This window comes from Phragmites australis, chromosome 14 (assembly GCF_958298935.1).
Source record: "Phragmites australis chromosome 14, lpPhrAust1.1, whole genome shotgun sequence".
Classification (NCBI taxonomy): Eukaryota; Viridiplantae; Streptophyta; class Magnoliopsida; order Poales; family Poaceae; genus Phragmites; species Phragmites australis.
In genome coordinates, this window is record NC_084934.1 from 6,714,924 (window position 1) to 6,777,667 (window position 62,744).

The window sequence follows — 62,744 nt, forward strand, 5'->3', positions numbered from 1 at the left end:
GCATGCTTGACTCAATGGAATCCCACTTTAAGGTTTACTAGTTTTGAATGATAATTCCTTATCGCCGTTATTTCATCATGAGATATAATGGGTAGTTTGTGCTAGTGCAGTCATGGTTTGGAAGATGTTAACATTGATTAATGATTATAGAACAAGAATCAGGGAGGGTAATTTTTGTAGCAACATGGTATAGGGATCCCAACAGAATGGTTGTTGATGTTGGTGCGGGAATGCACATGTGCCGATAGTGCACAGTTGGTTGTGGTTGTTCCTGTGTGGGGTCCTAAGAACCAGTTCTTGAACATGTAACCAAGTTAGTTTCGCACAACCACGAGGTCTAAATGGGTACGGCCTGGCCAATTAATTAGCCACCCCTCTGGTTATGTGGGCACCGTTGGACAGTTATGTGGCACAAGATGGGGCCTCTATAGCGATGGAATTGTCTGTTAGCGATGAAACCTCAGTGGGTGCCTGCAGGTTAGTGGGAGCTTTGTAAAGGCCTTGTAGTGAGACCCCGACTCCACACCCCGAAAGTCTGAAGCAACACGGGAATCACGACTTTTGTAACACCCGAGGATAGCCCCTGCGTGTGATGGATCGGTGAAAAAAAATATTTTTTGTCTTCTTTTAGTCCAAAAAATGTGAAAAACATTCATCAGGGATAAATCATAAGTGACGGGTCAAGATTATGACCCGTCACTTATGACCTCATTAGTGTCGGATCCTAATCCGTCACTTATGACTAATCATCAGTGACACGTTCGAGGTCACCCATCACCTATAACGATTATCACCTGTCACTTATGTCTTTATTTCACCTAGTGAATACAATTTAAGTAGGGATTTGCTATAGTTCACACAAGCAGGCTGACCTGTGGAGTAAAAAAACACAGAACTTTGAGTTGTAAGAAATTCAAAGTAGTATTAGGTCAACACAAGCCTGAAGGATCGTTGATAGCAGCATGCTCTTTTTTTTATCCATTTCCACAGCCGTCATTGATAGCAGCATGGTTAACATTGATAGTTCAAGTATGAGAAAAACATGATCTCACCTGGTGCCAAGATGCTTGGTAGTATCAAAGTTGTGCTCAACCTCGCTCCTTTCTGCATTAAAACACACTACTAGAGAAATAATTTATATAGATGGTTTGAAAACCCCGTGTGTAACACTTTTTTGAACCGTTTGTACTAAAGAGTTTGTACAAATTAGGTTTATACAATCTATTTTTGAACTGTCTGTATAAATATTTAGTACATATGGTTCCAAATTGTAACCGTCTATACTAAGTTTTTTGGAGCTAAAAAATATTTTTCCTACCTACACCAGCCTCCTATATTATTATGTAGGTGCGGTCGCAAATCACGCGATTTTTAACGCGAAATACCACACATGTGTTTTCTAAGAGTCGAATCTGCAACCTCTAAGTTGGCGCGAAGCTACCTTACCATCTCACCTGCCATCGATTACTGATCATTGCATGAAAATAATCTGTATAACATATACGCTCTAAGCAAGTGGGACACTATTAATACAGATGGTTCCAATTAGAACCATCTGTACTGTTCTATTTGTACAAATGGTTCCAAACTAGAACCATCTGTACTATTACTGCCTATAGTACAGACGATTCTAAATTGTAACCATTTGTACTATTAATATAGACGGTTGTAGTTTAGAACCATCTGTACAAAAGAAACAGTACATAGTTTGAAACCGTCTGTTCTATTAATACAGACGGTTGCAGTTTCAAACCATCTATACTATAGCGTCTCACTTTTGTTGAAACTGCTCGTTGCTATTTTCTCAAACAGATCTAGTTTATAGCAGTATGTACAAAGGGTACCACAGATGGCTTCGTAGATCCGTCTGTATAGGGGCATCCCACTAAATATATTCTGTAGTAGTGACAACATCTGTCAAAACCTGAAATAGCAACACACTATAGGATCTACTGAAACCGGAACACTTGGAGCATGATCCTTGCTACTTTACTAAGAGGTTAATTAGCATCAGTTATAAACTGAATTTCATTTGCAATTTTTTAGGTACCGACAAAGCAGCTTAGAAAGTGATCGAACAAGACACCATTTACCACTATCTCACCTGATACCAAGATGCTGAGTAGTATTAAGATTGCTCAACCTCGCTCCTGCCTGCATTATTATATTTAAAAAAACATTTGTCAACCTAAAACAAAGACACACCGAAGCTATAATATTTATAATGTTCAATAGGAATTATTGACAGCTCCATTTAGAGGGCATGCATAGAGAAAGTAGGGATGTGCCTACAAGTATTCATGTGTATAGCATTAATGCAACAAGTCCAGGTGTGACCCAGGATCAGATCAAGAATCATCGACAAATCCTGTTGTGTGTCAGGTGCCGAATATAGGTCAGCCCTGCTTCGTCCCTCACGTCGTGTCTTGTTGTGTATCATTTCGGGGCTGAATAAAATACAATAGCACAACTTTGTTTCATTAGGGCACAAGCAAATAAATAAAGAAATAAACTTGATGAGTGAATGTGTGTCAATTTATGTCATTTTTCTGCATAGAGTGCAGTACTTACTGGTGATAGTAGGGCTGAATAGAATGCAGTAGCACAATTTAATTTTATTAGGGCATGAGCGAATAAATAAAGAAAGGAACTGGATGAGTGAGTGTGTGTAAATTTGTTTTAACGTAATTTTGTTGACATTTTATTATTCATTTAATGTACTTGTGCAGGTAACTTTTTAGTGAAGTAACATCAAGAGGATACAGAATCTAATTTGTCGAACAATAACATCTAGATTGAGTGTCACGAAATTGATTCAAGGCACATACATATAAGCATACAAGCAATTAAATCAAAGTAATGCACAAGAGTAAGAAAATACGGAGATAAATGATTTGTTACTGAAGTTCGGATATCCACCGATATCATACGTCTCCGTTAAGGAAGCTTGATCACACTTGAGTCGAGTCTCTTTCAACCATTTTCCTTCACACATGCACTCCTCGTCTCCACTATAGCCAGCTCTTCCTCCACTCCAGAGATGGTGAGTTCCACTACCACTTCCGAGCCTCCTCACAATCTTCACTTGAGGAGATCACCAGCAATCCATCACCGAGCCGTCTATGAGACGGTGGTCTCCAAGAGTAACAAACTCCTAAACTCGCGCACGATCAACATCGAGTGCTCAAACACATGCAAATAATATGACGTGCGAACAACCCAAGTTCCACACATCTCACGCTATCCTCACTAAGCCACAAAAGATTGATTCTCACAAATTCTTGATAGAGTGGGGTGGAGAGCACTCAATCGTGGAACATTAATTTCTAACACCTCTCACAAGAAATATAAAGGCAGCCAAGCAACCAACCTCACACAAGAAGGACAAAGGGTATTTATACTCCATTCTAAAAAACTAGCCGTTGGACCCAAACTGCACAGATCGGAACATCCAATCCTTAGAATCCCAACGGTCAGATCTAGAAAAAAACAACACATCGGAAATTCCGATATATGGATCGGAACATCCGATCCAAAACTAACTCCAACCTGAGAACATCGAGTTTTTGAAAATCGGATGTTCCGATCCATAGTCAGGATTGGAACATCCGACCAGCACAGCTGACACTCAGAAAAACAACGATAACTTTTGATCCCGATGTCTAATTTTGGTGATCTCAGACTCTACAGAAAGCTTACTCAGAGGGCTACACATCGCAATTGATTTCATGATCTCTAACCACATTGGATCAAAACTAGGAACACTCCGAAAGCCGATTCGGACACTTCCACTCATTGTATGAAATTTAGTCTCCTAAGATTAAACTATGTATCACATGGAACATGTCAAACACCACTAAGTTTTGACCACAACCATTTTTCTCCACTAAGGCTGATAATAATAAAGGGTTAAATTCAAAACACCTTTTGGATACCCCAAACTCCTATAATGGACTCTCAACACAAATCCATCCCACACTAACCACATGGTTTGAGCACTTGACACAACAATCGAGCAACACTTTCGGCAGTCACTCTTGATAGTGTGGTTATCGATCATATAACCCAGTCTCCCACCAAATTCCTTGAGACCCGCAAAACTAGAAAACATATTATATTTATACCTTTGACTTGAGCAATCCCATCAGACTTGACGAACACATCATTCAATCATCGACGCTTCTCGTAGCTCTTCAAGGCTTGTCATCACTTCTCTTTATCTTGATGACTATGATCATCCTCGCTTCCCACTTTGATCTTACTTGATCTCAGGAAGTTCAACGAAGCACACTTGATAGCTTCCTATGCACCAAGCATAGAAGTTTTCACTTATCACATCATCTCCATTTGGTTCACCACCAAGGCATGAACCGCAAGCATCAAGCACAAAATCTATCCACTAAACTTGTCTTGATCTTGCTATTCTAATTTGGAATATTGAATATCTCAATTCAACTCATACATTCTTATAGAACCAAACCCTAACTTACTCTCAAGCACAAAGTACATAGGTTAATCCATAAAATCTAATTAACAACTTTATAACTTAAGTCACTTGATCTTCACAAGTAACTTGGCCTTCACTTTTATTGTCAATCTTCATATGGAACATAACTCTAATCACTATCAAGCACATAGCACATGGGTTAGTCCAGAAAACTCAATTGGAAATCTCATAGCTTTAGTTACTTAATCTCCATAAGTAACTTAGCTTTCACGCTTATCACCAATATTCTTTGAGCTTCTCCTTCATCTTATGAGCATCACCTAAAGCTCAATGACTTCGATGAATCTCTCTTGATCTTCATGGCATTCCTTAATGAATCCATGCTCTATCAATCATGCATCCCCGATGCAACATACTACAAACAATTCTCAACATGATTGTCAGTCCATAGATATTATCATCAATTACTAAAACCACACTTAGAGACTAAATAAACCTTCACAGTGGCGGGCGACGGTGCTTGTCGGACCTCCTGGTCAGCAACAGCCAAATCCAATGGCATGCCATTGGGCGGCACTCACCATCCAGTGTCATCTGCCCATCTGGCGACGCCCGTCCTCCCCCTATCTGGCGGCGCTTGCCTTCCAGGCAGCGACTAGCCATGCCACACGGATGACTCAACGGCGACGCTCGCCTTCAAGGCAGCGCCCACCGGCATCTGGCGATGCCCTCCGGTCTCCGCCATCTGATGACGCACCCTTCTCTGTCCTCTGGCGTCGCACCCCTCCAGCGGCGCTCCATCGGGGCCCTATGCCAGATCCAGGCGACTTTTATCGGCCGACCCACTGGTGACGTGCCCCCCCCCTGCAACTCACCGACCCCATCCGATGGAGACCGTATGGCCCTCACGACCGGCATGCCACAGCGGCCAATGGCCGACAGCTGTATCAAAGCACGACAACGCGACGGCCAGCAGCTTACCCGGGTGCAATGATTGGCCTGCCTCAGCGGCCAACGATCGGCAACTGCATCAAGACGTGGTGATGCCGCGGTGCTCCACCTAATGATAGTGGCGACTGGGGGCATTGAAAAACCCTAACCTCACCCCCCTTAACCCTTATATGGCGCCCCCCCCCCCCCACCAAGCCGAATGGGCCTAAAGGCCGAATGGGCCTCAGCCCAAGTTGCCTTGGTCCATTCGCTCGGCATCATGAGACAAATGGCAATTTTATAGAAAACATCCCTCATTTATGTTAAATTGCGTCAAAAAATATAGTGTATTGTCTTTTTACATTTAAACCTTCTATTTTTATATGTATTACCCTATATTGTATTTACAACTGTAAATATGCATTCCAGACCCTTATGTAATAAGGAATTGCATAGTAATGTGTTCTATTGCCTAACACCCCTCTTGTTTATATTAAATCACGCTTTTCTTAAATATAACTCAAGTTGGCATTTAATATATTGCAGCTTTGTTTTACACATTATTCCATGCAATATTTATTGCACGTTTTTAATTGCAATAATATTTTATGCCATTGTTTATTTGAGCTTCTGCCTAAATAATTGGCAGAAATCCTTTAAAATGCTATTAAATTTATTATTACCTTACATAGACCATGTTTGGCACAGCTAAAATTTATGGACTTTTGCTGAAAGTTGCTTATGGCTTATGCCAAAAGATGTTGGTTTTTATGAGAAATTTTTAGGTTCTCAGCACAACAGCTTTTCAAAAAAGTCACTCTTAGCCAACTTATCAGCTTTTAGTTCATTTCATCAGAAGTCATCTTTTTAGCTTTTCAAAAGCCAGTAATAAGCCAGCCTGTTTGTTTCAGCTTATAGTTTCTGAGAAGCAGAAGCCAGTAATAAGATGTGTCAAACAGGGTTATAATGTTGCCATAGCATAAGGTATTGGAGACTTTGATATTAGCTGCAACTGTAGTGTCGTTCATCTTAATTGGATGGAGTGCATGTCAATAGCAGCGAGTTATCTCGCCCAATACTGTAAGGTCTACACTATTTTAGTGACTACCTTTATTTTGTCTATTCCACATTTTCATACAGAGTCTATATGTTGGCGATGACTATTGTCACATATCCCATCAGGAATAGAGTCTAATATTATAGAAGCTATTCGTTACCTGTACTACATCAAGGTCTACATCACTTATTATTTCTGATATTTATGATTAGCATTTTGAATCTATTGCAATATTTACTATTAATTTACCATATGTTAGCCGAGATCGATCACAGCACCATCTTCTACACCACCTAACGACTCCATTTTGGTGGTCTCCGATTAAAACTCGCCGCCTGCGATCTCCTTTGAGGCGGTTGTTGGTGACGGGTTGGGAAGCAGTAAAAACACATAATGTTTTTTTACGTATTTCAGTTGACAAAGTGTATTTTCAGCTTAGTGTTTTTTCTTAGGCATAAATTTGCAAACAAACAGCGCCACCATGAGCAGGCAAGGATCAGCCTTCACATTATGCGTGAGCAGGCACCCATGGTGGTCAGGGACTCAGGGTAGCAACCAGCAAATAGCCCTGAGCCGCTGAACGCACGAGCCTGCGCATGGGCTGACGGGCTGGAGCCTTGGGCCACCCGACCCAGCATAGTAACGTGGAGTTGCACGTTCTAAGCTGAAAACGGATTGGATAGTATCCGGAAAATTTAGATTTTTTTTATTCGGATAGCCTCAGATCTGATAATTTCTTGGATATTGTCGGATCATATTCGAATTCAAATAATTTTTTTGGATTTGATACGAATTTGAATTACGTTTTGCATCGGAATCGGATAGGATCCAAATTGTTGTTGGATTGGAAAATTCAGATATCCAAACTTTAGCCCAGTCTAAAGTATTTTCCAGGCCTATAAGCCGCTTCAGCTCATGGTGGTGCCCCAGGAAGAGAGAGAGAAGGAGATGAGCTTCGGCCTAGGAAACAATTGGATTTTGACCCAAAGTATTTTTCAGGATTTTCTTTACCTTTTTTTGTCTTTTTTTTTCTATTGCTCAGTAAATCTAGAATTGTAAATAACACCCAAATAAATAGTAAAACACTTCAAATAAATCTAGAAAAATTTCCAACAAACAAAAGAAAGCATGATGGTTTAAGCAAAATTATTTCTAGCTCATGTTAATGACTCTAATTTAACTCTAAGTCTTATTTGATTATTTCTAATCTATTTTCTTTTGTTGAGGCAATATCTTTAGTATTCATTAACTCATGCACTATTAATTAACTTGGATATTGATGTGGATATTGTAACATCATGAGTTTTAGCATGTTAATTAATTGTAAATTTCGCTGCAAATTAAAACTTTTGTGTGATTAATTAAGCTAACTAAAATCAAGAAATTATGTGTATGAATATATATATACTTGTATGTATATATTCATATATGTTAGTTTGGCTAAGTATTCTAAAATGCACTACGATAATTTCTAAACTTCTCCGCACATTAAATTGATTCATGTGAATTGGTTTATTGTTTTTATGGTTCTTTGTGCGGAGATTTGAAACTGAATGTCTCTCAATTTCAAATCTATCCTTAGATTCTATTCGGCTCAAATGCATTTCGAATCATTCAAAACATAATCAATTCAAATACAAATTGAATTATCCCAATCCGATCCAATTCAATTCATTCATTGAATCATCATACAATTCAAATTCAAATTCGAATCTCATAACTCAAATGCTTTTATTCAAATTGAATCTTTACACATCCGGTTTACAATTCAAATACATCAATTCGATTATCACACAAATATCTCTCTCAAGATCTTTCACTCTTTCTCTCACATCTCTTCACTGATCTCTCTCTCACTCATCCCTGATCTTTTGCTCGGGCAACAAAAGTCCTCTCTCAGCTCTCTCTGACCATCAGAGCTCTCCCTCTCTCTCTCTGTGTCTGTTCATCTGCACCGATCAAATTGCCCTATGCCTCTCCATGATCTTTCCACGAGCAGGCAACTTGCCCTTCTCCTCCTCCATAGCTTCACCTGCAAGCCATCTGGCCACACACAACACCAGCCCCTCACAAACACCGCAGCAACAATAGTAACAACACTCCCCTTTTCTCCACTCTCCTCTCCCAACACCGGGCAACCACAACCATACACATACAGGCATGCACACATGCATACAACACACAGAGCACACACACGGCACAAGCAACAGCAACACCAGCCTCGTCTTCCGCTCCTCTCCGCTACGGCCCTTCCCCATGGAGTCGTTGCACGCGTCGTCGCTGCGCATTGCCGTGCGTGCCGTCGCTAACCTCCAAGCATCGCCACGCTGTCGCTGACCCGCACCGCGTCGCCACACCGTCACGTGCGCGCCGCCGCCGTGCCGCCCCGGTGAGCCTCCCTCTTCTTCCTCCGCCCTTCTCTACTCCTTTGCACGCGCCACAGCGTTGCTGTCCCGCGCTCGCCATGTCGCTCGGTCGTGCTCTAGTGCGCCGCGCCGCACCATGCTACCCCCACTATCCCGGCCTGAGCCAGCCTTCCCCTGCTCGCGCCGCGCATTGCCATGCGTGCTGTCAATGTCCTGCCGCTAACCTCCAAGCGTCGCCACGCTGCCGCTAACCCGCACCGCGTCGCCACACTGTCACGTGCGCGCCGCCGCCATGCCGCCCCGGTGAGCCTCCCTCTTTTTCCTTCGCCCTTCTCTACTCCTTTTGCATGTGCCACCGCGCCGCTATCCCGCGCTCGCCATGTCACTCAGTCGCGCTCTAGCGTATCCCGGCCTGAGCAGCCTTCCCCTGCTCACGCCGCGCCTCCATCCTCCCGCCGCCATGGCCCGAATCCGAGTCATGGTCGCCGAGCTCTGAGCCCCAGCCCGCCGTCCTCCTCTGCTAGGCCGAGTCACCGCTGTCCCACGCGCACCGCTTTTCCGGCCACGCCATCGCATCCACACGCTCCGTCGCGTCGCGCCGCCCGCGCATGCACTGTTCCCCGCAAGCCTTCGCTGGCCAGCTCATGATGCCGCCTATGCGCCCTTTCGCCCCGACGCCGTGCATGCTACTGCTAGCCAGCGTGTAGCCGCTGCACGCATTGTCACCGTCTGGCCATCTCCCCATCGCGCCGAGCCTCCGCCGTTACGCCATGTGCGCATCCTCTTGCACCGTGTCCGCACGCCGCTCGCACCGTGTCGTCGCTCGCTGTCCTACACACGCACGAAAAACCTGCCGCCAGCGAGCTAGCCGCCCTCCAGCCTTCTCTCTCTCCCCACCGCCGCCTTCTCCTTCTACTCTGGTTCGCCACCCATTCCCTCTGGCCACCTCTCTTCCTACTCTGGCGCCACCCCTCTTTCCTGACGTCGCCTCTTCTCCGGCCCCTCTCCCTCTCTTTGTCAGCGTCCTCTCTCCCCTGCCGTCGAGCTCTCTCCATCTCCGGCTCCGTCCCTCTCTCCGGCCTCCTGCTCCCCGGCCAACCACCTCTCTTCTTCTCGCTCACCGGCACCTCTCTCCTTCGCTTCTCTCTGAGCCGCACGGGAAAAGCACCCAGCCAACCTTATCCCTTAGCTCTCCTCACTGTCATGTGGGCCCATGGCCAGGTCGGCCCTTGAGCCATCCGGTCCACGGTGGGCTGCTCCCTGTGCCCACCCTCGGTCAACCGAACTACAGACCAAGTCCACCAAATCTGGTGCACCGTGAACCCCACCTCACAACTTCCTCAGTTCATAAAATCCCATAGACCAAGTCTGTAGAATAGTAGCCTTTTTCTTTTTCCAGGATTTCTTTTTCGGCAAATATTCCGAGCGTCATATCTCCTCCGTTTCAACTCCGATTTCGGTGATTCTTTGCCAAAATTTATCTAAATTCAAGATCTACCTGTCTATCGCAGTGTGATATCCTTTAGGGCTCACTTGGTTTTTTATTTGGTGTTAATTGTTTCTTCTCTAGTAGTCTGTTATTGATCGTAGTCATGTTTGCATAATCGAAAGACTTCGCGGAGAACACGGAAGATCCAGACTTCGACAAAGGGTTCAAGGAAGACTTCGGAGAAAGCAAGTCCTATTTCTTTGATCATATTAAACCTATGTTTTTAAATAATCTACATGATCAACTAAAACTGGACTTATTATCTCATGTGATATGTATTGCGTTTTCTTTCAAACTACTTGTAGTAGTTAATCCTGTCAACACTGCCATGCCTTACATGTCATCATCCAGAATACATATCACCTTAGGAATACTTATTCTTAAATATATTAACGATGGACGACATCTTGATATCTAGCATGCTTAGGATGGAATACACCTCCTCGGAGATGTAGCTTTTAAAATACGTCTCTTCAGAGATATCATTTTTCTGTTATCAATGATAACTCATATACCATGAATCCTTGAAGGTTGTGAATTCTATGATGGTTGTAAAATCCTTGATGTCGTGTGGAATATGGTGGAAGATGTGTAAAAATAGGTGAAAACTGTTTTGGCGGGAGCAAGCGGGATAGTCCTCAAAGTTGGAGGCTATCTCATACGTCGGGGGCTTGAGGTGATACACATTGCCAACGCTAAAGATGCCTGTCCCGGCCGCTTAAGCACCGAGTCTTAGGCCGTCATGCTAAGCCATCATAGTGCAACCATACATCCTGAATGGGCAGGACTTGACTCTTGTTTCACCGAACTGGGTTGGGCATAATACTAGGAGGCCTGAGAGGCAACGTCGAGCTAAGTGTCTTCAAGTTCTGCGCGAACGAGTTTCCGCCCCAGTCGATCATCAGGGGTTTGCCCTCTATACAAGACCTAAAGAACTTGATGTATCATGTAGAAAAGCCCGGCATAAAAAGTGATTGAAGTGTCTCAGTATGATTCGTTCCTTCGCCTACAACGGATGGAGGCTGAGCATATCACGTGAGTACAGTGTGCAACCCCTGCAAAGTGTAAACCTATTCGAATAGCCATGTCCACGATCATGGACATGTGAAGCATTGACCTCATTTGATTAGTCTAAGGGATGCGTGTGTCTTGATGAGTGAGTGTGTGGACTAGATGTCCATGTGATAAGGTTGCTGGCTCGATCTGCTAGAAGCTGTGTGGTACTAGAGGTATACCAGATGTGATAATAGGGACTGCAGAGTGAGGTGTAGCCCCTCCCAAGACAGAAAACCCTAGATATACTTGCTGCTTGGTTTTAAACAATTTAAACTGTTTTAAAAGTTAACATTAGAGAATACAATATAATACTTGCATAAAACTGCTTTACGCTTAAAACTAAACCGTAAAGCTTTGTCGTTGTTTCATCTCTTATGCATCTATCAAACACTTTGAAATTGTATAGAACTTGCTGAGTACCTTCCGTACTCATCGCTGTCATTCAGATGAAGAAACTGATGCTGACTTCGCTGGAGGTGAAGGCGATGATGAAGAGTAGAGTTAGAAGTCACGTTCACACCCTACTGCTTGTGGCTTTAGGTAGTCACTGTTTTCCGTAGTGTTTTGTTGGCCGTCTGGCCAGGTTTGTAATTTACAGTATGGATTGTAAACCTTTTGTACTCTGAACTATAATATTTATGTACGAAATTTGACTGTGATACTACTACCGTTATACTATGCGTATCCGCTATTTGATCCAGAGACTGATACAGGAGGTAAAAAAATCTCAGGTTTAGGATCTTACAGATATGGAGGTGGATGACTTTTTAGAGGAAATGGAAGCATGATAATGTGGTGGCTGACCGCTCCATTTGCCACATTATCATCCGGTTCGCTATTTCTTATATTTGAATTTATAATTGTATTACTTAATTTCTACTATATTAGATTTTATTGAACTAAAATCTGTCGGAGCAAGAGTTGGATGTTGATGAGGATTTGGAGGTGGATGATTTTTTTGGACAAAATAGAAAAATGATAATGCAGTGGTTGGCCCTTCCATTTGCCAGGGCCATCAGTGATAATGTGGAGGCTGGCCGGTCCATTTGTACTGATATCTAAGTACTGTAGAACTTGTAATCTTATATATTTGAGCAATATTCATGACTGTATTTATTTTAATTCATATTCATATATACTCTGTATTTACATTTGAAACTATCCGTATTCATATCCATATTCATATCAAATATCTATATCTTTATTCCTGGCTGAATAGGCCTGCTCTCAGCCTGCCCACGTCACGCGTTTTATTTTTAACGTTCGATCGCACATCGATGGCTCCGGTTGTGCAGCTGTTTCTGCCAACCACCCCATTAATGCGGTCCACATGCCTGCGCTCCGTTGGCTGCCTTCCTGCTGTCTGTGCTGCCCCCTGGTAAAAGGTCGTGAACCATTGGAGGCTCCGTCGTGTGTGCTCAGTGCTTCTTCGTTGCTTTTCGGGTTGCTTTCTTGGCCTCGCCGTCGGTGAGATCTGCTGTCCCCGTTGGCTCCCCATTCCCTCCCTGCTTGCTTGAACGGCTGCTGCTTAGATATGTTTCCTGCGATTTAGTGTGGATGGGGTTCTCTCCTGTCACCTCTCCTTCCGCTCTTCGGATTTGAGGATATAGATCGGCGTCGTTTGTTTCCGGATGGATATTTTGAGGTTCTGCCATGGTGATGCTTTTCTAGTGGAGACAGTCTTTTCAGTTTTTTTATTACTATCGCTTCAATGGCTCAGTGCCTGTTATGGTGTGGCTGGTCTTCGTGCTGGCTCTGATGGGGACCTCGAATGTGGATCTGTCTCTTTCTTTTCACGCGTTTCGCTTGTGCGTCAACGTTATTGGTTCTTTTCCGGGTTTTCCCCCCGCGGGCCAAACAGGCTTGATGTTGCCGATTTTTGTGTCGGCTAGGGTTTGTACAGTACACTTCAGGTCGCTTTCATGTTTGCTTCGTTCGATTTCGGTTCCTGGGTTGTCTCTGTGGGTGATTTGGTTTGTGCCTCAGTTTGCTCGTTGTTCTTGGGTTCTAGGCTTGCACTAGAGGCGCTTCTTTCGGTTTCGAATTTTTTGTTTGTATGCCGCGCCCTTTTTCATTGTGTGGTTGCTCTTTGGGTTCGTACAGATGGGGACTTTGCTGTGGCCTAGCGTTTGCAGAGTTCTGTTCTTGCCACTTTCATTTTTTCCCTCTTTCCATTTTGGCTGTTAGATTGGCCATACGGATGACTTGGTTTGGATTTCATTTGTTGGTTGTTTTGGCTCCTAGCTTGCGCTGGGAAGGCTGGCATTCGTTTTCGGTGGTGCTGCCTAACGGTTTTACTCTGGTGGGAGAGCCTGCATTTTGTGGAGGTTTTTCGGAGCCATACAAAATGTCTGCTGCATGGTAAGGTTAGTATCTAATTGATTATATTTGCTATTTTGTTTTCTTTTGTGTCGATGCTCTCAGTCCTCCGCCCCTTTGTCTCGAACGTTCTTAGTGTAATTCTTATATATTTTTTATGCCCACGCTTAAATTCTTATATATTTTTTATGCCCACGCTTAATGCATTGTGGCGTGGGGTTTGGTTCCTGCAGGGAGGCTCATTATTGTTATATTATTACCTTTGAGTTGCTGGTTACTCCATTTAGTTGTCAACACTTACATTTGTTTTTCCTTTTCAAATGCATACATTTGTTTTGCTCTTTGTTTTCCCAGTTTGCTAATTTTTTTACGCATTGTTGTTATATCTAAGGTAACTTACTTTTAGGTTGCTATGTGCTGCAGGTCTACGGCGTTCTGCTCCATGAATTTGTCTACAATCTCTCTGGAAGTTTCGTTTGCTGGTTCCTTTGTTCATTGTTGATCTAGGCATCTCAGTTGATCAGCCTATCTGCTTTTGTTGAAGGTGAGGTTTCCCATAGATATGATTACTTATTTATTGATTTAATTTTTATATTATTAGAGCTTGCATGAGTATGATTACTTATTTTATTGGAAGAGGGTTCCTACATGAATGATACAAGTTTATATCAGGAATTGGTTGTTACTTAATTGTCCATGGTTTTCAGATAAGGTTCCTGCTCGATGCTTTATGCTGTTTATATGCCTATTGGTGTTGTGGGGTAATAGCAGATTAGATCCTATAAGATATGTACCTCTTTGTTGATTTCTTACACATCAATGAAAACATGTTAGCTTGAGTGCTGTAATCTGTTATGAAAATTTGCTCCCAGTTACCCCCCCTCCCGCTGTGCCCGATGGTTAATACACTATCCCCTCGCGCTTGTTTACTGGTGTGGATGTTGTATTTTGTTATTTCCGCACATGAATTGGCGATTGCTTCATTTGTTTACTGGTGTGGATGTCGTATTTTGTTATTTTCGCATATGAATTGGTGATTGCTTCATTTGGCCGTCTACATTCTTTTGGATAATTGCTATTGTACTTTTATATTTGGTATATAAATTGGTATGCTTTGCAGGTGTATGAGTTTCATCTTTGTCGCTGCTTCCATCTGTGTGCGAGGTGTTTAGGATTCTGGTTTTCCGGCTTGTTGGTTGCTTACTGGCCTTTATATCTTAGTTATTGAGGTGACCTTCCACTATTTAAGGTAAGTCTTCATATAGATATGCTTATTTACTTGTTGATTACATTATTATATGTTGCTATATCTTGTATTCAGTTCTTCTTATCACTGTTGCTGACCCTTCGTTTTTTTCACACTTTTTTCATTTCCTTTTACTTTTGTATGGTAGGATGTTTGTAGTGGGTGCGTCCTACATTTCTTTGTTACAGGCTGTTGTCAGTCGGTGCCAATCGGTATCTGCTTATTATTTGTCTGAGGTCGCTCATGATGGATCTGTTCTAGCTGGTGTAGAGATAGAATTGCCACCTTTGCGCACAGAAGTTACTGGTCAGCATGTCTTTTTTTGGAATTGTCCTCATATAACTTATATGGCTCCTTATGAGCAAGCAGCGTTCCAGGCTGTAAGTTACCTACAAGGTCTTTATGGTTTTTTGGTCGTTGATTACACTTATCAAGCCTTGTTGTACTATAGGAGAGTAGCACACCGCGCTATTCAGCTCGCAGCTGGCGCTGTGAGTTGGGCCGGTGTTGTTGATCCGTTTGTTCACTTTCAGGATAGGTTTGCTAACGATATGAGTGAACCTTGCCAATTACCTCTTCCTGACATCCTTTCTGCCTATCCATGGTTCTAAACATCTGCTTTGTTTTTATGATTTCTCATATCAGCCTGTAAGTAATATTTGTCATGTAAGCTTTCTCTTGTTTCCTTGCATGTTTATTAATAAGATAATTGTTTTATTACCTGCCATGTTGTTTCCTTCGTTACGCTTTATTGTGGTGAGTCCTATACGTATATATACAAAATAGGTGGTTTGTGTTTTTATATGTTATATCTCGTTATTGAGATAGCTTGTTGACTGCCAGCTTATTTTAGCTCTTTTACACTATGTTGTTTATTTGCCCACCTGTTTCATCGTTCTTTCTTTCCTGTTTTTTTGGCAACCATTCAAGTTAATAGTGAATTCATCGATGCCTCGGGTTTCACGTAGTAGGCCAAGTATGTGCCCTACCTCATATTTCGCTACTTATGCTTTATATTGTCTTTTCCGCTGTATAAATTGCTATTTATGTATCTTCTCCGCCCCCTCCCCCCTTTTGTCTTTGTTTGGCTGGGATCGGCCATGAATAGGAGACGTTGCCTACCCATCTTTGCCTCCTGATGTGACAACGGACAATCGGCATAAGCGCCGAAGGTTAGATAACCATCGCCGTTTGAAACTACCAGGTAGTTCTGGTGTAGATTTATAACGTTATGGTTAGTTTCGTTACCTATTGGGATTGCTTAATGTGATGCATTGCCTTATTTTGCTCATAGGACCGAGCGAGGGTTGTGTTGTGACTAACCTATATGCGCGCTTCACACAGGAATATATAGATTATTTAAAAGGTATAGATCCATATATAGGATTGTCGTTGGCCTTTTTAAATCTCAACGCATGGCATTGTGTCTTACTATGTTTCATTGTGTGTTTTTTCGGTGCGCAGAGACTTATCGCGGGAGATCATATTTTGGATCTCCGGAATTTCAATGCGAACATTGCCATGCTTTATTTTGGTATGTAGAGTCTGTACGAGGATCGTCTACTGCTAGAGGACAGGGACCGGTTTACAACCTATGTTGTAAAGGTGGGAAAGTTCAAATCCCACCATTTATAGAACGTCCACCCTTTTTACGAGACCTCTTAAAATACGATGACGATCCTCGATGCAAGAAATTTCTGAAACAAATACGACAATATAATTGTTTGTTTGCTTTTACCTCAATGGGTGCTAGAATAGATAATGCTATAAACAGAGGCCAAGGTCCATACGTATTCCGTATTAATGGGCAAATTCACCATCGTATTGGATCTTTGCTTCCAAGTGGTGGTCAGACCCCGCGTTTCATTGAGCTTTACATCTATGATACTGAAAACGAAGTGACAAACAGGATCCATGCATTAGATCCATCTGAAGCATTAGAACATGAGTTAGATAAAGAGATCATCAAAGGCTTGTTACGGATGTTAGACGAATATAACCCTTTAGTGAAAAAATTTAGAATGGCAAGAGATCGATTAAAAGAATACCCTGAAGAAAATTTGGCGATTAGAATTATTGGCGCTCGTGATGGTGACCCTGTGCAATATAACCTTCCAACATGCGATGAACTCGCTTTATTAGTGGTTGGGGATTTCTCACTCGATACTTTTAAACGTGACATAATAGTCGATTGTCTTGGTGATGCCCTTCGCCAGATATCAATACTTCATCCTGCTCTTATGGCTTTGCAATATCCACTATTATTCCCATACGGCGAACGTGGTTTCCAAGTAGGTGTCCTTTATGTAGGTGCTGATCTGACAAGGCCGAATGCTCGGAATAAAATGACAATGCAAGATTACTATCGTTATTGCTTTCACTATAGAGCAAACCAACCAAACCCGTATCTTTGCTGTGGTAGATTATCTTCACAGGCTAAGGTTGATGCCCGGGCTTGTATTGATGAGAATAGATTACAATGGATCATCGACAATCAGGACAAACTTAGAGTGGAACAATTCCAAGGAATTGTTGATGCTGTGACAAACGGTTCTATAGATGGCGATGTTGTGGGTAAGCGTACGTATCTTCCTGCGAGCCATACTGGGGGTAGACGATACATGATCCAAAACTTTCATGATGCGGTTGCCATCACTAGAGTCTATGGTGTTACTGACATATTTTTAACTTTCACGTGCAACCCAAAATGGCCTGAAATTGGTGAAGCCCTTAGATTTGAGCGTGGTCAAAAGCACACTGATAGAGCCGATGTTGTTGTTAGGGTGTATCACATGAAGTTACAAGAGATGCTTGGAGATATCAAAAGTGATATGGCCTTTGGTCCTATTAATGCAGGTGTGCTTCCTCTTTGTTTCTTGCACTTCTGTCTTTAACTCCCACCCATTTTATTTTCGTTTCTTTTATCATTTTTACACAACTTTCTTGTGTTTCTCTTCGCTTACCTTTTGTTGCACTTGCTCTCATTCACCAGTGCTTCACACTGTTGAATTCCAAAAACGTGGCTTGCCGCATGCGCATATGCTATTATGGCTCCGCCACGCTGCACCTGTTCCTACAGCTGAGTACATAGATTCTTTCATTAGTGCTGAGATCCCAGATCCAAAGCTTGACCCCCTCGGCTATGCTCTCATTGCAGAACATATGATGCATGGCCCTTGTGGTGCACAAAACCCAAATTGTCCTTGTATGAAAAATGGCATATGCTCTAAAGGCTATCCGAAACCATTTTCCGATGAAACTAGAATCGACGACCAAGGCTTTGCTATATACAAACGTTCTGATAATGGGAGATACATTAGGAAAGGAAATGCTGATTTAGATAACCGATGGGTGGTGCCTTATAACATGACCCTCCTTAAAAAGTTCCAGGCTCATATTAATGTTGAGTATTGTAACAGGACACATGTTTTAAAATATTTGTTCAAATATGTTACGAAAGGTCCTGACTGTGCAAAAGTCTATATTGAGCGGATACAAAGGGGTCAAGATACGCCTATGAATCCTACGACTAGAACTATCGATGAAGTAAAAGAATACTTAGATTGTCGATATATCTGTGAGCAAGATGCGTGTTGGCGTTTATTTGATTATGAAATACATGTACATGTCCCGGCTGTAGAACGCCTCCCTGTTCATTTGCCTAACGAAAATTGGGTGACTTACAAAGATACTGATAATCTATCTGCAATCGTGGCCAATGAGCGTGTGAAACGAACTATGCTAACGCAATGGTTTTTAGCTAACCAAAAATACCAGCAAGGAAACAATTTAACTTATTGTGAATATCCTACGTTATTTACATGGGATGAAATCGATAGAGTGTGGAACGAAAGACGCCATGGTTTTAAGATAGGACGTCTATATTTTGTGCATCCCAGTGTTGGAGAACGGTACTTTTTAAGAATGTTACTCATGATTGTCAAAGGTGCAAAAAGTTACGAAGACATTAAGACATATGAAGGAATAGTCTACAATACGTTCAAAGAAACATGTGCAGCCCGCGGTCTTTTAGAAGATGACAGTGAGTGGCTTAACGCGTTTAATGAGGCAATTACATGGGGTTCATCACCTCAGCTCAGACAACTTTTTGTTACTATGTTGCTCTTTTGTGATGTCAAAGATGAATTCTCGCTCTTTGAAAAAATTTGGTTTTATTTAGGAGATGACATCCAGCGTCGACTGAAAGAAACTTTACGGAACCCGAATTTCAGCCTTCCTTTGCCTGAACTAAAAGACATGATTCTTGATGAAATTTCTACTTTACTTAGTAAGCATGGAGCCAATATAAAAGACTATAATTTACCTGCCAAGGCCCAAAACCCTCCGCAATTTTTCGCTAATAGACTTATAGATGATGAGATGTCTTACAACTTATTTGAATTACAAACGGAATCAGCATCTTTGTGTAGCCGTTTAAATCCAGAACAGATGGAAAGTTTTGAACAAATAGTTAATTGTGCCTCTAATGAGATTCCTGGATTTTTTTTTGTTTCGGGGTTTGGTGGTACTGGAAAAACTTTTCTTTGGAATGCAATTATATCATTTTTAAGAGCCAAAGGAAAAATTGCCCTCACTGTAGCATCCTCTGGTGTCGCAGCCTTACTTTTACCTGGTGGAAGAACTGCTCATTCCCGATTTAAAATACCCCTTGATATTGATGATGCTACTGTTTGTGACATCAAAAGAGGAACCATGCTAGCTGAGCTAATTCTTAAAACCTCATTAGTTATCTGGGATGAAGCTCTAATGACCCACAGGAAATGTTTTGAAGCTTTAGATAGAACTTTCCGTGATATCATGAGTGGACAAGATCCCAAAGCAAAACAGCTTGTGTTTGGTGGCAAAGTGATTGTCCTTGGTGGTGATTTAAGACAAATTCTTCCTGTTATAGAAGGCGGTACTAGAGCTGAAATAGTTAGTGCTTCCATTACTAAGTCTGCGCTTTGGCATCATGTGAAAGTCTTAAAATTAACAACTAATATGAGACTCTCATCACCTGATCTTGATATCGCTGTGCAATCTGAGATTGCTGAGTTTAGCAAATGGGTGCTTGATATTGGAGAAGGCAAAATACCTGCTGAAAAACATGATAATGAATCTGAGGCGACATGGATAGAGATACCTTCTAATTTTTTGCTACATACAGATAGTGATAAGGTTGCTTGTATTGTTGCTTCTATTTACCCAGATTTTAAAGCGCGATTTTCTGACCCATCATATCTGTGTAGGCGCGCTATATTAACGCCTACAAATGACATTGCTGATGAGGTGAACTCATATGTTTTGTCCCTTGTTCCAGGTGAAGAAAAACAGTACTTGAGCTCTGACACGATTTGTAAATCAACAGACACAGTTGGGGATCCAGATCTGCTGTACCCCATCGAGTTCCTTAATTCGCTTAAATTTAACAATTTTCCAGAACATGAGCTTGTGTTAAAAAAAGGCGTTCCTATCATGTTATTACGTAACCTTAGCCAACCAGAAGGATTATGCAACGGAACGCGTCTTATTGTTAAAAACCTTGCTGACCTTGTCATTGAGGCTATTATTATAACTGGCAAAAATGTTGGCCAAACTGTTTACATACCTAGGATAGCTCTGTCTTCTGTCAAAAATAAGATGCCATTTAGTATCCAGCGTCGTCAATTCCCTGTAAAAATATCCTATGCTATGACTATAAACAAAAGCCAAGGACAAACTCTTGACAACGTTGGTGTTTACTTAAAGACTCCTGTTTTCACCCATGGGCAGCTTTATGTTGCCGTGTCACGAGTTACATCCAAAAAAGGTCTTAGTATCTTGATTCAAAATGAAGATGGTAGATGTGGTTCGAAAACCAAAAACATAGTGTACACTGAAGTTTTTGCATCTTTATCATAAGTTTTCTGTATAATTTACATGTACATATGCTTAGTTTTGCTTGTAAGCATCCAATACTTTACCTGTGATTATACATGGTGCCATATCTATTACTAATTCTCCTTTGTTAAATACCTGTTTACCCTTTCATTACACCAATGGCTTTCTCATGTTGTAGATCCATTATATGCCTTACATTATTTGTATGTGCCTTCTTTCAATATTTTGTCTCCAACAGATCATGTCAATCTCCATGCTTAAAGATATAAACCCACGAGTCAGACATTGGACCATTTGCACAAGGATATCAAGGATGTGGGATTATCGTGGAGGAACAGACAATGGTCCGATTCGTCATGTTGACCTCGTGCTTCTTGATGCTGAGGTACCAGAGCTGTCCCATATCATACTTGAAACCACAATCACTCTATGTTATATTATTTGTTATCTAAATTCCCTTTGTTCCTGTTGCTCTCTTTATATCACAGGGCACTGCAATGTATGCTGAGATTGCAGCTGACAATGTTGAGTCTAAAAAATCATTGCTTACACAAGGAAAAATATATACGTTCAAAAGGTTTAGAGTTCTAAAATCTAAGTCTACTTACAGACCTGTCGAATCAGAGTTCATGATTGATATCACATGTCATACATTGATTGAGGAGAAGCATGATGCTCCATCAGATTTCCCACTCTATACCTACAGCCTCACGCAGTTCGCTGACCTACCTATGCTTGTTGGTGAAACCAAACGTTTCATCGGTTTGTCCCTCCAATTATTTTCAGCCTCTAAATATATTAGACCTAATATCTGTCATCGTATGGAACTACAGCACTATATCCTTACTTCATTCCTCTTCTTTGTTAGATGTAATTGGGATGATCACAGAAATTTCTGATCTAGCTACCTTTCAGCTTCAAAATCAGCCAAGGCCTACACTTCGAAGGACCATTACATTGAAAGATTCAAGGTGCATTACATAATCTTATCTCTATTTTCTTCCACTCAGTTTTTCTCCCTTAAAATTTCATATGCCTATAGCTCAAGTACACATGTTTCTAAAAATTAATTTCTCATCTGTTTACAGCAACTATGAAATGAAATTAAATTTATGGGGTCAAAGAGCTTCCGAGTTTGATTCTGATCAGATATGTCAGCTTAGCCAAGATCATCCAATGATCGTCATCTTTGTTGGTATGCTTATGAAATCATACAAAGGTGCAGTTCCATTAAGATTACTCTCAACTTTATTAATTGTGATAGATAGCTTTACTTTACTGCCTGTGAAACATTCTTCTCTGTATATGGTGCACTATTTTCCCACAGATATAACAACCTGCTCTCTTCTTTACCTACAAATGCTAAAAGCTGTTGTTTAATCAACATGTTGCACCACAACGATGTTTTCGTTCCGTTATTCAAAACACACAACTTCATATCTAACATGTAACTGCCAAATTCCCCCACTTGCAGATGAAACTTTACATATATATTTGTATCTCTTTTGTATATCGACCCTCTTCAATTGTACATAAACATATTCTTTCTAGAATTGTTACTTTCCTAATAATAATAGTCTTGTGTAGCTTTCCCTTTTTCCCTACAATGCATGTTATATTCCACATATTATTAGTTAGTTTCAGTAGCCTAATTTTTCAGACCCCTTTAACTTTAGTTACTATATTTCAAACACATCCATTCTTGTGAACTGCTACTGTGAGGAACATGAGGGAGGGGGGCGAGACAAAAACAAGAAATACACAGAGGAGGGCAAAAAAAAGAACAAGAAACAAGCATAGATACTTATTATTTAGCACAATAGTCCACTTGGATTTTAATCAGATATACCAATTGGCAGATGCAAAGGGCAAAAAACAAAAAAAAACCATACAGCTAATTTTACTTTCCTGTTCTCAGTTTAGCTTTGACATCTATGCAATCAAAGAGCTTCTCAGCTTTTACACAATCAAATATGTCAACTCTTTTCGCATTCCTTTCATTAGCATCTTCATTTTTATGCTCAGATTACTTTCTACATTTAATATTACTCCAGAACAAACTTTACGGCATACAGTTCACACTCACTTGTCTACTTTGCTTACTATAACAAAGTATGCCGTCGATGACAGACCTTTGAGTTATTTTTCAGGTGACCATTCGTTGAGTGGTAACACAGCATGCCACTGGTATATCAATCCTGAAGTTCCTGAGGTCGATGATTTCCTCCATAGGTACGACCACTCCATCTAATTTGATTACTATTCTCCTCATACTATATCATATATTTTTGTTACCCTTTTATCTATATATTCGCTCAGTCCAAAATTGATTTTCGCCCCTTTTCCATAGCCTTGGTGGTCATTTCCAACCTATACAGCACACCACGCCGGCTGAACAACAACAAGCCTCTTATACTACCAATGTCGAACCACAGCAAAAGACTCTGTATGAACTTCTTCAGATTAGCCCATATGACTTTCCAGCTAAGTGCATCTCATACTTATAGTTACTATTACCTTATTTATTTCTATTTACACCATGCATTGCTCATTCAATAACTAACTAATTTTCCCTAATCTACAGCGTGAAGGTTTTCGCTGTGTTGTGACTATTTCAAGAATAGATCCATTGATATCATGGTGGTTTCCTTCTTGCAACCGATGCAGCAGAACATCAGTACCAGATGGAAATGACTACAAGTGCCCTCACTGCAGCTGCACTGGTTGTACATTCAAGTAATAATTCCTTACCTCATTTAAGAAAATATCTTATACCTCCTTTGTTCAAACTTAGATACCAAAGTTTCTAATACACCTACCTCATCATTTAATTATATTTAGGTACAAAATATGTTTGATTGGAACTGACGGAACCGATGAAGCAGAATTCTTATTCTTCGGAGCTATGGGACAGCGGCTTCTCCACAAAGACGTCAAAATGCTGATGAGGTCATGTCACAGAGCTGATGAAATTCCAACTCAGATAGCATCGTTAGTGTCACAAAAATATTTGCTCACTATCAATGTGACTAACAAGTGCTTTGAGAGGTCCCAGCGATCATACCAAGTCAATGCCATCAATTGTGCATACGGCAGGCAGCCTACGATTCCAACACTTACAAATGCCATTCCTACGCTTACTGGTTCAAAACGCAAAGCTGAATCATCTCAGCCTACACCATCTACTCATCTATTACTACAACAACCACATGAGATTGACATCCCTGTCCTTCCTCAGGTATACATTCTCATATTCCCTGTCTTTTATTTACCAGTGAGTTTTCTCTCCATTTAATAGCTATTCAATTTTCTTATACTCTAGAGCACAAAGGAGACTCCACCACCAAAGCACTCGCCAGCGCTTACGTTGCCTAAAACAAAGACCTCTTCCTCGTAAGCCAAATATATTTTCTGTTTTTTTTCTTACCACAGCTACCACCCTGCACTTTTATTCCCACAGCTGATCAAATATTATACCTACACACTTAAATTCTGGACCTTGTAAAATATAGTGTTGAAGCAGAAGTTAGTGCAAAGGAACGCAATGTTCGTAAACGCCTGTTTAAGAACCAAGATCCAAATCAGCAGGTCATTTATACCATCACAATGCTGTCTACCTCTAAACTGTTTCTCATATCACAAAGTTTTCTTAGTCAAATATGTTCTATACTGCCTGTTGCCTCTATATATATACTTACATCCTTTCATCACTGTTAAAAAAAAACAGATTACAGGTAAAAATGATGATTTCACGGATGCAGACTTCCAAGATGACCTACCTGACATAACCGCTAAGTTAGTATATCACATATACCTTCAGCATTTTCTTCGTTACATCAATCTCCTACTTTGCCATATTCTATGCTTTACAATCTTTATAATGTACAGAGATCACTCTTCTGCTCTTTCCAGCAGTGGCAGTCGCGATCCATCCACCAAACCCTACTAGCTTTCTAGTGTTAGCAACCACAGCACTTTCAATTTTTATTCTCTCATGTTCTATTTTTTCGTTCGCCAACAACGTTCTATTTACTATTTTTCTATCCCACCTGCAGGTTACTACTAAGGAACTGAATTGCTTTTGCTATTACCAGAACTTCATCCTGTCCAATGGAAGCTGTTCTTCTTGTGCAACTTGCTACACAGAGCCTGAATTCCTTTTGCTGTTAGTATAGCTTAGCCGTACCCCATCGATACCACCAGCATTACCTGTACGCAAACTGGTTGTAAATATAGAATTAGTGTTAAACTCTGCGGCAGACTACTTAGCTTTTGTTCTTAATATCTTTTGTTGTTAATATGGCTTTACACTAAAGCAAAAGCACTGGCAGTGCTGAACTTAAGACCTTGACGGTGTTTTCAATATGTATATTCCCTCAATCTAGAACCACTGAAAATTCCTCTAAATTCATATATATATATATATATATATATATATATATATATATATATATATATATATATATATATATCTTGCACTTACTATTTTGAGTAATACCTATCAGTATTACTGTTTCTTCAACCTTTGTTGTCGGCGCGCGAGGGCGCGCCGATCTACACTAGTATCTTATATTCGTTCCAAATCCAATAAAAAAGTACGCAAATAAATATATTATCCGTCCGATCCATTTTGACGAAGAGCCCAACCTGTCCCAAACCCACAAAACCCTCGCGCTGCGCTACCCGAGGGAGGGGCCAAACCTAAACCGCCGCGAGTCGCCGGCACCACTCCTACCCACCGCCGTCCCACCGCGCCGCCCGCCACCTCGCCTCGCCCTTATATGTCGCTCGCCTCCTCCCTCCTCACCCCACACGGACCCCGCCGCCTCCTCCCGCTCCTTCTCCCTCTTCGCCTATTCTCCTCCGCCGCCGCGCCCGCGCTCGCAATGCCTCCCCGCCGCGATCGCGTAAGCCTCTCCCGTCCTTCTCCTTCGGTAAACCCACCCAAACCCAAACCCGCACCTCACTCGCCGTTTTTCTCTCTCTTGGACGCAGATTAAACAGCCGCCGCGGGAATCGAAACCGAAGGCCTCCGCCGATGCCTCGTCCTCCTCCACCTCCTCCGCCGCCGAGATCGCCGAGCCCTTCGAGAAGATGAGCATCGCCTCGCAGTCGCCGGCGCAGGCGGGGGCGGCGCAGCTGTGGGTGCCGAGGGGCTACGCGACCACCGCGACGGACGCCGGCGTCGCCTCCTCCTCCTCGACAGCAGCGCCGGCGGCTGAGCAGGGTGTTGCCAGCGAGAAGCTGGCGAGGATCTTCAAGGGGGCCGCCGATTTCGCGGTGGACAACAGCACGTTCACCGAGGCGCAGATCAGGGCCACGTTCTACCCCAAATTCGAGAACGAGAAGTCCGATCAGGAGGTGAGTGGTTGGGGTCCGTATGCTGCTGTTGTTCAATTGCTTACTGTGTCGATCATGTCGTGACTGACAATGCCAAGTATACTCTGGACAAAGGATATTGCACACTTAACCATTCTCATAAGAAATATTTAATTTGCATCTTTAATCGACTGTTCTTAATTTTTATACTGTAGCTGCATAGCTCTTAATGACTTTGATGCGGCCATAATTAGTTTCTCTTAATGATAGAATGCTTAATGAACTCACTGTGCAGTAATACCTTGTGGTAGTAGATTGTTGTGGCTCGTTTGGGTTTCTGTTATTGCCATTCTGTGAGTGGAATATTAACTTTGGAGTTTTATTGAGAAGCTTACCCTCAACTTTTGTGATGGCAGACGAGAACTCGAATGATTGAGATGGTATCGCATGGCTTAGCAAACTTGGAGGTATATTTGATATGTTGTTCTTGCCTTTGAATTAAATGGTGTGTTTCTGAGTGAACTAATCAGTGAGTATAATGATGTTTCCCCTCCTAATATAGCAATAACATTGTTGCTCCAGGTTACTCTCAAGCATTCAGGATCACTCTTCATGTATGCTGGTCACCTTGGTGGTGCATATGCGAAGAACAGCTTTGGAAATGTGTATGTTGTGCTAATCTGTCTGATTATTTCGTGATCATTGTATGCTATGACTGAGGTTTCAACTTTTGCTTGTAGATACACTGCTGTGGGCGTTTTTGTTCTGGGGCGTTTGTTTCGTGAAGCTTGGGGAAAGGAGGCTCCTAAAATGCAAGCAGAATTCAATGATTTTCTTGAGGTATTCCATGTTCAGCTCAACTTTTCTCAAGAACTTGATGACGTTCTTGTCTGTGGACCTTGCATTACATCCAAATGAAGTAATTCATATTTCATATAGCGGTGGCATAGAGCCTTGAACTAAGGATAAAACTATTTTTGTCTTATTTTCTATTGTGTTTTCAGTAATTCTATTCAGCGCAGCTCAATAATTTGGCATCTTTCATACGCAGCTTAGGGACTTAGAGGATCAAATCGAGGTTTGCTATGCTGTTTTGTGATGCGGATTTAGTTAGTTGTTGGAATCTTTACAAGTTCCAGTAAGATTTTGCCGTTGTAGTTCCAAAAAGTAGATAAAAAAGCAGATGAAAAACAACACAATGCTAGTTAATATTGTCTACCAATTAAATTAGTAGCACATTAAGAATCATCATTGTAGCTTTAATACTTGTTTGCTTTCTGATTCATAGTTTGCTGTAATTAAGCGCACATCAAGCATATTTCGATGTATTCTTTTTTGCTTTTCACTTTCAGGGTTTCTGGCTCTGCAATTTTCTTATGACTCCTGATTTTATCCCTGTTTCATGCTTCTAGAAAAACCGGATATGCATTTCAATGGAACTTGTGACAGCTGTGTTAGGAGACCATGGACAAAGGCCTAAGGATGATTATGGTGTGTCCTTTTTTTCTGGTTACAGCAATTAGTAATCTGCTTGTACTTTGTTCGCCGTCATTACTGGTAGTGTATTCTATCCTATGACATATGATGCAATTGCTTCTACAATGGATATTTATCAATTCAATTGGTATAATTTTTGAAAGAATAAGAAAAGGGTTAGATTCTGGTTTCAGCTGGCTTTCATTTACGCTCACAAAATTCACCATTTTATGGTGTCACAACTGTTATATAGCTTTATCGGGTAAATTCATTATATGCTACCGAATAACTATTATTCTTCCTATTTGTAATGCTACTTGTTATGATTCTGCTTGTACCCATAGGGTAATTAATTTGAGGAGCTACTTTTCCTGCACCTTTACTTTCCTATTTAAGTCGCTTGCTACATTTGTTTCAGTTCATTACTTTCACCAATATTGATATGCGTGTTTTTATTTGTTCTGTTTTGGGCATTATGCAGCCGTGATTACAGCTGTGACGGAGTTGGGTCATGGCAAGCCAAAATTCTATTCTACTGCAGAGGTGATTGCATTTTGTCGGAAATGGCGCCTACCTACGAACCATGTCTGGCTATTTTCCACAAGGTGCCCATTTGATAACTAACGCTCCAGAATATTGCATTATAAAGAATTTGACTGCATTATAAAGAATTTGACTGCTTTGTTTCATGTGAGATACATATACATTGTTCATTTAATAATAGAGGGTGAAATAGTGACAACACCTTGTAAAGGTTCTTTTAAGATGACTATGAGACCTAATAATACAATTGTCTATTGTGACATCTCCTTTCATATTTTTCAATCTTGTGGTGTTTCAGGAACTTTCATTGCTATGCTTGCCTTCTGCCAAAATTATCTTTTGCTTATTTCTTATGATAATGGATCATTGCTTTGGTCAATGGTCCAAATGCATGCTCATATTGTTTCCTCTGCACCATAAATGAGTTTATTTGTATAGACCACTGTACTTCTAAAGTTACTTTGTCATGTTCATATTGCTATAACTTGTTCAGCTGTTAGCTTTTTAGTGTATATGTCATCATACATCTATTTTTCATGCTTGCATTCATCCATCGGTTGGCCTGCATTCACACTTTTGCATTAATTGCAGGAGTATCCTTACAATGTGTATATGTGTTCACTGCTGATTCTGATCATAATATCACTATACTTTCTGATTCCATCTATGCCATCATGCATCTATTAACAGAGACTTGAAGGAATGAAATATCCCCAAAGAAGATAGAAGTGCGTGGAAGTTAGCAATCCACGTGCCATAACCATAACTTATGTTTCAGTCTCCTTGTACCATTATTACTTTTATTTTTTACAATTACTAGTACCTTTATTATCATTATTATTTTCTCATCATCTTTTTAGTTGGATCTTGTGGGTTTCATCTCTAGCCTACCCCAACTTGCTTGGGACAAAGGCTTTGTTGTTGTTGCTGTTTCTGATTCCATCTTTCACCAGGAAATCTGCCACTTCATTTTTTGCTGCTTACGATGCATTATGTGAAGAAGGAACTGCAACGCCTGTTTGCAAAGCCCTTGATGAAATAGCTGATATAGCTGTACCAGGTAGAATATCTTCAGTAGTGATTGTCATCTTACTGCTGTTGTAAATCAAACTGGTTCCTTTCACCTCTTTTGCCGCCTAATTGGCTAAGTACCATCTGTAGTGGGAACTCACACTAGGTTCATTTCGTTATAGGTTCAAAAGATCATGTAAAGGTGCAGGGTGAGATTCTTGAAGGTCTGGTTGCCCGTGTCGTGAGTCGTGAAAGTTCAGCGCAAATGGAAGAAGTTTTGAGAAACTGTCCACAGTCTCCATTAGATGGAGGTAAGCCACTAAACTAAAGTTTGTACATCTCATTGTTTGAGTGGATTGTACGAGCTATACATGAAAAGAAGTTTCGGTATATGTGAAAACAATCGTAAACATTTCCATCTCAATGTGAAGTGTTTTTTCTTTTACAAAGATGCCTTCTGGGATAGTTCTTATTTGAAGAAGACTAGTATTTTTAATATCATTTTTGTATTTTTACCATTTGGAAGTACTAGTCCTGTTACTGGCCATGGTAAATGAACCATATCATGATCAGCTGCAGAAAGATTGTAAAATTCTTCATATTAAATTGTAGTATTCTTAAATGGAGGAAAAAGAACAGAATAAAAGGAAGAAAGCAAGAGAAGTAAAATACTGCCAATAAAATACTTATTAAATTGTAGTTTATGGCATGGCATGTGATTTTCCTTCTTTCTAATTTAGCATCCCATAGACTCTTAAGTGATAACAGTTTTGAGGGGCAAAGTCATTGTCTTTTTGTTATGCTTTGGTCCATTACATACAGGCAGAAAACTCTCTGAGGACGTTTAAACCTTGAACTTTTAGGTTGGGCCCAGAATAAGCTTCCCAGAGTGTCAATATTTGGTGCCAACTGACATCTAGGTCACATATAAGTGATTTCAGGATATGGTTCATTTGGTGAATTTTCAATGGAAGGTTTATTTTGCGCTTGTGCTCAAAATAACACTATAAGAATGTATCACTAAAAAGTTCCACCTATCAAGGTCTAAAATAGACCAGGGCAGAGTCCAGGTTCCCTCTGGAAATCAGGCGTTTTTTTTAATCTCAAAATCACTGCACTGCAGATTTGCTATACATGGCAGTGAATGGCTTTTAACACAGTATCTGTGTATATGATTATCTGATAGGTTAGGAACATGATATTTTCAGGAAATTTTAAAAGAAAAAAATAAGTCAAATACATGCTGGCTAGAAAGAATAGCAAATTGGCTGCTTTTTTCAAAACTGTCCAGTTTGCAGGATTGACTCTGGGTTGGCCAGTTCCGTAAAGATGAACCCTTGGCCAGGCTCTGAGGCTCAGGGTAACACACTAAAGAATAGAAAATCTGTGTACCATGATGTGGCATGTGGGTACACTATAAGTACACTAGCTTTTGTGCCCGTGTGTTGCTATCGATAAAAAGAATTAAAACTCTTATATATACACTGAGTTGCCATCCCTATGCTGGCTAGTGGTGTACCACTGTACCTCACTACTTTGTTTGCTGAACATGTTATCTTAGTCTTGGTGTTGGACTATTGAGATTGTCCAAAGTTTATACAAAATTGGTGGCATGCACTATCTGCTATCTGCAATCGCTACAGATAAGCATAAGAAGCATCGACAGCAATGATGCTTGCCCAAGTGAAATCTGATTTCTGTGTGTGCCTTTCTTGGATAATAAGAAAACTGGTTTCTGTCTCCACTGCATTAACATTGTTAGCATTTACCTTACACAAACAAAAGATAAGTCGGGCACACAGTAGTTTTTTTTTTTTTTTGGGAGCGCAGGAGAGGTTATATGAAAAGACCAGAAATAATAAATACCAGACTTGCGGAGGCACAAAGGCAAGGGCTGACCTTGTTGCTTGGAATGGCCTTGCAGTTGCAATATCTTGGCTGGGTACAAATCCTGCTACATCCAGATTTTGGCAGAACCACCTAGTTTGCCATCTCTTCAATGTTGCAGTAAAGTCTCGTTTGGATGCAGTCTATGTTGCAAACGCACCGCCTCCATACTCTGAGCACAGGCTCGTTAGCCCTTGGCTGTTGCTGATTAAACAAAGAAAAAAAAATTGTTTGCATGCATGTATCTGTTAGAGGGGGCAGTTATCATAATCTGGACTCGCACCTGCAGCAGGAAAAAAATATGTGAGTCAAGGATAAGTTGGGTGAATGAATCACCACCCGCGATTACCGCTAGGTTCTTTTTAAGTAGTAGAGATTATAGGAATACTTTTTGATGCATTTGGGCATGTTCTAAGAAGTAACCTCTGGTGCATTCGAGTTATGAGCTTGTAAGTATTCACCTTTTTATATCATTCATTCAGAAGTTCTTTTCTTATGCAGTTGACTCAGATTTAGGACCAAGTTTACGAGAAATATGTGCCGCTAATAGGTCAGATGAAAAGCAGGTATTAATGTTGTCAAGTGGTATTTGATGCTCCATGATATGCCTTAGCTTTGTATTGGTTCAACCTTGATATAACCTCTTTATAATTTTACATGACCAGCAAATTAAAGCACTTCTTGAAAATGTTGGAGCTTCGATGTGTCCAGACCGTTCGGATTGGCTTGGAAATAGTGGTCTTGATGCCCAGTCTCGAAATGCAGATAGATCAGTTGTTACTAAATTTTTGCAAGCACATCCTACAGACTATGCAACTAAGAAACTGCAGGTTAGTAGCTTTTATTGGTTCTTGGCCAAAGATATACATTTCTCGACTGTAATAGACATGCTCTCGTTATAAATTAAAGGGAAAAGTCCACTTTACTCCCCTGAAGTATGAAGTTTTTTCCACTTAACCCCCTAGACTTTACATTGGCTTACTTAACCCCTTAAACTTTCAATACCGGATCAATTCACCCCCTAAAGCAGTTTTTTAGGTAGTTTTGCCACTATGGTTGCGATGTCATCAGGTTTTGCAATGTTAGCATTCCACGTTGTCACGAGATTTCTCCCTTGTTTTCCTTTTTGTCTCGGCATTTTATCAAGCATCTGGTGGGTACGGATGTGCCAAGGCCGGTGGCACTTCAGACGAAGCTCTGGTGACGGTGTCGAATGTTTTGCATCTCATGGCCCTTGCCCTCTTTCTCCATGCCATCGTGCAATCAATTAAGCTTCATTTCACATCCAGCAGCAGTGGCACCACCTGTCGCCCATGGCGAATGGCCACTGCCTGGCATCAGTGTGCCTCTGGGTTGCAGCAACAGCCATGGAATTGCACGTGCAGCCAAGCATCCATGTGCTTGACAAGGCAGCACCATTACCTACCCACACAGTGGCGGAACAGCCCAAGCTTGCCTACAGCAACAATGGTACGAGCTCCTGTAAGCTAGCAAGATGCATGACATTGGTGGCATGATGGAAGCTCATGCATGGTGATGGTGACACAGCCTGATTTCGTGAGCAGCAGATGGAGGGCTACCTCCAGCCTGTAGCAGCGGTAGCCTGATGCAAACTTGCACAGAGATGGTTTTTTGGCACGAGCTTGCAGTCTTCGATGGCAAGGAGGGAGGGGATGGAAGAGAAAGAAGGGAAGAAGACATATGACGTGGAAGTCCATGGTGTCAAGATTAGGTGACATGGACGGTTTAGTGGCAAAACCACCTTCAAAACCAGCCTTATGGTGTAAAGTGACCCAGTATTGCAAGTCTAAGGGGTTAAGTAAACCAACTTAAAGTTTAGGGGGTTATGTAGACAAAGCTAATACTCTAGGGGAGTAATGTGGACTTCTTCCTAAATTAAATTGCTACAACAATAAGACAATAACTATATAGATGGTGATACAGTTCTTCTTGACTTTTACAGGAGATGATTCGCTTGATGAAGCAGAGGAATTTTCCAGCAGCTTTCAAATGTTACTGGAATTACCACAAAATTGATTCTCTTTCAAATGACAACTTGTATTACAAGATGGTTATCCATGTGCACAGTGATTCTGTTTTTAGACGTTATCAGCAAGAGATGAGGTGAGCTTGTGAAGTCAGCCTTGCATGTTGCCTTGTTATCTCATTTATTAACTCTATATCTATGCTGCTGTTTTTAGGAGAAACCAAGGGTTGTGGCCTCTATATAGAGGTAAGCCGAACCTTCTTACTCAGAATTCCCTTGCCTGTGAAGATGACAAGTTCTTTGTTCATGCAATTCATACATGAACTATGGTGCCTTTGAGTGACCTGTATTCCACGGTTAGGTTTCTTTGTTGATGTAAACCTGTTCAAGGCGAACAACAAGAAGGCATCTGATCTGTCCGAAGATGGAGACGTTTTACTGAGAAATATCTATGGTGCCTTGGATTCAAATTCATCAGCAGTGGATGGTCTGGCTGATGAGGATTCAAATCTAATGATGAAACTTAAATTCCTGACATATAAGGTACTTCTTTATCAATGTTTTCAGCTTTCTTTTAGGTGTTCATTGGTCACTTCTTGAGGTACCACTTCTTTTAGGTGTTCAGCTTTCTGTTGTTGCCATCTTGTCTACTAAGCATTTATGTATGGACTTGCTTTCCCTTTGAAACGATTTTATTCTTGAACGTGGAAGAGGACTAAAACCATATAAACTTTGTCTGCTGAATGTATCCTAACAATTCTCCTTTTATGCTATTTGACAGTTACGGACATTTTTGATTCGTAATGGACTATCTACCCTTTTCAAAGATGGGCCATCTGCTTATAAAACTTATTACTTAAGGTATGTTATGTATGCAAATTTAAGTTTCAGCTGTATTTTCTGCAACAGATTGGGTAATCAATGAATAATTGAAATGAGAACAAGTTTAGTTTGCTGCCATGCAAATGTAGGCTAGCCTTTTCTGGTATTCAAGTTCATCTCTTCGTTACACGATAATTTGATGCTTGAATATTTCAATCGTAGAGTTGTAAAGTAATTGTATTGTAAATTATGTACTACTGTAGTTAGTGTTGATGCTGTTGTATTGATAGAAGTAATGCTCAAAGGTTTTAGTCATATATAATTGTAATGTAGTTTGAGCTGTAAATTGTGTACTACTGTAGTTGGTATTCGGTGCTGCCGTATTGAATAGGAACTATGCCATCTCGGATGTTAATGTCCTTATATGTGTTGATAGGCAATTGAAGAATTGGGGAACATCAGCAGGCAAACAGAAAGAGCTTAGCAAAATGTTGGATGAATGGTATATTACTACTACCTTCTCTCTTATGAAAGTGTGTATGTACCTTCGTTTAATTTGATTGTACCCATTACAGGGCTGTCTACATTAGAAGGAAGTACGGGAATAAGCCACTCTCTTCCTCGACGTATCTTAGTGAAGCAGAGCCTTTCCTTGAACAATACGCTAAACGCAGCCCTGCAAACCAGGCTTTGATTGGGGCTGCTGGTAACTTGGTTCAAACAGAAAATTTCTTGGCCATACTTGATGCAGGGAGAGATGAAGAGGGTGATCTTCAGTCAGAACGTGGGGTGGCACCTTCTAGTCCTACCTCAACACCTGCTGATGTGGTTCCTAAAACTGAGGGCCTTATTGTGTTCTTTCCAGGTAAAATAAGCTGCCAACAGATTCCAAGATATATGTTCAACAACTTTTGAGTTGCTTTCAATAATTAGAATAACTGAGACACTGGATATGTTTTTTCAATGGCCAAAATTAAAAAGGATAAAGAAATTTCTTATTTCACTGCTTTATGGGTATCAAACATTGACCTTCAGCTGGGCTACGGAGGTGCCACACTGGTGGACTACCGAATAGTTAGCTGAGACCTACTTTTTTAAGGAACCATGGGCTATTCTTAAGTTCTTAACTAATTCTAGGTCTTAAGCTTATTGGTTCTAGATTTTTTTAATTCCTCTGAACGTCCGTAAGATCTAGAGTCCACTTGGTTTTGCTTCTCAAACATTAGCCTCGAGCCACCATATAAACTTAACTAAGTAATCCACAAAAAATATGTCGGTAACCCTGATTTGTGCTTTGGTTTCGGCTTAAGTTTACTAAAACCCCATAGGCCTAACTTATGCTAGACCAAACATGCCCTAAGATTGGTGGTGGGACATTGTAATAGTCTAGCTAGGAAGATTCTTTGCATACTTCAATGGTGCATGGGGGCTACCATTTTGTTGGATTCTACCTGATGAAAATAGTTTCAATTGCCATTTTTTAACATACATTCTATCTTGGTACTCTTTATTCTGGTTTGTGGGTATTTAAAGAGTGTTTGGTCCATTTTATTTTTTTGTTGGTCCACCCTTCCCATGTCCACTAGACCACTACTAATGGTAATACAGCTGCATACTGGTCATATCTATCGCTTCCATTTCACAACTGTGTCCATGTCAAATGCAAATAAACCTGTAATAATATCTAGATACATATAATTTTTATCCATCCAAACTGTGAAAACTTCTATGAAAGCGCAATTTCAATTAAGTGTGCCTTTCCCATAGCAAAGTAGTGATTGTGATTATACTTTGCATGCCAGTCACATTGTCGGCTTGGAACCAAACTTCTGTAGTAGCTTTAGACTTTAATTTATATTAGTTTTCTTATCAATCGTCATCTTGCCATTGCTAGTGTGATTTTTATTTTTACAGATCCTAAAAAGATGCTTCCAACTAACAACTGCACCCAAAAATAGAAATAAATAAGCACTTTTGAAAAGCCACCGCAATGCCAAATGGAGCCTTAGTCCCAAACAAGTTGGGGTAGGCTAGAGATGAAACTTGACAAGAGCCACAAAAAAGGGTAAAATGGTAAAGAGATAAAAAAGGTATTAGTAATAGTAATTCTATTAATAGTATTAATAAATAGTTCTCTCAAATTCTGTCGTATATATAGAAAGCCTTTTTGAATCCTAATTCTCAATATGTTCTTTAACTCTCCACAAGCTTATTCTTCTTTCAGGTATACCTGGTTGTGCAAAGTCGGCTCTATGTAAGGAAATATTAAATGCACCTGGTGGCCTTGGTGATAATCGCCCTCTTCATAGCTTGATGGGAGATCTTATTAAAGGTATGGAACATTTGAGATGTTATATAATGTTATCTAGTTTCTTTGTTCATTGGAGTAAAACATGGCTTCAATAAGTAGTGGAGGAACACAAAATAAAATGTACATTATGTAGGTGTAGTTTAATGTATCTGTGCTTACAGAGATAGATAGAAATTAACTAATTCCACCAGCATGTAGTCAGTCACCTGCTTTTGTGCCTTTGTTAGGACCATCCTATTGTTCACGATGATTATGAAGTAACCGATGTGTGCTTCGTTCCTGACAAGATATTGTATTGAGCATCATGTTCTACGGTATCAACTGAGAAAGTCTTGATTTGACTGAGATTTTCTATCTTCAAGAACAATAGTAGTTCATTATGCTAGTGCCTAGTGACATTTCGTTTTTGGTTGCTTCTTTAATCTCCACAATTGGTATAAACTTAAGTTGCAACTATATATTGGTAAGAGAAACTCTCATCTGTGTCCTTCAATTCTGATACAAAGTTCTGTTTTTGGAACTGAACATTTTGAGTGGCCAAAGACCCTCAAACTTCATATCAATTATGATTTCACTGATGAACATGAGCTGGGTGGTGTTCTTTTGACCACCAAAAAAAAAAAAAAACAGGTTTTAAACTTGGAGGGCCGCAATAGGACTATGCTCATTTCTCACGGGAATTGCTGTCTTTATTGAAACAAGTATGATGGATACCTACTGAAGAGGCAATTTGCAAAAAATATGCTGAAGAATAACCAATGAAATGATATGATATGGCATTTCTTTGAGCACCTTATAACTGTACATCAATATCTGCTTTGTTAGGCAGGTTGCTGCATAAATTCAGTGATGAAAAAAATCGGTAGGGCAACGAGTATATTACCCTGTAATCAGCTATATAATCGGCTGTCCGCGGCGGAGGAGAGGAGGCAGTAGCGGGGGAGTGAAGGAGGCGGTAGCGACATGGGAGCGGATGAGGCGGCGGTGGCGGGGAAGCGGCGGAGGCGGCGACATCAGGGGGAAGAGGAGGCGGCTACGGGGGAGGAGCAGAGGAGGCGCCGGGGGAGCAGAGAGGAGGCGGCGGCGGCGGTGAGGGAGAGGAGGCGGTGGCGGCGGGGAAGGAGGTGGCGACAGGGGAGGAGCAAAGGAGGCGGCGGCGGGGGGAGAGGAGGCGGCGGTGATGAGGGAGAGGAGGCGGAGGCGGGCAAATGGCGGAGGTGGCGGCGACCTGGCGGTGGGGAAGTGAGGAGTGAGGAGGATTGTGGATCGGGAAGGGAGTTGGGTAAGAAGCCCTAGTGGGCTTCTGTGTAGTTGGGCTGCAGTTGGGCTGAGAGGGAGGGATAAGTTTATAGTGTATTGCTGCATTTTTGTATGTAAGCCCCTCAAATACTTTATACTAACCGATTAATGGTTGACCGATTAATTCAGTTAATCCCCGATTAACCGATTAATCCCTACTCCCCGGCTGGTCGAGCAGCTACCGATCACCGATTTTTTGATTTATGATAAATTATACACCTATATCTGTTCTTTTAAGTTATGTTCCTGGTTTTAGGTCCTGCTGTTTTAGTCAAACTTATGTATCACAATAAGCTGGTTAGGCTTCTAGATTTAGTCTAATTGGACTATTTTGTTAACTTTGATTACAGGAAGATACTGGCAAAAGGTTGCTGATGAGCGAAAAAAGAAACCAGCTAGAATAACCCTTGCTGACAAAAATGCACCAAATGAAGAAGTGTGGAGGCAGGCAAGATTGCCATCATAAGATCGATCATAGCAAACAATTTTTTTATGTTCTCTGTTTCTGCTTTAAGATTAGTTTAACTGTACATATAGAATTGATAAATCATTTTTTCCAGATTGAGGATATGTGTCACACCACAAAGGCGGCTGCTGTTCCTGTGATTCCTGACTCTGAAGGTAGCCTATGTGCTTCATTGTTTTTCGCTCCCTTGTTTCTCGTTGTTCTTTTCTTCTTTCACTTCACCAGTAACTCAGACATATGCAGTTTGAATTTTGTGATAACATATCAAACCTATGCAATAATCTGAAGCTTCCAATTTACAAATCTTATGGTCCTTGAAAACTCCTTGAGTGGTGCACAAAGACCTATTTTACCATACTGCAGCAGGACATCAGGTTTTATATATCATCCAAGGAGATTTTGAAGATTCTAAGAGAACACTTTCATCTTTGACCCTTATTTTCTTGCATCATTAAGTTGATCATGTAACTTTCTTCTGGTTCCTTGATTTTGCAGGCACCGATTCAAATCCATTTTCTCTTGAAGCACTCGCTGTTTTCATGTTTCGTGTCCTCCAACGGGTCAATCATCCGGTTTGTAGTCCATATTTACTCTTGCAAATATGTAAGTCACCTTTATATATTGTGAAATGCCTGATATTTTATAAACGTGTATTCAAAGGGAAATCTGGACAAGGCATCACCTAATGCTGGTTATGTTTTGCTAATGTTTTACCACTTGCATGATGGCAAGGTATGTACATCTCATGAAAAACTTTTTTCAGCTCCTGAAATGCACCAAATTACCAATACTCACAATTTCAGAGTCGAAGAGAATTTGAAAATGAACTGTATGAGCGTTTTGGCTCCCTGATTAAGATGCCTCTCCTGAAGCCGGATAGGTAGGAGTATATTCTTGTATTGTTTCTCTCCCCTTGTTTTTATGAAATACCCAGGTTGAGCTATGCAACTAGAGAAACTATTTAGGAAGATGAATGTTCAATACACTTATTTTCCAAGAAAAATGACCGCCTTTCATAGTGTGTGCAAGAAAACGAAATCACAATGAGGTGACTTTCCACTAAACTAGTACTCAATTTTTTGCTGATTTCAGAGCTCCATTGCCTGGTGATGTGAAAGCTATCTTAGATGAGGGGATTAGCTTGTTCAGACTGCATCAGAACAGACACGGAAGGTATGGAACTGTTAACCACTTTGACATTTCACCCCCACCCTTATCTGAGTACATTGTGGACAACAATCTCACAATAAGTTGTGTATGAAAAAGAATGCCTTTGTAACTTACGCTTCTTGAATGCATTGGCATGTTGTACAAAAGCACTTTTTTCCAGATACAGTTAATCTCATTTATAGTGTTACTTCATATGATAATGTTGACAGAATTTTAAGTTCACGTGTCTTTATATTCTGGCTGATTTTTACAAAACAATATCAAATCAGAGTGGAGCCATCAAAGGGTTCATACGCCAAAGAATGGGCACAGTGGGAGAAAAGGTTGCGCGTGATCTTGTTTGGGAATGCTGATTATCTTAAGTCCATTCAGGTAACTATATTTTATTATTGATCATTCAACATCTGTATTCTGTTCAGGAATCATGATGGTTATCGAATGTTTATAGATGGTAGCATTTTAACCTGTGGGGCAACTACAAGTTTACAACTACTATATAATTTAGTGAGGTTCATTTATTTATACTTTAATAGATTTATATGATGATACCATCAAAGGATAGGTTTATTGACAAGGCTGTTGGGCCAATCGATCCTACACCTTGCACCTGCCTCCATTGTCACGAATTAAGTGACAATAAAAGAATACTTTAAGCTTAGCCCAAAAGAAGTTACTGACAGATCAATCCTCAAAACTGGCTCTACCTTATATTCTTTGGGAAAGGGATCACCATATTAATGCTAAGATTTACTTTTATCTCTGATTTGGCAGTAGCAACAAAGAGACTTCGCAATGTTCATGTATTGTGCTTTAATTAGGTAGTTATATCGTCTGGTATACACTAATTCTAATCCTGCGTACTGAAACCACAAAAGACTGCTTGCTATAATGATACAACTTCACACAGAATGATGATGCAGTTCTTGTGTTTTATCTAAACTCTTTTGTAGGTTCCGTTTGACGTAGCCGTGAAAGAAGTACTGGAACAGTTAAAAGCTGTTGCCAAAGGCGATCTCAAATCACCTGACACTGCGAAGCGGAAGTTCGGCAATATCATTTTTGCTGCTGTTAGATTAACCCCATCATATATATTGGGCGTTCTCCGTAAGGTAAGAATTGTATGCTCAGCTTAGTCTTTAAGAAAGGTTTTTTCTGTGATGACAATGCTGTAAGTTTAACACTTGTTGTACACTGCATTATGTTACAGGTGGCAGAGAAGGACGCTGATGCCAACAGTTTTCTCAACGACATAAAACTGGAGGATAACCTAAACAAGGCTCATGTCACCCTCGCCCACAAAAGAGGCCATGGCGTGGCTGCAGTTGCAAGCTACGGCATCTACCAGAACCAGGAAGTCCCTGTGTCGTTCAACGCCTTGTTCTATACCGACAAGATGGTCGCTCTGGAGGCGCAGCTCGGAACTGTAAATGGTGAGCAGATCAATTCCAGAAACGAGTGGCCACATTCCACTCTATGGACAGCCCCAGGCATTGCGGCGAAGGAAGCCAACATACTGCCGCAGCTGGCTTCGGAAGGAAAAGCGAAACGGGTGCCAATTGACCCTCCTATCACTGTATCCGGGGTGCTGGACTTCTACTGATTTCTTGAGGTGCAGAGGTGAGCATAAATAGAATTAGGAATCGATGGGTGCTGGTGACCTCACGTGGACACAACTGACAGCGGCAATAGGTTGTAAATTTGTCAGTGAACACATAAATTAGGCTGTCATCAGCAGATTTTGATGTAGTATTATTAACTCCCGGTTTCGGTCGGCATTAAGTTTTGGACTTAACCATTTTCAGATGCCGTGCCTGAGCGCAATGAAAGTGTAAGTCTTATATAGTATATAGGCCGTGTTTGGTTTTGAGGTGCCTTTTGTGATGCGATCCATTTGGCAGCATCAGGGCATGACGTCATGCGTCGGCTCGGCTGTGACGTATTCACTCGGAGCTTGTGTGACGCGGCAGCGATTAGCTAGCTAGTTTAGGGGCAGGTGCGGGAACGAGGAATCGAGGTGGAAAACCCCAAGAGCGACGCTGGTTCGCCATGTTCATTGCTCATGCAGGGATGAGCAGAGGATTGGAATGTGTGCCCTCTGGCCCAAGAGTCCGACGAGATGAGATGCAGACACCTGCAGCAAGTCACTCACGGCTCTTCTAGTTTCTTTCAGAAAAAGAAGCTGATACATAGTACACCCAATTTAATCAAGAGAACGACTACCACCCAGACATCCGTTCCGTTCCGAGCATCAGGACTGGACACGCAGGTAGGCATGCGATCTAAGAAAGATTCCTAGGCAGTTTCTAGTCAAGATGCAGATGAGCCGATTCAAGCCATTCCGAGAAAAGAGGATGAACCGGTTCAATGTTTGAGACTGGCTGTGTTTATTATTTTTTGAGACTCGATTTGTCTTCTTTGCTCGTCGCATTGGTTTGGTTTGTACACATGACATGCCAAAATCAGTTTCCTTTGCTGCTTCAATTTCCACGGCCATCAACGTCGGTTCTATTCTGTTTCTCCACTTCACATGTGTACAAACCTTCGTCAACACTCCACGTGTACGAATACAAATCTCGACCAATCTTTGTCAGCAAGAAGAAAAGAAAAGGGACCGCCTTTCCACGCCATCTTTTTGTCTGGCACATGAGAGAGAGAGAGCGGTGCGACGGCGACTCCCGTCAACACTCAACACTGAACCGGTCTGATGTTATTATATACTAGTATTATACTTTTATTGGCTTTGTTGACAATCCAGTTCCGTTGTACTTTGTGATGATATGGCACGAACCTTCACTTAAGAGGCACATCATCTTTTATCTCCACATTCACCGGGGGGGGGGGGGGACACACGTAAACACGTTGAAACGGTGAAAAACGACGACTGGACAGTGGCATGCGTCAACATGGGTCTATTCAGTTTTCAAAAAGAAAAAAAAAACATCAGTTCTATTCTATTTCCACTTCACATGCCTCCACGTTCTTGTTGTCTTGGATGATGGATTGGTCGGTCATGATCGGAAGGGTTACAAGCAAAATTCATGGGCAGTTTCTTTGTCATAAAGCGTATTCCCCTGTGTAGTACAAAATACAAAAAGCACAAAAACCGAGAAACGGCCTTGAGACACACATGGGCAGGTCAGTAGGTCAGAGATTCATGGGCTTCACTGGCTTAGGGACTTACATGGTCTGTTGGGAACGCGTAGACTATAACAACGTAAAATAATTTTTTTTTCGTGTTTAATCTGGAAATCATACAGGTAGAGGATTATAGATCAGTATTACTTGACATTTAGTGTAGCGGAAGAAGAGTTGGAGCAGACCAGTTCAACGTCGTGCATGTCGATGTAGAGGAAGCAGTCGAACTCAACAGGGTTGTCGTAGACGATCGACCTCATAATTGGATCAACTACCGGGTTCGGCTTCCTTATCGGGAGCGTTCTGACTACCTAGTCGGGAGGGTTCCGACTAGTCATGATCGCCTCATCGGGAGTGACATCGAGCCGATCAACGCCGCAATAGCAACAACGCCTCTACGGTAACCATACGTCCTGAGTTGGAACGTCAAATGCCAGTGTGCTAGCATTGCTAAAAGGAGTTGGGTACCGCTTTGATACCAATTTGATACCAATTGAAAGGAACGGTAACGTCCTAATAAAGGGAGAGTGAATTAGGACACCTAAAACTAATCGGCTCCAAAAACTTCACAAGAAAAACCTATATCAATTTCTATCTAAATGTGCTATAGTTTTATCTAATGTGTATAATCTACCATTCAAAAGTTTGCAGCATATAGCCAATCCCAGCAAGCTACTCTAAAAAGGTAAACATACGAAGAAAGATTACATGTATGTAAATGTGGAAACGTAAAGATGGTAGAGAGTGCAAACTCGGTATAAAGGATTTTTATCGCGTGGTATTGATAGCATAAACGTCACCCCTAGTCCACGTTGGAGCAGCCACCAAGGCTGTTACTCCCGGACAGCACCCGATCACGATCCTTGAGCCACCTAAGACTCAAGTAGGTTAAGCCACTAAGTTACCAAGGCAAGGTCTCACCATAAACCTCTCTTATTGTCACTTACCGTCATCTTCACTTTGGAGCTTGAGCCACCAAGGCAAGAGTCTCCGTGTCCCTGCACAAGGGTCTTACCGCCGCTCCACACCAAGTTGGAGTGTCAACAAGCATAAGACACCAAGGCTCACGGTGCTGACGAGTCGCTAAGACTCCAAGGTATTGGTGTACTACTTGGTACAATGTAGGATCACTCCTCGATCCCATCTCTAGGAAGCAACACCTAGGAATAACTCTCTCTAGGCCTAATAGACCTAATCACTTCCTAATCTTGTGCTTAATTGCCTTTGATGATCACTTTTAACATTTTGGTGGCTTGGATGTCTTCTTAGGTGTATATGAGCTTCTCTGGACTACATCATATTCAAATGGCCGAGTGGAGGGGTATTTATAGCCTCAACCCCGTGAACTAACCATTTCTCCAACGGCTCAAACAAACTGTGAATACCGGATAATCCAGCATTAACAGAAGTACAAACACTGGATCATCCGTCGTGTATAGCAGTAGCATCTAGCCATTGGAATCGCACTCAAATTCATTTGTGAACATCGGATATTCCGACGTAACCTTGAACTCCATCACTAGACTATCCGGTGTGTAGACTTGAGCCAACTGAGCCACTTCTTAATGCGTATTTGTTCGGCATGTATAGTCCTCTGATCATCGGACCATCCAGCGTGTGCAAATCCTCTCTCTACTTAAAATCTTCTGGAAAAAGCTTCGGCGAAGCCTTCTGTGTACACTTCTTCTGAGCACCGGACCATCCGGTAAGTTCAAAACCTTTACTCAGAAGATCTGCACAAGTTTTGTAAAATGCTCCAGTGTGCACATCACTTCTTCAACACCAGACCATCCGGTGAGGTCTTTGATTTTTTTTTCTGTGTCAAAATACTCCGGTGTGAATTCTTGCTAAGCACCGGACCATCTGATGTGTTATCCTTTCTGAGCACCGGACCATCTGGTGTTAACAATTTTTCTTGAACTCGTCCAATTCAAACTTTCTTGAGTTTGGTTTCGGTAGCTTCTTCACGTATTGCATCCATTAGACTTACTGTAAGGACCTGTCCAAATTAAATTCGAATTAATCATTAGGACGATTATTTAATAAGATGAAAGCTAGCTCGCGTCCGTCCCTCGACGAACAACGTGCTAACCCACATCTCATTACAACAATCGTAATCACTAATGATTAAAGCGAATCTAATTTCGGCAGTCCCGGTATGTGTGATCTGGTAATTCTTAGGAAAGCTATTACCCACACATACCTTTACAATATGAATATCACAACATAGCAACAAACTAGGGTTCAAAGATTACAAGTTGATACATTAAACAAAAACAAGGTTTCATCTAGTGTAATATACATATATCGCAGCGAAAGACACATCTAACAAAATAAAGAACCGGTGGAGTCATCTGCCCACAAGGCAACCAACTGGGGTTAGGGTAGTATAATGACTACTTGCCACCACATCGCTTCCAGTGGGATTAAAATAGCCGGCACCTAACTTCACCTGAAAAAAATAAACAATGTGAGTACGAAGGTACTCGCAAGATTTAATCCATATATAATACATATAATAACCTGACTCCAAGGATTATGCCTTTGGGTATTTAGCAAGAATAGGCCACAAGGTTAAGTAATTTCATACACGGTAGCAACCTTAAGACCTATGTGTGAGCACCTTAAGTATTGCAAAAATGTAACTAGAAACATAATAAACATATATATGAAAACATAACCATCTCAACCGCAATCCAACATACCAAACCATCACCCCTCATTCGTGACTCTACGACCGATGCAAATGGAGAGAAACATGCACATAACCGAGAGCACGGCAATTCGAATTGATTTTACACCCTCCAGGGGAGTACTTCTGGACCCACACGAAACGAGACCACCGTCCACACAACCCATCAGTTGCGAGTGATAATTCACGTATCAACCATTCACGTACCCACCCCAAACCTTTGTTCCCATGTCGTGTAATGTGGAGGCCACCTAGATCCCGTGCGTACCACGACTTACCGGCACAATCTCAGGCACCCCTAATAGATTCTCGCTCACATCTCGACACATAGGTTAAATGAATGTGATAACTTACGATACTTGACTTATCCGTCCCATATCCGGGTATGTAGTAAGTACGGAAAAATGCTAAATCCAAAAGCACCGACGGAAGGTGCTTAACCGATGCAAGTGGTCTACGGCATCCGGGCTCCTCTCCCGAACTACCCCTAGCACCACCCACATCTCATCTTATTCTCACATCTCATACATCTCAATATCATCATTGTATTTATGAACAATAAGTAATTCCTAAGCTTGCAAACAATGGTTGGACCATTGCTCCACTTCTACCGATGACTTATGCATTGCTAAGCATATCGAATAGACTTGTAATTAGACATCAACAATGTTATCAAGGCTACAAGGATATGGATAAACAACAACTAAAGATAAAGGTAATGCAATCAACATAGGTTCTACCCATATAAGCCCGACATCGACTCACTGAACATGCAACCATGCATAAGCAGTAATTTATCAATTTAGACTTCATTCAGTTTGAACCAAAGGGTGCAATATACTTAGATGCTTACCTTGCTGCTTTTCTTCAATTCGAGATCAAACGTCAAACCCCTTCACGAAAACCCGTTACACTCCCGTTCGATGATCACTAAAGAAAAGAATGCATCACAAAAAGTATACGATGAAATGCCATAAAATATGCTTTATAATTCATGAAAATATTTTTCCTAGTTAGAAAAAGTTATAAGAGGACTAGAAAATTTGTTTCACCAATTTTGGACTTGTAAAGAATTAATGGTGAATTAATGAAGCCTTAACCTAATTAATCTATCTTAGAAAGTTAATTAATTATTTCATAGCTGGGGATATTTTTAATAGGCAAAGGAGGTTATTATGAAACCAACAAAATTCGTTTCATAATTTGTGGAGCTACAGAGAAATTATTATGAATTTTACAAGTTTCAGCAAAGAAAATAAAAAAAAGAAAAACACTTGATGAACAGTACAATCCGGATGTTCCGGGTTGAACTCGGAACTTCCGGGTGAATCTCCGGATAGGGGTCCTTGGATATTTTTGGCTAGGATCTCCCGGAACCTCCGGGTTGTGACCCGGAACCTTCGGGTGAGGTCAGAAATGCTGATTTTTGTCGGGATCTCTCGGCAACGATTCCGGTGGCTTTTGGGTGGGGATTTTGGACATAGAGCATCATCTTGACCTGCTTTACCGCATAGGACAACACGCATAAGCCAAAAATGACCGAAGCTCGGATATTTCCTCCAATTGTGGCGGAAGCCATGGTTGGGCTCTTTTGAGCTCGATGGGAATGAAATGGGAGGGGGTTGAGATGCTCACCATGCCCTGAAAAGCTTGTAGCTTGGCTGTAGGAGTTGGGGAAGGACCGGAGCTCGAGATGACATCGGGGAGGGTGGTGGTCGGCTTGAGGAGGAAGAAGAGGTGGCCAAGGTGCTTGAGCTTGATAGGGAGGACGACATTTGGCGGGCTGCGGTGGGGGAGCTCGCCGGGGACCTCCTCCATGGCCTCCCCTTGCTTCTTCTTCTTCTTCTCTTGGCTCGTTTGGGGAGGGAAAGAGCAGGTGGGAGAGGGAGAGAGTGTGAGAATGAGAGAGAGAGGGAGTGGGTGGGTGAGTTAGGGAGAGAGAGCACGGGTGGGGGAGGGGGCTGCTGCTGTGGAGAGAGGGAGGTGAGGTGGTGGGGTCGGCCAGCTAGGTTGTCCCCACATGCTAGAGAAAGAAGGTGCAAATTCAATTCTTTCTCTCCTGATTTTTTTTGTCTTGCCCGATTGACTCAAAACGAGGTGTTCTAGTACTTTAAAATAAATTTGCTAAAAAATCAGATATGATGCTTATGATGCATGATTATGCTTAAATACACGATTACGGGTCTCGGGCCGTGACACTTACTAAAGCATATACTTAACAAACATGTTAGTCCCATTGACTATGTTGTCATTAATCATCAAAATCACATACATGCCCTAAAATGGTCATGTTTGCTATAATCTCCCGCTTTTTTTGGTGATTGATGACAACACAACCAAATCAAGTGGCAAATAATAAATGATGCCAACTGTAAAAGTGCACAAATAATGAATGACAATAATTATAAAGTACACAAGGTTTTACCACTTCGCTTAGATACATGGTAAGAACAACCAATGGTACAAATTGTAAGAAAATCAATGATACCAATTAAAAATGAACCACTGATACCAACTGAAGATGGATCAATTGTATGGGAACGATCACATCTTTGTCATACCTTGTTCTTACCTTAACTTTGCCCATTTTTGTTGTGACTGTCATGGAGATAATTCTCCAGCTTTCTCCATCGCCACTATCTCCCTTGATCAACCCATGCAAGAACTCTTTGTTTTGCGTGCTTCTTGTCTTGATATCACTTGTAATTCTTCCATGCGCACTTGTTGCATCATGCTTCTCCATTTGTCAATAATCTTGCATCATGCAACTTGAATTTGCTTTGGTCATCAAAATTCTCCGCTTTTGTCAGCAATCTCAAAAAGGCTACAAATACATGTTGAACTCAAGGGAAACATTAGAGCATACGAGAGAAATCTTCATGAAGCATGATCCAATAAGTGATACCACTTGTAGGAATTCAATATAAAGGTATGATACCAACTATAGAGATGCAATTGAAATGATCTATGCGAATACCATTTGAAATGAAAACACATGGATCACAATTCATGAAAATCACATAATATAGTATACACTCCCCCTATATGTGTGCATACATATGATGACAGTGAAACATATGCATAACTAAACAATATGTAGAGATAGAAAATTTAAGCCATATCATGTATGAAGGTAGCTTAAATAATCAAATGAATTGACAATAATATCAATTGACGAATAAGCATTGCATACCTCTGAGGACTTGTGGATTTCTCCATGAGATTACAAAAGATATCACTTGCAATACATGTTAGTCTACAAATCATAACCCATAGGATATGCTCCCCCTAAATGTGTGCATACAAGTGTCGAATACTTGTGAGAGACATGCACTTGTCATTGATAACAATATAGAATTTATCATATATATTAAACTCATGTCACATAAAGGATACCAATTCTAGAAATATGTCATGTAAAGAACCTACAACTAATAAACCATGTAGATTACTCATAGGTTAGAGAGAAACATAATCAATCTACCATATGAAAAACCTACACTAGGTATTGCAAGAAAATGAAATATGCACATGCAATCCTAGATAAGGCAAAGATACTAGATGCAAAACAAAAGGCACAAATAAAAATATAGCTATCATTACCTCTTATACCTTTGGATGGGGATTTTGGGTATATGATGATCAAGATTTTCATTAATGTGATCAATCTTGTACATTTGACTTCTTTACTTGAACCTTCACTTCATCTTGTGAGTCAAGTCTTCAAATCCCCTGAGCCGACCCGTGGACTTCAAGTCTTCTTTGGAATCTAAACTGATTGGGTTCTGTTAATGTTGGTGATGACTTTCTTTGGCACCGTTCCACATCCAATCCTTTCTCTCAATCATATGTGCAACTACTTTACCATTGTCCTTCTTCTTGAACTCGTAGTGGTTGCTCTTAATCTTGATCTTGTAGTTGGGTTTGGGGTAGATGTTGGGGGTCTTGTTTGAGAAGTTCATTGTCTTCTTCTTCTCCTTGATCTCCTTCTTGACTTGCTAACATTGGAAGGACTTGTGGCTTTCTTGATGACACTTAAATCATGTAACGGCTGACCCCTCCGCAAGCGTGTTCACCATGTTGTCACAGTTATTTTGAGGAGGTTAGACATAATTTTTGTCCTTTAATCTTGCTAAGTCCTTCTTCAGCTTCTCCACTTTTCAAAGCGTGACTCACTTCCACTTTCATACACCTTACGCAAGTATCCCACTCGACACGTGTACTCCGTTTTGCGATCTTGAGCACTGACAAGTCTCTCCCGCTCCCGATTCCTCGGGCCATCTTGTCACTTACACTGGCATCCTCTTCGCTTAACTTCGTTAACACGTCATCTTTATCCATCTTCTCAACCTTTGCTTGATCTCCATGTGCACAACTAGGATCACCTTTGACTCCACCCAGCCTCCTCGATCGTTCTGCACCAAGAACCCCGCTTGGCCCCGATCATCCCGCCGTCAACCGCCAAGTTGCATCCATTACCTGCACAACACAAGACAAGCAAACATGTTTCCGAACTCCATCTCTAGTTAGAACAAAATCAAAATCCTCTATTCAAAGAACACTCCACAGAAAACACGAATGTCGGATGTTCTGGCGTACACTCCTCCTAAGCGCCGAACCATTCGGCATGTGCAATTCATCAGACCAGGGTGTCTAAAATCCTCTCCGCAAGAAATAGTCCGTTGTGCATTCATGCCTATTGCCGGACCATCTAGCATGTTCAACCTTGCTAGAATCCATTTTGCACCCTCTCTGGAAAAATTCCTCTGGCAAAGCATCCGACACTCATCCCTTTGAACACCAGAGCAAGTTTGCAACCTTTGCAAGAAATGTTTCGGCGTTCACTGTGCCCAACCATCCAGTGTGTACTTCAATCTTTTTCTTCTGGCTTGAAATATTCCGGCGTTTACTCCATCTGAACGTCAGACCATCTGGTGTGTTCAAATTCCAAAGCGCCAGACCATCTGGCGTGTATAATTTTCTCTGTAACTTTGGTTAGTCATGATCATAATTGCAGTACATATACATACTTTTGCAACCCCACAAATTAACAAACCAAATCCACAACCTTGTCAATCACTCATCACAAATAAACAAGGCACAATTCAACTTGGTTTCTCAATCTCCCCCTTGATGAGTGCATTGACAACCTTCAAAGCACAAAGATTTTGGTTTGAAGAAATTCAACAAGATAAGCTCATCCAAGTGACTAAAAACTCAAGGAGGAAAAAGGATCCCTTGGCATAAGAAGATTACATAAGCCCAAAGAGAAGCAAAGAGAAGCCAAAAATGCAAAAACTCTCCTTTGATGAATGCACAATTTTCATTATGCAAGATACTCCTTTGTAAATTAGTACATATTTTCTTCCCAAAAACTTAGTGCATATTTTTGTCCCCCTTTGGCAATGCAAACATCAAGAATAAAGCATCATGTAAGGCATGAACATGCAATCTTAAGGAGCTTTCACAAGTATACCACAAAGCATTTGCAAAAGGAGAAGGATCAAAGGGTTATGGAGAGTAGAATGTGGAGCTCACAATCGCACAAAAGCTCAAAAAGATATAGTGTTACAAGAACATGAAGCTACACATGTTAAACCCAAAGAATTGTTGGCTCATTTAGGTTCATATAGCCGAATCATATTAGAACTGACCACCACATAAGTATCCACTCGTGCCGAGGCAATACAAGCATTAAAAACTAGCTAATTGCAATCTCAAACTAGGCAAACAAGTATTCATGAAAGTAAGCTTTGCAAACGCTCACATATGAAATCAAGATTTAGTTAGATCAAGTGATTAAAATAGAATTTAATCATTTAGGCACATCTCTTTGTAATTCATTGTATCCTCAAATTGACTTTGACTACCATGGGTTTACTTCTTTGGCAAACCACACAAAGCATAAAGACAACCGTATTGGATCATATTTTGGCACAAGAAACTTGATTATTCAAGATTATTCAATTTGCACAATTTATCAAGTTTTTCACAACATCAAGTCAAGTAGTGTCTTTGCGACACAAGAAACACATGTTCCCCTAAGGTTCTATTATGAGCTAAATATTTGATAAAGACAAAAAATATAGTGCAATATTCTCCAATCCACTGTCTTGAACCAAGAAGTCTAGAGCAAGATATTCATCAAACTAGGCTTAACACAAGCATTGACTAAGCTAAAGCAATTACGAACATGGTGATCAAGAATGTAGTATTTTATAGTATACATGATTAATAAAATTGCCAAATTTCATCTTTTGAAAAGCTAGCTTACTTGAAATGATTTATGTCAAAGCATCAAGAGGAGTCTAAACTTAAGATATTGCTCCGCACAACTATTCAAGACTAGCAAAAGGAAATGCTAAAGACATACAAGTCAAAGCTCAACTACTATGATGATCTTACAAGATGAGATGCAATGCAAATGCAACAAAAGTAAGATATAGTATGTACAGCTGCAACTCCTCACACAATGCCATAGGGATGGCACACTCCAAGCTCTCTCCTTAAATAGACAAATCTTGTTGCATCAAGAGGCTTGGTGAAGATATCGGTAATCTGGTGTTGAGTATCTATGCATCTCAAATCAATATCTCACTTCTCATTGTGGTCTCGCAAGAAGTGGAATCTCACATCTATGTGTTTGGTTCTGGAGTGTTGGATTGGGTTATTGGCTAAGTTGATGACACTGGTGTTGTCACACAAAAGTGGCACACTCTTGAAGTCTAACCCAAAATGTCTCAAAGTAGCAACCATCTATAAAATTTGAGAACAGCAGCTAGCGGCATTAACATATTCAACTTCAGCAGTTGACTACGCAACACTAGACTGCTTGTGAGAAGACCAACAAACAAGAGATGTACCCAAAAAATGGTAAGTACCGGAGGTACTCTTCCTATCAATTCTACAACCAACAAAATTCGCATCCGAAAAATCACGGAGCGAGAGAGAAGAAGATGCAGAAAACCAAAGTCCATACTCAAGGGTGTGTTTGAGATACCTCAATATGCGCTGCACCGCTTGGCGGTGTGATGTCCTCAGTGATGCTTGGAAGCGGGCACACAAGCAGACGGCGAAGTGGATGTCGGGTTATGTTGCCGTCAAGCAAGCGGGCTCCTGTACTCTTGCTGATCCACTACCTCGCTATCTTCATCTGGATCAAGAGCTATCGAGGTAGACATCGGTATCGCCAGGGGCTTTGCATCTCTCATATCGAACTTTTCAACAGATCCTTAGTGTACTTCGTCTGGTAGATGAATGTACTTTGCTTCCATTACTTCATTTGAAGCCCAAGGAAGAAGTTGAGCTCGCCCATCATTGACATCTCAAATTTCCTACTCATAGTTTCTGCAAACTTGGCCACAAGAGCATGAGAGGAACAACAAAAAATGATATCATCCATGTATATCTGAACAAGTAGGAAATCATTGCCATGCCTAAAGGTAAATAAAGTTTTATCCACCGACTGCACCTCATACCCATACTCTAGCAAGAAAGACTTAAACTTATCATACCAAGCCCTAAGCGCCTGCTTAAGCCCATACAGAGCCTTCTGAAGCTTATATACTCTATGTGGGTATTTGAGATACTCAAAACCTAGGGGTTGTTTGGCATAGATCTCTTCCTCCGTGAAACCATATAGGAAAGAACTTTTGATATCCATTTGATACAACATGAAACCTAGGGATGGCGCGAATGCAAGGAGAATCCTAATGGCTTCTAGTCTAGCTACCGGTGCAAAGGTCTCTCCAAAGTCTATCACCTCTATTTGAGTGAAACCCTGAGCTACAAGTCTAGCCTTGTTTCTAACCACTGACTCATCCTCCCCCTGTTTGTTTTTGAAAACCCATTTGGTGCATATGGTATGGATATTTGGAGGTGGTTCTACAAGGATCCAAACATGGTTTCTCTCAAAGTTTTCTAGTTCTTCATGCATGGTATTGACCCAATTTAAATCAGAAAGAGCGTGTCCAACATCATGGGTCTCAAAAGAAGCAACAAATGTAGAATCTATGAAATGAACATATTGAACAGATTTGGATCTCATTACCCTCTCACCAAGGTCATCGATCATCAATTATGCAGGATGTGCTCGCTGAATGTGTCGAGGAGCCTTGCGTTGTGAGACGATCTCCCCCTCAAACGCTGTTGGTGCAGGCTCAAAAACAGCTAAAGTAGAAGTAGAGGCTACAGGACCCTCTGCTGGTGTCGAAGAAGCAAGAGCCATCTTGGTAGCAGGTGTGATGGTCTGAAGTAGTGGATCATCCTTATCATCACCGAGAGTTGGAAGGTCGCCATCTATAAAGATGCTTTCGCTCATTTCTTGATCACCTACACACTCAAGAACAGGGCTAGCACACGGGGTTGATTCATCAAAAGTCACATCACAGGATTCCGTAATGGTGTTAGTGTCAAGATTATAAACTATGTAAGAATGGCAATGAAGACAATACCCAAGAAAATCCCATCGGAAGAGCACGACTCGAATTTGTCAAGATTGCCATGCTTTAGGATGAAGCAACGGCATCCAAACACTCTCAAATGAGAAACTTTTGGTTTCCTCCCAAAGCGCAACTCATATGAGGTCACATTCAAAATCGAGCATAAGAAAATTTGATTGGTGATATAGCAAGCAGTGCTAATAGCCTCAACCCAGAACTTTCTAGGAATCCTATACTCATCAAGCATCGTCCTAGCCATCTCCACCAAAGTGCGATTCTTCCTTTTAAGCACACCATTCTTTTGAGGAACACGTGGGGCAGAAAGTTGATACTCAATGCTATGTTTAAGACAGAAAGCATCAAAGAGATAGTTCTTGAACTCGTTGCCATTTTCACTGCGAATTGCTTTCAATGCACCGGGAAGTTCCTTGGACAATCTCAAAGCTAAGCTCCGGAAGTGTGAGAACACTTCATCCTTGCTCACAAGAAAGTAGACCCAAGAGTAGCAAGAGTAGTCATCAACAATGACAAGTACATACAACTTCCCACTCGCCGAACGAACTCGGGATGGACCAACAATGTCCATATAGAGAATTTCTCCCGACTGTTCAGTCATCACCATATTAACTAGTGGGTGAGAGGCGGCAACCATCTTGCCATACCAACAAGGAGCAAAAACAAGGTTATTCTGAAACTTGAGCTTGGGCAATCCTCGGATCAAGCCTAGGGCACTCAAACAAGAAAGAAAATCAAAGCTCATGTGCCCTAACCTCCTATGCCACAGCCAAAGCTCAGAAAAATGTTATGAAATCAAACAACGAGAAGAACCTAGGACTCAAAAAAATCAGCTCCAAAAACTCTCACAACTTTGGAAATCCAACAAATCAAAGTGACTGAAGAATCAAGAACTTGAGAATATCGCGTTTGAAATGCACTTCCATGTCCTCATCCAACAACTAAGATACAGAAATCAAATTGTATCCCAGATGCTCCACCAAAGCCACATCCTTAAGAGTGAAACTCTTATTCACCTTTACCATACCTTTGGCCTTCACTCTTCCCTTTCTATCATCCCCAAATGTGATGTACTCGTGCCGCTTCGGTTATATGGCATGAACAACCAGAGTCGATGATCCACTTGTTCTCCGGGCCTTCGCCTGTCACCTACATGTGAGAAGAATATTAGGTGGATGGCTTTGTACTGGGGTTAGACAGAAACCTCATGGGAATCCAGTACTGAGTCATCTGCCCTAAAGCAGTAAAAGTAGATGCATGCAAATCAACACTAGCGTGCTGAGGGAGAGTACCATGACGAGGAAAACATGGTCCGCCAAAACGCTATGACTCAAAGCCTCTAACACGTGAACCAAAACTATATGAATCATGGTAAGATCCATACCGGACACCACTTCTAGGAAGAAACTGAAAAGTGCTGAAACCTCATGAGTAAGAGCGAAGAAAATGATCATGTACACTAAAAGAGGGGCGGTACATATCCCGAGTACTCCACTCATCCCTCCTATGGAGAAAGCAAAACCCAACTAAGTGACGCTTTCTCTAGCAGTAAGTGCAGTGGTAGCGTCTCTCAAGAATTGAACTGTCGGTCACTCGAGACTCTTTAACAGGAGCTTTCATCTTAGGCTATGGAGCTCTCTTGGGTTGTAGTGTGGGTTTCTTCTTTTTTGGCTTGGGTTGGGAAGTATTGATCTTGGCTTTCTTAGACTCTAGGGTAGTGGGTGCGGTGAAAACAGTCTTGTTAGAACTAGTGTAAGCAACTCTATCAAAGCCCAAATCCAAAGCCAATCCAAGATCAAATCCATTTTGCCGTTGCCTTCTGAGCATTTCTCCACAAGAGATAGGAGATACTGATTCTCAGCTATGAGTTTCTCAACTTGCCCTCTAACCCAGCTGACTTGTCCATAAGGATGATGCATGTGGAACAGTTTGGCTGCACATCCTTAGAACACTCAACACTGTCTAATCTAGAACCTAACTCTTTTATGCGGTTGGCTTTTACATCAATATCGTTTGAAAGTAAAGGAAGATTCTTGCAAGTGCCTAAGAGAGTAAGTCTAGACTCCTCCTCAAGGAGCTTCTTCTTAGCAGTCTCAAGCCGGTTGGAGGCTTGAGCATGCAAAGTCTGAAACTCGGCAAGCTTACTCATGACCACAAGGCAACTATCACACTCCTCATCCCTGACCCTAGACCTAAGCAACTCAAGCTCAGAAGATGAATATTTTAGCCTAGACTTGAGTTCCTTGATTTCATGAACAACTTTCTTAAGTAATCTATCCTAGCTAACAAGAGCATCATTCAAGATATCAACCTAAACAGAAAGCTGGTTGTAGGAAGGTGATACCTTAGAAGAATCAAGCTCGGTGTCACTTTTGTTGTCGTCCGCCATGAAGCAAAGACTAGTGAAGTCCTTGTTCTTCCTCTTGCTCTTCACGGGCGGCTCCTCCTCTTCTGAGGTCTCCTCCTTGCTGGAGGAAGTATCAACATCGCTGAGCGTCACCACAAAAGCTCAAGATGCCACCTTGGTCGCCTTCTTGGCCATCTTGTCACGGTTCGTGAAGAAGGGCTTGTTCTTCATCTTGTGCTTATCATGGTCGTGGCCACGGTGTTCTTTCTTCTTAAGCTTCGGACAATCCACCTTGAAATAAGTGGTATCACTACACTCATAACAAACACGAGAACCGTCTCTCCTCCGATCTCTTCTGTTGTTGTACAAGCGGGTGAACAACTGTACGATCAAAGACAAATTATCATCGTCGAGTGTGTCCACCTGCTCTTCAGTGATAGAAACCAAGGAATACAAAACAAATCTACAAGGTGAAGTTAGAGTCCAAAAGGGTTTCCAATGTGGAAACTCATTGACAAGCTCTATATAAGGAGAGACGTAGGTAGGGTGTTCTAAGGTTGAGCCACTTCGAAACCCTAGTCGCAGCCTTTTGCACAATCTCCTGAAACCCTAGCCACACGTGCAGTGCTAGCATATCGGCGTTTGGCGTTTCTGCCCAGTACGAGTGAATACTGTAAAGGCGTTGTTGCTATTAAGGTGCTGATCTTCTCGACGAGTTGATCGTGACTTGTTCGGGACTGGTCGCCGGCCGTGACAAACTGGTCCACGTACCTACTCGTCTGATCGCAGAGCACAACGGGACCACTCGGATCTGGTCGGACAGCACGACACAACCACTCAAAACTGGTCGAGGACGCAACAGATCTAATCGAGAGCTGGTCGAGGAACAGGTTGAGGAACACGACCACCTGCTCGGAGTTGGTTAGGGAGCGTGACCACCTGTGCGAGGCTGGTCGTGGATCTGATCGAGAAGCTGCTCGAGAAGTTTGACGCACATGACGTTGAATTGGTTTACTCCAACTCTTCTTCCGCTGCAGTGCATGTCGAGCGGTAGCGATCTATGATTTCCTACTAGCATGATTTCCTAGATAAATATGGTAATTTTTTTTATTTTATACTAGCGTAGCCTGTTAGTTACCTAACACTCACCGTCACCCACGCCGAGTACGACGGCGGCCGCATGCACCGCAGCGACGCGTACAAGGAGGCCCAGGCGTACCTGCAGCACGCCACGCGCGAGGCCAAGGATGGGGTGCGCCACCTCCAGGCTGAGGCCGCCAAGGACGCCGACCGCCTCGTGCTCAGCATGGGCGACAACGAGGAGGTCGCCGACGAGTTCAAGGGAGCCACAGTCTGGTGGCTTGCCTACTCCACGCCGCCATGGGAGGACAACACGCCCCACTACTGGGGCCACTCCGCACGCGCCGAGAAAAGGTTCTACCGCCTCTTCTTCCTCGACCGCGACCACGACCTCATCCTTGGCGAGTACCTTGCCAACGTCCGCCCTCAGGGCCGCGCCGTCATGGTACAGAACTGCCAGCGAAAGCTCTTCACCAACATCTCCGGCGACAACTGGGACGCCGACGGGTAAGTGACTGCTACCTTGTTGACCATTACTTTGCATTGCTTCCGGAGCTCCATCACTGATGATCTTGCGCCAGCCTCTGGTGCGACAGTGTGTGGAGCCACGTCGTGTTCGAGCACCCTAAGACGTTCGCAACGCTGGCCATGGATCCGGCCAAGAAGAAGGAGGTCATGGATGACATCGACGCGTTCCGGAACGGCAAGGACTACTACGCGCGCGTTGGCAAGGCGTGGAAGCGCGGCTACCTCGTCTACGGTCCGCCAGGCACCGGCAAGTCCACCATGATCATCGCCATGGCCAACTACCTCGACTACGACATCTACGACATCGAGCTCACGTTGGTGCGCACCAACACCGACCTCCGCAAGCTCTTCATCAAGACCACCAGCAAGTCCATCATCGTCATCGAGGACATCAACTGCTCACTCGACCTCACTGGCGCGCACAAGAAGAAGAGGCCGAGGATGACCAGAACAAAGACGGCGACAAGAAGGACGGATCCGAGCCACCTCCAGAGAGGAGGGGAAGGAGGACAAGGGTAGCAGCAAGGTGACGCTCTCCGGTGTGCTCAACTTCATCGACGGGCTCTGGACCTCTGGTCCGCGTGCGGCGGCGAGCGCATCATCGTGTTCACCACCAACCATGTCTAGAAGCTGGACCCAGAGCTGATCCAGCGCGGCCGCATGGACAAGCACATCGAGATGTCCTACTGCTGCATTGAGTCCCACCCCTGTTCGATGATGTGGCGTCGCTGTTGCAGGAGGTGGACATGACCCCCGCGGACGTCGCTGAGAACCTGACGCCCAAGGGCCCGGGCGAGGACACGGACTCGTATCTCGCCGTGCTGTTAGAGGCGCTGGAGAGGGCTAAGCAGGACGCATTGGCGAAGGGCCAGAGGGATGAGGGCGACGACGAATAGGCTAGGGTGTAATCAGATACACTACCAGAAACGAGGCCTAATTTATTTTCTACATTGCAATCTATATTTTAACGTGAATACGAATACAAATTTGAATATCTTCGAAATACGAATTGGATTGTTCGAATTCTGATCCGAATACCTAATATATTCAATTGTAGGAATATCCTACAGCTTTAACAACAAATTGTAGCATGACGATAATTCAACATAAGAAATCTCATTTTAGTAGATTGATCCTCTACCTTAAGGCATAAAGCCACCTTTTGCAATAGTACCATGACTTCTGATTATTTTGGACCTTTGGATAGGAGGTGGGAGGACTAAATTTATCGCTACAATATATGTGGTAAAGTACCATTAGTAAAAGAATAGGTAGGATCAAAAGAATTAAGTAAGAGAATAAGATTAAATATTAGAAATTTATGTTACTCATATTTATATTTTAGAAAAGTATTTCTGCATATTCGGATACAGATATTATCCACATCTATATCCATATCTGAGAAAATGAATTCGTATATATCCATATTGATATCTGGGAAACGAATTTGGATATATCCATATTTGTATCCGTTTATCAGTCAGATACGGATTTTTCTTACCATATTTACATTTGACGAAACACACATATCAGATAATACGAATATCTGCTATCCATTTTCACCCCTAGCTAATGCTTACTTGTGTTCTTGTTACCTAGGCAACTTTTTTTTTTTTCTATACGTGCTCTTTTTAATGTTAATGAAGCTGATTAATTGGTCCTCTGAGAACAAGATACTGACTATAGTTTGATATCGAGTTTTCTTTCTATGTTGTTGAATGCTTCTATTTTGGAAGGAAGCTATTATAGTTGACGCGAACGAATCAAAAGTAAGCACTTTGTTGTAACCACTGCCTGCCCCTGATTCCTCTGTTTGGATGAGACCAGGGCCAAACCGAAGTATCTAAACTGATTCAGGTCCAGTCAAAGGCCCGAGAAGCCAACGTCTAGGCAGCCGGACTCAAGCGCGTAGGCCGTAGCCGAGCACGGGAGGACGGAACGGCTGGTCAGCCTCATTTTGCTTCTTTGATCTGAATTTGTTCTAACAAATTGCAGAGTGTGAGGGGTATTTTGCGCAGGTCACTAGAGGAAATTCGAGAAAGTGAGAGAAATAGGTAAAGTTTGGTACTCAATCGTGCAAAGTAAGATGTAAGTTTTGTATTTTTTATATTATTAGGTCAATTTAAAATTAAAAAATAAACTAAAAAGTCACTCTCGTACAATTAAATTAAAAATTAACTAAGTGGTAATTTAAATTTACCCATTAAATACCCACTTACAACCCTAATTTAAGTGCCTCACTCATATTGTTATGAATAGACACTTCTAGATATAACTATGTGATCAATTACTAAACGTTGTGTCTATTGAGAAAAGATGTCTTTCCAATAGACATGTCCTCTCATCATATTTTTCACCATGTATAAATATATAAACACCATGATCAATAAATACAAGAGTTTATTTGCTACTCTATTATCTCTCTCAATTACTATCCACACTACAATACGTTATCAGCACGAATGTTCTCCACCGAGACATCGGCCATAATAGAAGAACACCGACGGCAAGAACAGAGATGGACAGCGAGATGGGCTACGATTCCACTCTCCTTATGAACTCCATCGTCTTCTGCTGCGACCAATCCTCAGGTGCCCCCGTGCGTATCTTCGCCGTTCATCACAGACAGACGATCTACATTGTGCTACAAAGGCGATGCACTCGCGCTCTACAAGACGTTCATCAGCATCAACATAGAGAAGAAATCGATTCCGGCCATCTAGAACAGAGGCACAAAGGCCATCAGGTACTCATTGATGCCATACTTTCAACCTTGAGGGCGTTGGAGACCGCGTATTCTTCTCGTTCTTCTCCTGATTATTAATGCAAATAAGGTGATTACCTCTTCCACTTAATATAACACAATATCCTAAACCTTTACATATTGGCCATACACTAGGTAGTACTCTAATACTACTGTGGGATCTACACTACATATAACATATAGTGACTATCCTTAAAGTGCGTACCCAATACTAAATTTAGAACAAAGATCTACACCTTTTCAGGTGATTACCTTAATTCATATCTCATATTGGCCATACACAAGGTAGTACCTAAGTACTACTGTGGGATCTACACTATGTTTAGCACACAGTGACTATCCTCAATGTGCGTACCCAATTTGAATATGAATTAAATAAAGGTCTACACCATTTTGGTGATTACCTTTAAAGTGTTAACGCAAGATTTGCATAACGCAAGGTAATAGGAATATAGGCATCTACTGACAAATGTCAGATTATGCCTCCTACTACTGTAAAATATACACCACATCTGGTGATTATCTTCAACGTGTTAGCTACATAATTTGAGGTCTACACTATGTAATTTAAGTTTCAACTTGACTTTACAAATTTTGTATTATTATTACAACATTACCATAATGATTTTTAATTTACCTACTGTAAATTAATCAAATCTATGGTCAAAATCTATATACGATACAAAGACCGGCAAAGAGTTCGATGAACTCACACTCAACGGTCACAATTATCCAACATGGACAATGGACGTCAAGATTAGTCTTGTGTCCCACGGAATAATAGCGGCACTACTACCTCCCCAAGAGGGAGAACCACCGCTACAAGATCATGTTATATATAGTGCATTATACATAAGGCATTATATCCATCTGGATCCCAAGTCTGAGTATCTGATGGAAAATTCGAGCACTTTGTGGCTAGCTCTCAAAAGCATATGTGAACATCAAAGACAATCATTCTGCCCGATGCATGTCATGAATGGACACATCTCCGACTCCAGGACTTTAAGTCCGTCGGAGATACAATCATGATGTTCATAAATCTTCTCAGAATTGAGTTTTTCCGGAAAAATTAGATAAAATTATCTACTATGCTTCCCGCTGATAGGATCTTACAGCAACAATACCGTGCAAGAGAATACCATATTTATTCTGATTTAATACATGTATTACTTCAGGCTGAAAACATGATGAACTCCATCTAAGGAATCATCATTAGCGTCCAATCAGCACTCTTTAAACTGACTCCACCAAGGAGGCTAGTTGTTCACAACAAGTTCTACAAGAATCAAGTAACAACCAGACTCTTCTGCAACCAGAAGATTCCACGAGCACGGAAAACATGTTTGTCGAATTTGCTTCGCACAACATGTTCCGAGCCCTATCTAGTCTCCCAATTCCTTAGATACCATGTTATCTACGTCACATTAAATGTTGTAATACAATATTGTATCAGCACTATGATACTATAATAAAGTATGTATGTATGTATTCTATATATCTGAAAAGAATTTCATATCAAAATCTTCAATTCTATATATAGAATTCTACGGGAGTCAATCCAATGGAGGAAATGTGTCTTGTGGATAGTTACACCACAAATTCTATACTTAAGGAAACCAAAATATTTTCAAACTCTTACTAAGAGATAATGAAATATTTTGACAATCGCTGGATGCGATGTAGTGATTATTGGCTTTGGTCGTGCCATAATTACTCTCCTTATGGGTACACAAGTCATAATGGTTGATGCTCTATAGTATCTCAATTCAACCTGTACCTTATAAGTTATATAGATATCCGTCAGAATGGTTTCCATATCGAAACCCATGAGGAATTTCTCCTCTTAACCAACGGATATGGCAAGCTTCCTTATATACCATCTGGATTGTAGTATACATACATTAAATCCCGTACCACATATTGCGTGCAAAATAATTTTTCTATCTTGATTACATCAAGACTTGGCATGATTGCCTTGGTTACTCTACCTTAGAGATGATGAGAAAAATTATTAACAATTCTATTGGTCACAATATTCCCAAAATCTTCAGATTTATGTGTACTGCATGTGTCACAGGGAATTTAATTTTAAGGCCACCTTACCTTAAAATTCATAATGTGCCACCCAATTTCTTGAACGCATTCAAGAACATACATGTGGCTCTATTTCAGCAATTTTATCATCTAGGTACTATACAATGCTGATTGATGCATTTAGAAAATAGTCTCATATGTGTCCTTTATACATAAGGCACCACACTTATGCCAAACTAATTGCTCAAATTATCAAAATTAGAGCAAATAATCCTGGACGCAGGATCAAATCCATTCATATGGATAATGCCGTTCCTTAACGTGCTTGAAATTATTGTTTGGTTTTGGACACTACCGCATTAAGTACCATATGTGCACATCCACAATGGTCTAGCTGAATATTTCATCAAGAGAATCAAATCATTTGCCTGACCGACCCAAGAATTGTAATTGGCCAACATCTTGTTGGTGACATGCGGCTTTACACACTGCATCATTATACCAAATTCATCCAACTGCAATCATACGGCTCCCTCCGTTGCAGTTAATACGTGAAAATTTGGCCTCAGCCAAGTATTTTCCATCTACGAATCAGTTATGTTCTGCATGTATCGATATCACCAC

General features: G+C 41.4%; 1 protein-coding gene and 1 pseudogene across 1 annotated transcript; both read left to right on the forward strand.

Annotated features, from left to right (window-relative positions):
• Positions 1 to 25,436: 25,436 nt before the first annotated feature.
• On the forward strand, positions 25,437 to 40,926 carry LOC133890627 (tRNA ligase 1). Its single transcript, XM_062331093.1, has 27 exons — positions 25,437 to 25,697; positions 25,786 to 26,151; positions 26,526 to 26,576; positions 26,692 to 26,774; positions 26,850 to 26,949; positions 27,522 to 27,600; positions 28,067 to 28,190; positions 29,082 to 29,188; positions 29,322 to 29,450; positions 31,528 to 31,592; positions 31,692 to 31,856; positions 32,990 to 33,150; positions 33,228 to 33,259; positions 33,375 to 33,556; positions 33,795 to 33,874; positions 34,272 to 34,337; positions 34,411 to 34,700; positions 36,060 to 36,167; positions 37,796 to 37,893; positions 38,006 to 38,066; positions 38,407 to 38,483; positions 38,572 to 38,643; positions 38,715 to 38,791; positions 39,004 to 39,084; positions 39,351 to 39,453; positions 40,032 to 40,190; positions 40,289 to 40,926. The coding sequence occupies exons 1-27, from the start codon at positions 25,572 to 25,574 to the stop codon at positions 40,679 to 40,681; spliced, it is 3,435 nt and encodes a 1,144-aa protein (XP_062187077.1). The 5' UTR covers positions 25,437 to 25,571; the 3' UTR covers positions 40,682 to 40,926.
• Positions 40,927 to 56,706: 15,780 nt separating this feature from the next.
• Positions 56,707 to 58,215, forward strand: LOC133890198 (AAA-ATPase At3g28580-like; annotated as a pseudogene).
• Positions 58,216 to 62,744: the final 4,529 nt, after the last annotated feature.

Bases quoted from the DNA above. Each gene is read 5' to 3' on its own strand.
- LOC133890627 (XM_062331093.1), top strand. From the start codon at position 25,572: ATGTCGCTCGCCTCCTCCCTCCTCACCCCACACGGACCCCGCCGCCTC. The intron at 37,894-38,005 runs GCAAGATTGCCA...CATTTTTTCCAG, and splicing joins ATGAAGAAGTGTGGAGGCAG to ATTGAGGATATGTGTCACAC. The intron at 38,644-38,714 runs GTATGTACATCT...TCACAATTTCAG, and splicing joins ACCACTTGCATGATGGCAAG to AGTCGAAGAGAATTTGAAAA.